Below are 72089 nucleotides of genomic sequence, written 5' to 3' on the forward strand. Positions count from 1 at the left end.
ACTTACTCCTACAAGGCATAAAACACACAATGAGTGCAAAACACTAGCGATTAAAGCTCAAACTCAATTAAAGTGCAGTAAATTGAAGTGTAATAAGCGACTAAAACGCGAGTTTATAGCCTACCATCAACACCCCACACTTAAACAATTGCTCTTCCTCAAGCAATCAAACCACACTTTATATAGACACGACCTTATTTAGCAACTCCCCTAACTCATTGAACCAAGAATATTTAAAATAGACTAAGCACAGTAGACATCCTAGCCTCAAGATTTGCCTCACAAGTACCATGCATTATTTATAACTCGATCACTTACTCTAACACAGAGGTCAACGATATTACCTTCCCTTCATGAATCAAGTGCCCTCACAACAATAGAGAGTAGTTCCATACACCATCAAATTTAACAATAATTAGGAACTCAATATAGAAAGAATTCACTCACTCTCAGAAATAACACTCATATGCCACAAAAGATAAACTATAGGCTTGCCCGTAGTGTACTACTCAACTAATCGAGCTCATTCAATCAAGGATCAACTAGGACTTTAATTGGTTGTAATGTAGGTTGTGGGACGGGTATGATATATTTAGATATAAGAGTGACTACACCTCCCTAAGCACTTTAATACGTACAATTTAACATTCAAAACCCCACACTTATGTCCAACCATACTCCACCTTAACATCATTATACATTAACTCCCACTTCTTAAGCATAATTATATCAAGAGTCACCACTTATCAATGAATATTTTTCATAATAATACAATTATTTTTTCTTTCTCTTTCAATTCAAGGGGCTCTTACTTTTTCAAAACAATGCACCTTTCTCCTTATTTCATTAGTTCCACTCAAAAGCCAAACCAATCACCCCATACTTCAACTTTTACAAAGTTCATAACAAATTTAAGTGCTCATGAGAGGTACAAGGTTCAAATATATGGTCAATTCAAACAAATAGGTAGGGCTTGCACTGTGGTTGCAAAAGAAACAGGATTACAGGCTCAACGGGGTTAACTAAGATACATCACAATTAGGTGGGTAAAAATATATAATTGGCTCAACAAAGAAATGCCTATATCACTTCCAAGACTGAACAAAACTACCATTTCACGTTGCAAACACACGTGGAAAGTTCTAGACAACGAATGCAATGCACAAAATACAACAAAACCTCACACACATATGGCACATAACTCACTCAAGATTGGACTATCAAGACACTCTAGTCCAAGCAGTTAAGCGAAGTTAAAGTTATACAATTTAAAGTACATATGCAAGAGTCAAAAACTGAGCCTAAGTGTCACAACTAAAGCACTCACTATTCGCAAGGCATAACCAAGTCAAGAGATATTACTTTCCATTCAAATCATAGCACGAATATTCCTACACCTAACAAAAATAAAAACTAACTACACCCGGTTCAAACAAAACCCTTGAAAAAGAACCGTGACTCAAAGAAAAATCAAGGGGAAATTATTACACTACCTAACAAAAGAAAATCTTTTTATCTTTTTCTTTCGACTTTAATCCCTCAAGAAACCCGTTGAATGATGTCCATCGTCGGAAAAAGTCAAAAATTTTAAATTGTTCTGGTTTTTTCTCATTTTTCTATCTCTAACTACTAAAACAACAAAACTAAATTACTAACACAGATACATAAACATACAATTTTCCCTACCCCACACTTTAAGTTGTGGCATGTCCCCATGACACACAATTAAAAAGCATAAAGTAAAGGAAACTTTCCTGAATTTTTAGTCGGGGTCTGAGTCGAAGTTGGGCTCCATTCTACGCACCCGAACCAATGCACACATCCATGCAGACAGCTTCTTCTCCGCCTTCTTAGGGTATAACCCACACTTATCTTTCTCAATCACTGGGAAATTCTCATTCGCGCTTTTTACTTGCCACTCAACACTTCCAGCTGGCTTCTCCTTTTTCACTCCAGTTTCGACATTCATCTCAAACGTCACCGTATCCTCACCCACTCTAAGCATGAGTTTTCTATCATGTATATCCAGTATAGCCCTACCCGTTGCTAAAAATGGTCTTCTTAGGATGAGGGGGACCTCCTTGTTCTCCTCCATATTTACCACTATGAAATCTACAGAAAATACAAACTTATCTACCTAAACTAAGACATCTTCTACTATCCCCTCGGGTATTATAGTTGTTTGGTCTGCCAGCTGCAAAGATATTGGTGTAGACCTTATCTCTCCAAGCTCATTCTTCAGTTTCTTGTAAATAGACAAAGGCATTAAATTTATTGAGGCACCAGAATCACACAAAGAATTATCAAAATTAAGAGTGCCTAACGAGCAAGGTATAATAAAACTCCCTGGATCTCCACACTTTTGTGAGAGTTTGTTTTGCAAGATCGCGCTGCAGTGCTCTGTGAGCTTGACTACTGAGGTCTCTTCTAGCTTTCTCTTCTTTGTCAGGATTTCCTTCAAGAACTTAGCATAAGATGGCATTTGGGAGAGAACTTCAGTAAATGAAAAATTTACATTACCTTGTTTCAACATATTCAGAAATCTCTCAAATTGTTTGTCCCGCTTATCTCTTTAAAGCTTTTGGGGAAAAGGTAAAGCAGGCATGTTCTTGCTTACATCATCAGATTCTTCCCTTCTTGAAGTTTCCTCCTTTTTCTTTTTCTCAACTCCCTTCTTGCCTTTCTTCTTCTCAGTCTTCTTATCATCTTCAATTTTTAGCTCCTTCCCACTTTCTTTTTCAGGCGTAGCTTCTTTGTGAATTTGAGTAGGATCTTTCAACACTTGTCCGCTTCTCAAGGTTACAACATTTACCATTTTTTTGGGATTCTTTTCAGTATCAGCTGGCTGAGTACCTAGGATTCTCTCAAATAATATAGTTGCAATTTGTCCCACTTGTCTCTCCAAGTTATGCAAACTTGTCCCAAGTTCTTTGATAACTGCACCATGAGCATCCAATCTCTCATCAGTCTTGACAATGAATGACTTCATTAGATCTTCTAACCCAGACTGAATTGGTTGTTGAGGCTAAAATGGGGCCGGGTTGTAAAACCCCCGAAATTTGCACAGCCGCGCCGCATGGAGCGCTGCGGGGTGCGGTAGTGAAAATGTGCCTAGAAACAAAATTTTGAAGTGTTTTGGAAATCCCCACAGGCGCGTCGCATAAGGCTTTAATTGGGACGATTTTCTGGTGAGTCTAGAGAGAGGTGAGAGCATTTTAGAGAGAGAAGGAGAAAACCTAACCTCCCAATCATCCAATATTGCACCAATCTTCAAGAATCAAGGAAGTCAATCACTAGATTATCCTTCGTCCGGGTAAGTCCTACTTCTAAGCTTTCATACAAGAGGTTATGAGTTCAAATATATTGTGGGGTTTGAAATAGGCCATGCATGTAACACAATGTTGTATTATGTGGGGTTAATGAACCATTTTGTGTAGTTTCTTGTTGAAATTGGTTGAGGGATGAAAGGATCTCCATTGTAGAGCCTTGTGGTCTATTTTGCATGTTAGGTATTTGAAAGAATTCCTAAGAGAGTTACATCATGGAAATCCTTCTAAATATTAAATGATTTTCACTATCTTCCTATAGATTGTTATTGCTAGAAGTGTTGGGGCGTTGTAGTAATTTAGGGAAAGCTCAGACAAGGTATGTTGGCTAAACTACTCTCTTAGAATTGAATTCAATGATGTTCTCATAAGTTTCAAGTATGGTTGTCTCAAGTTCCTTATTCTATGTTCAGAGTTGTTCCCAATAAATTCGATTGTCCCGAATAAGCAAAGAGTCGAGAATTAAGTATTCAAAACATGTTCCGAATGTTTCTAACACAATATGTTATCCTTTGGGAATGTGTTCAAGAATGATATGTATATTAAAATGCTATGTCTTTGAGTTACGTTTCAAATGAAGGTTATGATTCCAAATTGTGTGAGAAAACTCAATATGTTTAAGACTCTTAATTGCTCAAATGTGTACCTAAAGCCTTGATTGGAAATGTCTTACTGTTGATAACCTATAAAGATCTGAAAGAAGTATGAAATATGATGATTGATATAAGTGAAAGTTATACTTGTGGCCAATGGTGCCAATGGAATTAAAAAGTGTGAAAGACATATGAAATGCGATGATTGATATAAGTGAAAGTTATATTTGTGGACAATAGAGCCAATGAAATGAAATGATATGATAAAGGTTATGAAATGTTCCTTGATTCAACTATTCCGAATTGACTTCGAAAATAGAATTGCATAAAAGCCTATAAACTCAAGTCATGCTCATATGTGATTGTTTTAACAGACGTTATAATTTGTGAATATTTTTAATGTGTTTTGCGTTCTTACATATTCGTGAGTGGAAATTATTTATTTCCCTTGTGGGAAAAAATGTGTCAAGAATAAATGGAGTGTTATTTGCTGATGATTTTAACTTGCGCATCAATTGCCAATCATTTTACTCCATTTCTCGGAAAGAAATCTATGGTGCTTAAATTGTTCATTTCTAATAAACTTAAAGTTGTTATTTCCGGAATATTATATGTATATTTATATTTATGATGATGATACATGAGAGGAAAGAAATAAAAGTATGGAATAACAAATATGACCACCGTGCCTTGAATAAAGAATCTTGTGAATGGCCAAAGGAGCCAAGGAAATATTGTTGTTGTTATTGGTTGAAAATACTAGTGGAGATTTATACAATGTGGAAGATGATGAGGTAAATACATTTGTACCTATATTACTTTTGTGAATTATTCCCCTTATTTGGGATGAGATTGATGTGATAAAAATTATTCCTCTTAATTGGGATAAGATTGATTGATATAAAAGGGTTGATGTCTCGAATAAGACAGCCTAGCCGATCGGGTTGTGATCGGACGCCATGCCGTACACATGGTGGTAATTGTGTTGAAAAATGTAATTGAAATTGTGATTATGGTTTATATCTTTAAATAAGATGGCCTAGCCGATCGGATCGTGATCAGACTCCGTGCTAGATTCACGGTGGTACATTTGCATAGTGATTGTGATTATGGTTGATGTTTTCAAATAAGACCGACTAGCTGATCGGGCCGTGATTGGACTCCGTCCAAGATTAACGGTGGTATATTTGCATAGAGATTGTGATTATGGTTGATGTCTTCAAATAAAATAGCCTAGCCGATCGGGTCATGATCGGACTCCATTCTAGATTCACGGTGGTATATTTGCATAGAGATTGTGATTGTGGTTGATGTCTTTAAATAAGACGGCCTAGCCGATCGGGTTGTGATCGGACTCCGTGCTAAAATTACGGTGGTATCGTGAGGTTGGTTACAAGGTGTATATTGTGAACAATGGTATTTTGAATAGTGGTATTGTGAACTATGATGAACCGGTACTAAAGATCTTCAAACCAAAAATATATTATCTTTGTATTTTGAAAATTGTTATGTTTCAATTAGGCTTTTGGATATTATTGATTTTGACTTGCTGTTTCTATGGTTTCTTTTTCTTATATGGTCATTCTATTTTGAAAGAGGACTTTTAGCTTTACATACTAGTTCTATTCGACAGTACTAACATCCCATTTGCCGGGGGCGCTGCATCTTTAATGGATGCAGCTGGTTCCATAGCAGGCGGTATTGATCAGTGATAGTGGTACACTCTTTTCAGCTGACTTGGTGAGCCCCACTTCATTTCGGGGTCATGTATCTTTTGTTTCTCATGTACTGTATTTTGAGGTATAGCCGGGGCCTTGTTGCCGGTATTTCCATATTACTCTTCAATTGTACTTAGAGGCTCCGTAGACAGGTTGTGGGTGGTATTTGATGTTGGGAATTGAATTAAAAATGTTGGTATTTGGCAAACATGTTTTTCAATAAATCTATAAACTTGTACTCTTTTGGAAATTATGAATGAAGTTGCTAATTGAAATGGAAATTGGGGTTGTTAATGAAAATCCCTCGATGTTTAATTAATGGGATATATTTAATATTTATTCATCGATGAGTATGGATAGAAGGAAATCTAGCAGGCTTGCTCGGTCGGGTTCACTCGGTTGAGCGCTGGTCTCACTCCCCGTGTTTGGGACGTGACAAACTTGGTATTAGAGCCTAAGGTTTTAAAGTGTCTTAGGATGTCTCGGAGCCGTGTCTAGTAGAGACCTTCTTATCGGTGTGTTGTCGACCACGTCTATAATGAGCAGGCTACTCAGATATTTAGGAAATTTCACACTTCTTTGATATTCCATATCGTGCGATTGAGACCAAGATAAAGAGCTAATATCCTCGCCATGTCTCATTTTTCCGGATGAGTAACCTACGAGTTCGAGGCAGCGAGGAGGGAATGAAAGAACCAGTTGCTAGGGGAAGTGTTCTTATTCCTATTAATTTCACCATGCCACCCGATCATGTGGTGAGAGAACCTAAGAAACGAGAGAGGGTTGTTGGTACCGATAAGCCGGAATGTTTGATTTGTAAGAACCATAACTTGGGTTTATGTTGGGTCACTCTTGAAATATGTTATGGTTATGGAAAGAGGGGGCATAATAAGAACAAATGCTCTAGGTTGAGTACACCTATCCCGATCTGCCCGATATGCGGGAAGGCACACTTTGGCATCGTGTTGTGAATATGCTCAGTAGCGAGTTAGGAGTGGAAGGCTTGGGAAATCCCAAAGGCCTACATAGAAACCGAGTATAGAGATTGTTACTCCCGAGATGAAGGCTTGGAGAAAGAATAAGGTGAGTGTTTATGCTGTATGCAAAAAGGGTAAATGTCAGGGTAGTGGGGCTAGTCAGTATAACGGACCTCATCCCCATTGCGTGAAGTGTAGGAGATGTCATTTGGGGGTATTTCAATATGGTACCAATGTACGTTATGGACGTGGATTCGAGGGGCATCGATTAAGTTATTGCCCTGTCAACCTAAATTCACCAAGTCACTCCTTAGTACCTCATTACGAACACCGCATTATTTTTATTGTTGTATATGTACATCCATATTAAAGGATCCCACATAAATATGGTCTTAACCAAAATGTTGAATCACAAAATATTGCATGTACTTACTTTCTCAACGAGACGCATTTTTTGTGAAGCCACTCTATCACAAATTCGCTTATTTACAACCTCTTGTGGAATTGAGCTCTATAATTATGTCCTTGAATTAAGTTATAACTCTAGGATTAATACTTCCCACTTGCTTTCCTAAATTCTCAACAAGAGACTATACCTGATGAATTTTTTATAGAACCTTTTGAATCGAATGGATAACATCTGCTCACTTGAGCCTATGCACGCACCATCATAATATTTACCTATGTGGTATCAAATTTAAAGTAAAGAAGCCTTGTGTTGAGATCCTTCTTAAGCCACTCTTTCTCTCTCCGATGTATGTGACTCATATGGTTTGAACAATCATTCTACTCCTTTGTGAGTATTATCATGGAACCTTTCCATTTTCTAGCAACATGAGAGCATAGTCTCACAGTAAGTAGCTCACTTTGTTCCTAGTATTGTAAGTGCCCATAAAGTGGCATGGTATTGTAGCTTGAGAATTATTATGGCAGAAACATGTCTATCTCATAGAAAAGTGTTCATTTTCTCTAACCAATACATGATTTCATCCCAAATATTCAGATGTCCCAGCTATGTGGTTTCACTCGTGAAAGGTTGAAATTAGATGCTTCAAGATTTTGGCACATATCATGAGTATATTGATTTGAAAGACAAGTTTGCCGCATCTCTAGTTCTCTCATATAGGATCAACTAACGGAAAGGGGTTAAGCTATCAGAATGATAATAATCTCACAAGTGTTCAACTTTTTTTTCATCCTCGTAGGCTTGTGCCATAGATTCCTTGTGCTAGTTACTGTTAAGAGCATAATGCAACTTCATGTATTTTGAAACCCATATCATATTCAGGGTGCCAGAATATTCTCATTTCGAATTAAATAATTTTTCCCTACACTCAAGTAGGTAACTGGTGTCACGTACTTGAATATTCCTCCTTAAGGATTTCTATTGCCGATATACTAGTTAAATCTATGCCTCATTTGTTGAATCAATGATGTCATCACTATGATTAATCTTGTCAGCTTTATCAGTAGTAAGCTTCATGTCTTTTAGGATATATAACCTCATGAAATACTCTGCTCAACCCATTAATGGAGTCTTGAATAATTCTAGCCAAACCTCGAACCCCGTTGTTCCTCCTTGTATTAAATCTATGGGGGTTAAAGGTTCAAACATATCAAAGAAGAAGCATCATCCCGTGATCAAATATATGGGATAGGAAATTTTATCGTCATATTCATGCTATCACATCTTAGAGAAATTTTTGGAGGTCGCCAAAGGTTTACTTTGGGCGTTCGGCGTAGAGATTTAGAGTTGAAGAAAGTGAACGGGTTATTCTCAATAGTTTCTCCATGGGGATGTTATGTGAATTTTTAATAAAGGTAAAGTATGTACAGTCAATTAGGCCTTATGAAATCCTGAAGGAAATATGCCAAACTATGAATATGATGTTTCCCTATTATTTTCCTCCATGTACCTCGTGTTTCATGTGACTGTGTCTAAGAAGGTAGTTGGAATTCTTTGTCTATCGTTCCGGTGAAAGCTAGTGGAGGTAAAGTAAATGGATAATTGGCCTATGAGAGGTACTTAATTTTCATCCTTGTTAGATAAGTCTGGAAGTTGAGATTGCCTCCGTGAATGTGTTATGGAAAAGCCTGTGCGTCGAGGAGCCCACCTAAAAGGCCGAAATTGTTAAGGAAAGAAAATGTTCCCCCTTGGTTGTATAGTCAAATAATTGTGGGTAGAAAGGTATTTTCTATGTGTTATAATTTAAACAGGTGCAACTCATGTCCATGTATCAATTTTGATAATATAATGCTTGTAATGTTAAGATCAGTATTGTTGATATATATATTATAATGCTTTGTTGAGATAAGAGTATATTGTTAGGGTGGTTTTGGTAATTCTATGGCAGATGGATAGGCCTAATTACAAAGGAGACTCTGCCGAAATTTCTAAAAAAATTTGGGAGTTAGTAAAATTTGGGAGATTGAGGTATGCAAAAGAAGAGATAAGCTATGTTATGTGTTTGGGGGCGGACTCTACTTCTCATTCGAGGACAAATGATCCTAAGTAGGGGAGAATGTAGCACCTCAAAAAATTTCAAAGTTCTTAAGCGCTATTAAGGAAGTTGATGTGTACTAATTATATTATTTTGTGTGCAGACGAGGGCAATTAATATGATGGATATCAATTGAATATGATAATAAGTGTACAAGTCAATTGAATATGATAATAAGTGTACAACTATTCCGATTTGACTTCAAAAATAGAATTGCATAAAAGCCTATAAACTCAAGTCATGCTAATATGTGGTTATTTTAACAGACGTTATGATTTGTGAGTATTTTCAATGTATTTTGCGTTCTTACATATTCGTGAGTGGAAATTGTGTATTGCTCTTGTGGGAAAAAATGTGTCAAGAATAAATGGTGTGTTATTTGCTGATGATTTTAACTTGCGCATCAATTGCCAATCATTTTACTCCATTTCTCAGAAAGAAATCTATGGTGCTTAAATTGTTTATTTCTAATAAACTTAAAGTTGTGATTTCCGAAATATTATATGTATATTGATATTTATGATGATGATACATGAGAGGGAAGAAATAAAAGTGTGGAATAAAAAATATGGCCACCGTGTCTTGAATAAAGAATCTTGTGAATGGCCAAAGGAACCAAGGAAATATTATTATTGTTATTGGTAGAAAATACTAGTGGAGATTTATACAATGTGGAAGATGATGAGGTAAATACATTTGCACCTATGTTATTTTGTGAATTATTCCCCTTATTTGGGATGATATTGATGTGATAAAAATTATTCCTCTTAATTGGGATAAGATTGATTGATATAAAAGGGTTGATGCCTCGAATAAGACAGCCTAGCCGATTGGGTCGTGATCGGACGCCATGCCGCACATATGGTGGTGATTGTGTTGGAAAATGTAATTGAAATTGAGATTATGGTTGATGTCTTTAAATAAGATAGCCTAGCCGATCGGGTCGTGATCGGACTCGTGCTAGATTCACGGTGGTACATTTGCATAGAGATTGTGATTATGGTTGATGTTTTCAAATAAGACAACCTATCCGATCGGGTCATGATCGGACTCCGTGCTAGATTCACGGTGGTATATTTGCATAGTGATTGTGATTATGGTTGATGTCTTCAAATAAGACAGCCTAGCCAATCGGGTCATGATCGGACTCCGTGCTAGATTCACGGTGGTATATCTGCATAGAGATTGTGATTGTGGTTGATGTCTTTAAATAAGACGGCCTAGCCGATCGAGTCGGGATCGGACTCCGTGCTAAAATCACGTTGGTATCGTGAGGTTGGTTACGAGGTGTATATTGTGAATAATAGTATTGTGAACTGTGGTGAATCGGCACTAAATATCTTCAAACCAAAAATATATTATCTTTGTATTTTGAAAATTATTATGTTTCAATTGGGATTTTGGATATTATTGATTTTGACTTGCTGTTTCTATGGTTTCTTTTTCTTATATGGTCATTCTATTTTGAAAGAGGACTTTTAGCTTTACATACTAGTGCTATTCGATAGTACTAACGTCGCACTTGCCGGGGACACTGCATCTTTAATGGATGCAGGTGGTTCCATAGCAGGCGGTATTGATCAGTGATAGCGGTACACTCTTTCCAGCTGACTTGGTGAGCCCCACTTCATTTCGGGGTCATATATCTTTTGTTTCTCATGTACTGTATTTTGAGGTATAGCCGGGGCCTTGTTGCCAGTATTTCCATATTACTCTTGAGTTATACTTAGAGGCTCCGTAGACAGGTTGTGGGTGGTATTTGATGTTGGGAATTGAATTAGAAATGGTTGTATTGGCAAACATGTTTTTCAATAAATCTATAAACTCGTACTATTTTGGAAATTATGAATGAAACTGCTAATGGAAATGGAAATTGGGGTTGTTAATGAAAACCCCTCAATGTTTAATTAGTGAGATATATTTTCTATTTATTCATCGATGGGTTTGGGTAGAAGGAAATCTAGCAGGCTTGCTCGGCTGGGTTCACTCGGTTGAGCGCCGGTTGCGCTCCCCGTGTTTGGGGCGTGACATATTCCACACATATCACTTACTGCATGAGGCTCATTATGTATCGAAGCTAAGGTCGGATTCCTTATCTCCTTCACCATGGCATCAAGCTGTACCTGCACAGATGTGTTAGCATCAACCTGGTGAAGACCATTCGACATTCTTCTTTCAGCAATTTCAGAGGGCCACTGATTTGCATCTTCAGACAATTCATCAAGAATTATTACTATCTCCTCTGGTGTCTTCTTCATCAATGGACCTCCAGCTGCGTTGCTCAATGTTCTGCATGAAGCCGGTGTCAATCCATCCCAAAAATCCTAGAGTTGCTTCCAGAGTTCAATTTTGCTATGTTGACATTTTCGCACAATCTCCTTAAACCTCTCCCAAGCTTCAAACACAGTTTCAGTCTCATTCTAACAGAAGTTATGGATTTCTCTTCTAAACTTGCCCATTTTAGCTGAGGAGAAATATTTAGCAAGAATATTTGGATCATCTCCTCCCATGTTCTAATCGATCCATGGGGCAAGCTTTGAAGCTAGTGCTTTGCATCATCTTTAAGTGTGAAGGGGAATGCCTTTAGGTAAACTGCATCTTGTGACACACCATTGTATTGAAAAGTGTTCATTATCTCCTCGAAGTCCATCAGATGATTGTTTGGATCGTCGTTCATCTTTCCTCTGAAAACACAGCTATTTTGAAGCATTTGGAGCAACCATTGCTTCAATTCGAAATTGTTCGTTGCAACTGGAGGTGGTCTCACACTTGATAAGACTTGGTTGTAGACCGGTCTAGCATAATCACCAAGTGGTCTCCCTTGGCCGGGAGCTATGTTTCCGAACTGGTCTGCACCCACAGGCTGATTCTGAGCCATTCTTCGAGCCCTCTCCTCCTCATAAGCAATTTGTGCATCTCTAAGTGCTGCTTATTCAGCATCCCTTGCAACTTTCTCTCTGAGTTGTGCTGCCTCTCTCACAGCCAAATCAACATTATCATCATCTCCAGCCATGTCCTCCTTGGTTAAGGATTGCCCAACCTTATCTACTTTCTCGGCAAGATTTCTTTCCTTCAACAAATGTCGTAGTTGTTTCTCGATTTCTGGTTCGTATGGCTGCAATTCCTTACCAGAAGATCGAGTCATGCACCAATCTAACCTGTAGCCTGCGCACAGTCAAAGAACACCAAAGATAAAAAGGGGAAAACAAAATAACATAAAAAAGAAAAATTCGTGAATTAGCACTACAAACTGTATCAAACACTATTGATTGCCAATTCCCCGGCGACGACGCCAAAATTTGATGAGCTTAAAACACACACTAAAATATTCTCGCTAGTCGAATATGGTAAATTAAAATATCGTATCCATAGGGATTGAAGTTAAACAGTATTATCTTAGTTTGTAGCTGGATTGCTATCCGAGATGATCAACAATTTAGGTTTATGTGATTTAAAACTAAAATTTACTAAGAATCTATACTATTGGCTAATGACAATCAACGCAAGTATTAAGCAAAGGAAGTTATCAATTGGGAGAAAATAGGGTTGATAGGATAGGTGCAAGATAAATGTTTGGGATTTAACTCTAGATAATTCACTTTTAGTGTTCAAGTGAGTCTCTCGAATTCACTTGATTATTAGTTCAATTGATTAGTAGAAACTCCTCTCTCGATTAAGTTTCAACCTCACAAGATGAACCAATTTTAAGCACGTGAAGATATGCAAGAATTCGTAGTGGATTGGTCTTTAGGAGAACCTCTCTCGATTATCCTCCTAACTAAGTTTAATCAATAATTCAACTAGCCTCTTCCGATTACTAAGAAGAATTAATGACTTCAACTAACAAAATATAATGCAACAATATCATAAGTTATGCCTCTCTCGTAACAAGTGAATATATATTCAACAGTTAAAATATCCAAAACGATTCAATACATAAAACTAGAGTTAGTTATCCACAAACAAGTATCAATACACCAAATCCATCAAACTCTAAAGAGAACTACTCCATGGATATGGAGTAATTCATCATAAAAATGTTTAAGTTAAAGGAAAACATAAAACAATCCAAACCCTTGTCTTGAGTGAGGATTGAATGATGAAATCCTTGATATTTTGCTTCTCCACCTCCTCCTTGGTTTACTTAGGTCTAAGATGTCTCAAAAGTCCATAAAATAACGTTTTTACATGTATTTATACTAAGTAGGGTCGGGCCCAAACGAAAATAACTTTTCCTGCGCGAAATAGGAAAATACTCTGTAAAAGTTGCACAGGCGCGCCGCATGGGACGACGCGCCATGCGGGGCATTAGTGGAAAAATCCAGAGAGTTGATAACTGACAGAAGGCATGAATTTGTACAGGCATGGTGCGCCTCGTGCCGCGGTTGTACATTTTTCTCAGAGTCCATCTTTTTGCTTCGATTTTGACATCCAGACGTGGTGTTCGACCCCCGAACGCGATCTCGGCTTAATCCCTTAGGTTTTTACTCAGATTTCAAAGCTCCAAATCACTCGAATTATCTCCATAACATCTACATCACTCGAAGTCACTCCTACAAGGCATAAAACACACAATGAGTGCAAAATACTAGCGATTAAAGCTCAAACTCAATTAAAGTGCAGTAAATTAAAGTGTAATAAGCGACTAAAATATGAGATTATAGCCTACCATCAAAGCGCATAAAGCTGAAAATTATGCGACTAAGATAAAAGTCGGACAATGTAAAGCAAAAGAGAAGCAATCTTATTTAAGATTAAATATATATCCACTAGGTCAATCTAACATAAAGGTAAAAGGAGAGATAATGCTGATAGCCTAATCTAAACATAACTTGTAGTTGATCAATTCTTGATAGCTAGTCTCCAGGTTCTTCTTCTTCTCCTCCAGATTGGCCGAATCATCAACAGTCAGCAAATTTACATTGTCATATGAAGAGATCTCAGTCTCGGCAACTGAAACTATTTCTTGAATATCCTCAACCTCCTTTTGAGTCGCTTTTATAACACCTTCAAGATTCTCTCTCTCTTGTTGTAATGTGTGCAACTTCGTCACAACTCTCTTCAGTTTCTTTTCACTAGAGGAAACTTTCTTGACCTTCTCACTTGCTTCAAGTTTGAACGATTCAAGACACTCCTTAGCTTTGGAAATCTACTCTTGATTCTCATCTTATCAGCCAAATTGGATCACTCTAGGTCATATGAAGTGGCAAGATCGAAAAGAGAATCCAGTAAACACTCTAATGGAGAAAGATCCAAAATATTCGCCTTTTTCATATCCTCGAAAATCTCAGTGATCTGCTCCCTATAAGATGAGAGCAATTCTACACGAGTTTTGGAGAGTCTATTATCCTCCCAAAGTCCCAAGATGAATTCCTTTTTGCGATTAAAGACAATGCTATTTCCTTCAAAAATAGATACTATTGCATTTGTCATTGGTGGAATGCGAGTTATCCCATTTTGAGTTTGTCTTTTTAGAGCTTTGTCATGAGGAAGAGATGATGCCTTTGAAGACGACTTCACCTTAGACGTAGGCCCTCTAAGAGATTCATCACTCACTTGCAGCTTGTCATGTGGGGAGACCATTAGATGCCCAATGGCATTTAACTGCATAAGGAAAAGGCAAAGAAAGTAAGTAATTTTTAGTGAAGCTACTCGTTCAAAAAAAGGGAAAAGGGTGAGGTGATTGTATTTTACCTCTTTGTTACAAGCTGTATACGTTATTGAGGGACTATCAACACTTGGAACCTCTACCTTCTCTACTGGGTTAGGCCGTTTCCTTTTCCAATTTTGATCTTCATTGGTACTCTGGCTTGTATCTTGAGGAACTCGCGTGCTAAATGGAAGAACTGGAGGGTGTTTCTCTATATCTGTTGAAGTGCACACCACCTCTTTCAAACCTGCCTTTGAGGATTTAAGCTTCCTTTTCTAATGTTGGGTAACTACTTTTGGGATTGGAGTAGGTGGCTCTTTGACTTTTGAGAGCGTCTTTCCAACACCTTGATCTTCATCTCCTAAAGGAATAGTAAATTTTAGCCCAACATTGTCTACCAGAGCTTGAAAATTTTTCTGCAGAAACTTCCCATGCGCCTTCTCCCATCAAGACATATAATTGGTGGAGAAAAGCTTCTCCACAAGATCTCCCGTTAGGGGAAAAGCCGCACGTGACAAAGACTGATACAGTGTGCAAATCCTCCAAAATCTGAGTCCTTCACTAGAGAGGCGCTACTGATATCATTCTCTAAAAAACCGGGGACAATCTGGTAAAACCCAAATTGACGACCAAATCGATGCAGGCTATATGGCTCGATGATGAATGAGTTATCATACCTCAAAGGGAGGTAGTTAAAATGTAAGCTCATGAAGTAATTTGACTCCAACTCTTGAGGGGCCTCGTTATCCACATAATAATAAGGATGAGAATTAGTTAATATTGTTGGTGTCCAAACTATATCCTATCCATTGTGGATGTGCTTTCTTGCATCCTTCTTGTCAAAGTACCTCACGGCTCCCTCTCCTGAGTATGCCACCATCAAAGGGACAGACGGGCCCTTAACAAGTGGATAATGGGTTTTGAGGTAATGTGCAAGCCAACCGTAAACATAATGGATGGAAAAACAAAATTTGACCTGATCAAGTTGGAAAGAACACGAAATCTTAACCATGATAAATACTCGCCAAAACTAGGACAGCAAGGCTAGTCTTTCGCCTTCTTGCCATCATGCTTGCCATCTTAAAAGTCTCGGGACAGATGAAGTTTTTTTCCTTATAGGGAAACACAAAAGCACATATCCAGCATGATAAGAAGGCTGCTATATATGTTTCATCTTTCTTGTCAGACCTCACCCTAAGCTTGGAGAATATAGCTTCTTGATCACTCGACCGCCTAGTTGTCTCGGAAATAACTCTGTTAGGATTATGTGTCGACTTTAGGTGCGCGGATTTCTTTTCCTTTCGCAGTGGAGCATATTTATATATTAAAGCTTTCTTATACCAAATACTTTTCCACTTGCTCAAGGAGACCTTTTGGTTAACACACGTACCTTCTTTAAGGTGATAGAAGGCAGTAAATAAATACTCGCAAGATCGGGGAATAAATCTCATCTATTTTTTATCCAAACTGATGAGTTCTCTTGTCTCAGGTACCACTTCTTCATACGGAAAACCCGCAATGGGCAGACCTCCAAGGATATGTAAGTCCCAAAGAGAGATAGATAGTTCCCCAGCTGATGTAAGAAGCGTGTTCGTCTTGGGGCACCAAGCCTCACACAATGCTTGCAAAATGTTCGAGTTTTGATCATTAGTGAAAAGTAAGGCATAGACAGCATCATAAATCTTTGTTGTACTCAGGGTTTTATTGGCTTCCACCAAGTATATCTTCAGCCCATTCCCAATATTCTGGAATATGACGATACTCGCTCTCGATTGTTGTTGTGTTTCCCCCAACGTACTTCTCCTTGAATTATATGACGCCCGTTTGAAAGGGTTCTAGCAATGTTTATGTAGCGATGGATTGGCGCTTGGAGAGATCACATCTTGGAAAATGGATTAGAAGTAGACTTGTGCTCCAAGGTTCAGTTTTCTACATGAAGCGAGTTCCTCAAAGAAGGCCATGAGGCTGCATACCGGCCAACTTGTGGGGTGTGAACCAAATGCTTGGTTTGTTATATGCCATCTTCAATATCGATTACGAGATATCTAAGTTTGGAGTAAGGTGAGTTATAGTCTCTAAAATTTTCCATCTCTTCGGGTTGCAAAGGACAAAAAACAAGTCATCAAAGTCCCAATCAAGAATATTAGAATGGGCACAAAGGTCTAAATGGATGAAATGGTCTCTGGTTTTCGGGCGGGGATGAATATCCATCCCTTCACACCCTGAGAGTAATCTCTCTGATAGTTGGGCCACCTTTAGATTAATCTCTATGATAGTCGAGCCACCTTGAGAGTAATCTCTCTGATAGTCGGGTCATCTTGAGAGTAATCTCTCCGATAGTCGGGCCACCTTAAGAGTAATCTCTCCGATAATTGGGCCACCTTGAGAGTAATATCTATGATAGTCGGGTCATCATGAGAGTAATCTCTCCGATAGTCAGGCCACATTAAGAGTAATCTCTCTAATAGTCGGGCCACCTTGAGAGTAATCTCTCCTATAGTCGGGTCATATTGAGCGTAATCTCTCCGATAGTCAGGCCATATTGAGAGTAATCTCTCCGATAGTCGGGTCATCTTGAGAGTAATCTCTCCAAAGTCGGGCCACATTGAGAGTAATCTCTCTGATATTCAGCCGGGTATTGTCGCGCCCCATTTTCTCGCAAAAGTGGGTTTCGACGTATGACAACTCTTTTAAAGAAAGGTAATTACAAGAGAAGAGTTGCCACCTAACGATATTTATGGTGCGTTAGGGCACCTATTTTAGAATAACTCTGTTTTAACTAGTCCGCGTCACCAAAGATAGGGTAAGGGCTCAAATTACCTTAAATAGGAGGTGTTAGGCACTCCTCAAGGTCCACAGCTATGGGTCCCGGTCGAACTTTAAACTATGTGGATTATGTAATTAGACTAGGTGATCAAATAAATAAAGGGAAATTTAGAAGTCGATGAGTCTTATTAGGGCACGTGAGAATCATCACAAATCTTTATGACTACAGAGAGACAACTACATTGATCTATGTTAAATGACTAAGTGTAAATAAAAAATACATAAATAAAGGGGGGGAGTCCTATATTTTTTAGCCTAAAGGATCACCCCGTGCAATATAAATAATACTTCGCAACTTCTTGGAGGTAGGGGTTGCTCATATTATTCAGCGAGTACAAACTATCATCTCCTGCTACCTGATTATTATGTTAATGTTGTTTACCTAAAGGTGCTTTAATTCAATTCTAGGTCGTACCCTATGCATGCACTACCCGTCCCATACCTATGGTCCAAGAGGCTTTGGACCTCTATTCGGGTGGTTTTAGACTTCACTTAGGATGCTCAAAATGATAAAACTAGCGCACATTCAAAAACATGTAGGACTACACATAAGTACAATTAAAGGCTCAAGTTAACCTCCCCACATAAACAACAAACGCACGCGGGCAGTTAGGCAGTAGACAATTTCAGATGCATTAGAGTCATTAAGTCCTATAGGCATAGTTTCTATTAGATTCTGATTTACAGTGTTGCACAGGGATCGTTGCAGCTTTAAACTAACAAATTTGTAGATTAAAGGTATTACAAACCTATAGGCATGGCATCTACATTGTTCGTGTGATGAGGCAGTAAGGCTGTTCGAAAACTCAGGGTTTATGACAATGATTTTATAAACTTGTTTCTTAGGTAGGTGGTAGTATCCTATAGGCAGGATTTCTAACGATTGACAATCGAAATTAATTTTATAATGCTTTATCCCTAGAGGCATGTCATCTAAGGCAGGGCAGTGTGGTGAGAGTAACAGAAGTAGTTGGTTGATTGATTAAGGTCCTATAGTCATGATATCTAGACGAGAAGTATACTAAAAGCAATAGACATGAATGATTGATTGATTAGTTGGATTCTTACAAACATGGTATATAGACTAGCCAAGCACATTCTATTGCATCCTATAGGCATGCTGTCTAAACGTGCACAATGAGAAACAAGTACATTAAATGCTTAACTAACATGCTTTGAATGGTATACAAGTATTAGACAAGTTAAGTGAAGTGTGTGATTTTATATAGGCATGCTTTCTATTAGTGTACAACACACTAAACTAAATAACATATAAGGCATGCTGAATGAAATAGAAAATAGAACACATAGACCCTATACGCATGTTTTCTACCCTTTTATGCAAGAATTAGAATACCTCAGCCCCTTTCATTAACTTCCCCACCATTCCTTATCACAAGTAATTATAGCCTGAATAAAATACTACAAATTAACCCAGTGCTTTTCCTAGGCCTTCGACAGCTCCAGTAGACTCAAAACCCAGCTCATAAGGCCAGCAGTAAGTCTGAATCCAACAGCCAAGCCCAACATCACATAGAATAGACACCAAGCCCAAACGAAGGATTCGCACATGATTACAAGCAACATACTATATGTTGAACTAACTAAACAAGGAAGGAAGTCCACACATCTATTTCTTAGGACTGTAAAGCTAATTATCACCAAGACGTATAGTCAAATTCATATGACATGTTGGTAGGACACACACAAGACGAGTTTATGCTTGCATTTTCAAAGTTTATGGGACATGATTGATTATCACAGGATAACAGACTACTTCTGAAGAAATTTCAAACATTAATATGGTCAAAAAGAGCTCAAGGCAATTTCAAGCAATAGATCTAATTATGAAAGCTGAAGGATTAACAGAGAACAGCCTTAATAGAGTCATTTTAGTATAAAGACTGACAATATAGGTTCATACCAAGCGAAAATATAGGTTCATACCAGGCGAAAGGGTATAGCGTGTGCAACATTAGCGGATTTGAGGAGGCATATTACTTAGGTCAACATAGTAAGCATACATGCTTAGTTTTCAGAACAACAAGATTATAGTAAAGCATGAATTAGCCTAAATGAGACTCAAAACTAGGAATTTAAGGCATGAAGGTCTAACACAATCATAGTCAAAGAATGGCAAGTAAACAAGCAAGTAGGCATGGTCTATAGCAACTAATAAGAATTTTAATTGTGCTGAGTGTAATATAGAGGTTCCTAAGTTCAAAAATATCATGGTAGAAGGTATTGCCAACTTAAGTTCAAGCAGAGGAGACAGATTTCAGAACTTAAACCAGTCAACCAGGCGCAATACAGAAAAACAAGTGTACTAGGATTCAACTGGGAACCTAGACAATACTAAAGAGCACAGAGTTTGCTAAACACCACATTACAATTCTTAAAGCCACATGTTTGGTTAAATATTGCGACAACAATTATGGTTCATATAAGCAGATATAAAAACAAAGTTCCCATAAAGGAGTTATCAATAGAAATTGATTAAGGCAAATTTTGGGTAAGAGAAGATCCCCTAGGAATCTCAATGCGAGAATCCAAAACAAGGCATGAGAAACACTCATAATAAACAGCAAAGCAACAAACAAACTTAAAGGGATGCTTGGTTTGGGTTGTGGGAGTATTGGGCTAGCTTTGGTTTGAAAATTGGCCTAGTTTTGGGCCAAATTTTAAATAAAAGAAATTACCTAATTTCTTTTTAATAAAATAACTAAATAAATATAAAAAAGTACTATTGTGAGACTTAATCTTTTAAAATAATAGTTAAAGATTACAAAAATATAAAAATTATTTTTTGACCCTGAACAAAATGATAAATGCAATTAATTGTAAAGTCTAGGCTATTATTGCAAAATTATATAAAATAGCTTTAAAATACAACTATAATTATATAAAAACAAAGTAAAATATTATGAGACATATTTGTGGATGCAAATGAAAGCTTTGGATGATTAAGTCATCACAAAATAATTTAAGGGGTAATTAATGCATATTCAAGTAATTTAAATGTAAGATAATCAATTTTAAAGCCTAAAGGAATTATAAAAATACCTGTGTAACTCTTGTAGATTAAGTAATGATGCAAATATCATATTTTGAAAGTATATATACTATTTAAAAAATATGAGGGCAAAATTGGGTATCAACAGCTGCCCCTCTTTACCCGAAAATGATGAAAGAGTTGTCGGATAAAGAAAATAATGACTAATTTTGCCCGGATTGAGTGAGGAATGATTTTTTTTTTTAAAAATATCGAGGTCGAACCTTGGTTCTTGAGTTGCCTACATATCCCTGGTGTTACAATAATCAGGCCGTATGTAGTTCTGGATCTAACGGCGAACGAAACTGATAGAGTTGTTATAAGAATGGTCATATGCTCCGAAAAGGATCTTTTGGGTAGGATAGTGTCGTAAGTAACGGATGCGAATTTGAATGTTACGGATGTATCAGGAAAATATTTGAACGGTTATAGAACAAAGGGTAATCAATTGTTGATCATCAGTTACATTTGAGGTGATCGAAGGATGTGGACGTTGTGAACGAAAATCGGAGCGAGAATTGCTCCTATTGTAGAACGGTTACTTCTCGAGTTACCTGTAAAATTTAAAACACGGTGCAGGAAAATATATATGGGTTATTGCAACAATTTAAACATGATGCAAATTCCCTTTGGACCATAAAGGTCTCCTTCGAACGATGAGGATGATGTCCTTAGACCATGACGTCCTGGGCCATGAAGTGTATGATAAGGGATTCGCCGGCCATGGAATGGTGTCCTCGGGCCATGAATATGGTGCCTCTGGACTATGATGCCTTTGAATAATGATATGCAATTTCGAGAGTTCCTCTGTCCATGGTATGATGTCTTCGGGCTATGAGGATGATGCCCTCAGACTATGACACCTTCGGAAAATATGGCGATGTTTCAGCCCATGAGATGCAAAGATGTGACGATATCGATCGTTTGAGAGAGGAAACAGATAATGTTTAGTCATATGCTAGAACGAGACGAGACAGGGTTTAGTCTTGTGTGAAATGAGGGCAGTGCTTAGTCCGATGCGAAGAGCGGAGACAATGTTTAGTCTCATACAAGGAAAGGCAATTCCTAGCCTTATGCAATAATAGAGGCAATGCTTAGCCTCATACAAGGAATAGAGACAATGTTTAGTCTCATGCAAAGAAATGTAGTGCTTAGCCTTATGCAATAGTGGAGACAGTGCTTAAAGAATGGAGATATCGCTTAGTCTCATGCAAGGAAAGGCAGTGCTTAGCCTTATGCAATAATGGAAGTAATGCTTAGCCTCATACAAGGAATGGAGACAGTGTTTAGTCTTTGGCAAGGAAAGACAATGCTTAGCCTTTTGCGCTGTTTGTCGATGTGAAGATAGTGATCATGTTGTGTGTATGTATTTGCGAACGTTCCTGTTATGTTCATTGTGCCTGCATTCAAAGAAAAGTTGTGAGTTTTGCGGGAAAAAGGTTGGTTCGTGCTCTCGATTCCTTGCTTCGCCTTTGCTTTTATCTGGAGGCCCTTCTTGAGTTACCCTGGGTAACGTCTGGCTGCTATAGAAACAATATTTTCGAAAAATATGCATTTGATAAATTGTTTATAAAAATGTAGTTGTTTGAAATATGTGATAATACACGAGAGCAAATAATTTTGTTGAATTGATGATTGTGACATGCTTTTTAGACTTCGCAACCTCCTTAACTCGGAATTTTAAGGATCCTCCTCAAAATTCTGCCCAAGTTTAAATGCGTACTTCTGGCGATACCTTCCTTGGAGGTTCCAAACATGATGAGATCGGGAAAACTCGAGTTCTTGCCCCTGTTTCTAGCCATAGGGGAAATGAAGATTTTATTATGATGTTACTGAACCCATAGGGCTGCCTACGTATCCCCTCTTAAACGGGAATCAGGTCAAGCGTAGTTTAGTTTTCCTTTGCTTGTATAACCTTAGTATTGATCAGCATCTGAATCTTATCTTTCAACGTGCGACACTCCTCAATGGTATGACCTTTCACACCTGAATGATAAGCACATGTTTTGTTGGGGTTGATCCATTGGGATAGATTTTTCACAACAACAACAGGAATGGGGGTGACATAGCCGGTGACCTTCAGTCTCTCATACATTTGAGCTATGGGTTCAGAAATTGGGGTGTACTGTCTAGGTGGTCTGCGGTCGAAATTTGGACGTGGCTTTGGGTAGTTTTGGCGGGCGGGTGGAGGTAAATAGTAATAAGCAGGTTGAGTGTTGTAGGTATGGTAGGTGGTGGCAGGGTATTGGTATTTTGATGGCAAGGGTTGATATGTGGGTGGAGGTATTTGGTATGTGAGGGGAGACTTAGGGTCCTGGGCTACCATCACGGCACCCACTTCTTTATTCTTTGATATACCTCCGGATTGCAAGGCTTTATTCATGGCTTGCAACACCTAAAAATTTGTTACTATCCCGCTCTTGATTCCTTCTTCTATTATTTCCCCTAATTTGATGATGTCAGAGAACTTGTGATTTTCGATGACCATCAACCTTTTGTAATACTGCGGATCTTGAGACCTAACAAAGAACTTGTTCATTTGTTCTTCTTCAAGTGCTGGCCTTACCTTTGCAGCCTCTGATCTCCAACGAGTAGCATACTCGCGGAAGGTTTCTGTCGGCTTTTTCTTGAGGTTCTGAATGTAGAAAACATCCGGTGCATTTTCTATGTTGAACCTGAATCTATCCATGAAATCTTATGCCATATTCACCCAATTAACCCACTTCTTTGGGGTTTGACTGATATACCAAGATAAAGCGTCTCATGTAAGGCTTCGCATGAATAGTTCATGCGGATTTGTTCATTCTTATCCACTCTTACAAGCTTGTTGCATTATGTTCTCATATGAACCTTTGGATCACCAGTACCATCGAACATTTAGAACTTGGGAGGTTTGTAACCCTCCGACAGTGCCATATCCATATGAATACACAAGTCCTCAAAGTTTAGACCTTCAATGCCTTTCCCACCTTCAACACTCTGGACACTCCCTGCGAGTTTCTTGAGTTCCTCTGCCATGTTTCTAATAAGTAGGTCCTTCTCTGTTGGTTCGGGTATGTATAGGATTTGTTGCGGGGTATGGGGGTAAGGTTTCCACATATATCGGATTACTTTGATGAGCTCCTGGAACTTGGGTATACAGGTGGTTGTTGGTCGAGTTTTGGGGATTGAGAGTAGGTTGTGGTGCATTTTGGGGAGTGTGATAAGTGGTGATTTGTGGGTATTGAGTTGGATGGTGGTGGTGGTGTTGGGAGGTTGGCACTGGTGGCGGGTTAAGGTTCCGGGGAGGGGAGGGATTATGATACTGGTGTTGTGCGGGAGGGTTCGGAACTATGGGTGGTGGATTCTGACTTTGTGTGTTTTGTGGTGGTGTTTGGTTTTGGGTAGTCGGGTTTTATTGGTTGATGTCGGGAACATTGAGGGTAAGGGAGAGGTTTGCCAGATTTCGAACCTGCTAAAGCTCGCCCTATAGTTCCAAGATTTTCTAATCCAAACGTAAGACCAACTCATTCCGCCCCGGAATACTTCTGCCATCTGAAGTTTCAACGTTTCCCGCCACAACAACATTGTCTTTCCTGAAACCGCTTAGATCATCCATTTTCCCTTTGCCCTTGCTTTTACTTTTTGGGTCGCTAGGTGGAGGAGGAGGTGGAGGACCTCTGGATCTGGTGTGGTATGCTGGTGATGCCAGTATACACTAACCAACCTTTGGGAATGGGAGTAATCAAAAAGAAAGAAAAACCAAGTCAGTAAGGTAAAATAAAAGAGTGTTCGCAATATTTAAACATGTTTCACAAAGTCATGCAATAATTAGTGTCCTAATTTGGGGACCTCATTGTGCCTGAGATAGGCCTAAGCAACGCATAGACTTGGAAAAAATTGGTGCCAACATTTGCTTCATTTCATTAATGCGAAAATGAGCCAAAACAAACTTTTACTAAATAGATAATAATATAATAAAGTTACTAATGGCATTTAGCCTTATTACATCGAAATCTAATCTAAGCTAGAAAGCAGTAAAGACCATCATCTCCTAATCTACTAGGTCCCTGAAGGACCTATTCCATGCTTGGCTCTTTTGACCCTATCGATCAGATTTCCCAGATCGCGCATGTCCAACAGTAAGTAAGCTTTTTCCATATTTCCTCCTTCATCGTCGTCCATGCCTTGACAATCCGAGAGTCTCTTTCTCATCTTCCCTTCTAGCTCCATCAGTCCTTGTTCCAGGTATTCCAATCTTTCTGTTGACTTAGTGGCAATCTCCTTCCATTCCCTTATTGGTTCCATGTTTACTTGGTGTTGCTCCAGATGTTTAGCTTCGAACTCGAACATCCTTTTGCGTAGCCTCTTGTACTTAACATGTGTCTCAGCCACTTCATCTATGATCCTACCCTTCAGATTGACTCCTGGCTTGATGCCCCCTGCTACATCGTCTTCTAGCCATGACAGATAGTAATACATATGACCATCGTGATACTTGTTTGGCTCAATAATTTCCCCTTCTACAATGATCTTTTGGTTCCACATGTGTTGCGCTTTGAACTTGAACGGAATGGCATCTCCCTTGAAATCTGCCTTGTACTGGACCATATTGGAAACCTGAGGTATGACTTGTTTTCTAACAGCTTGTCTTATTACCCTTATTGGAGCGTAAGGGTAGATACCTCGCAGCCCGATCAGCACCAAGTGAGTAGTCCCCTTCAATCTGATGATTAACTCACTACTAGAAAACTATTCAAACATCCAAAGTACCTGCTCGTCTGTCAGATTGCTGAAGAAACGCACCCAACTTACAGTATTTCCAGGCTTTGCAAACTTGTTTGGAATAAACGTCATTTTATTTGGGTGATGGTTGGCTATGTAGTCATTCAATGGCCTTCGCAGAAGCTCTTGACGATACCCTCCTCTCTGAAAGTGTTCCAGCAGCCAGACTTTTAGCAATAGATTATAACCCTCAAAGTGTTTGAATCCCTGCTTGCACCGATCTAGAGTGCGGTACATCACAGCTAAGATCATAGGGATGATAGTGTAAGTTTGTCCCTCGATGCCATCCATTAAGGTCCTGGCAACCATGACTAAGCGAGTATGAATCCTTCCTCCTTTTATTGGAAATATCAACAACCCCAAAAAGAAGACAATGAACACATAAACCCGGCGGTGCACCCATACTAAGGAAGTAATGGCTAGTTCATCATGGTGAAGACGATATGACTTGCTATGCCCATAACGCTCGTAGAAAAATTCAAAAGGGATGTATGGTTTCTTTAGACAGAGCAATTTGTCATTCTTCTTAAAACCCAACATTTTTAGAAAACCGCGGGGAGTACGATTCTCTGGTACCAGTAATCCCAGACTATCCCATGGCAACTTGGTGAAACCTCATATTTCTTCTAGTAGAGGAGTAATTTCTATATTGCCAAATCGAAAAACAGCTCTTTTCTTGTCCCAGAACATGGTGGCAGCCTCGATCAGCTCCATATTTGGTTGAATGTTCAACAAAGAGAGCAGGTCACCAAGTACTCTCCTCACATGATTCTTTTCACAAGGCGCAAGGTCTTTCCACCAATCAAGTAGCAAATGCGGGATATTCTAGACCATACCGAACCTGGGAATTTCGTGCTTCATTTTCTGCAAACAAACAAAGGTTAGCCATTTATCCCTCCAGATTTGACTACTTACGCAATAATGATCAACACATTGGTACATTTTCTCCAAGTAATGCACATAATATGATAGTGTCCACTGGGATTGTGGAAATCCCGTCGGACTTTGGACAAGGCTCATCTTAGCGGGTTGTTACGTTAACAACACTTCAACTCGTACTAGGTTTAGTGTGATGCATGTATATTTCAAATTAGAGTAGGGTTTCTAGAAAGGTCTAGACTGGTACTCCCAAGTAGACAACTTGAGAGGGAAAGGCACGGGACCGTCGACTGCATCGCTGATCCACTAGTCTACCGCAAATAAGCCTTTCAGATTTAAGAAGGGTGATTACAGGAAAGCGCAGACACTCATCAAGCACCGCTATGTTGATAATTGGCACGAGTGGAGTATGATGCAGAGCATGCTTTATGCAAAAATAATAACACATTGCCAAGTATTTGCATGATAAAAGTACGTAAAAGCAGTAAATAGTAAAAGTGAACATGAGGAGAAAAGAAAAGAAATACAAAAGAGAGAAGTCAGTTTAGCTCATGAAAAAATATGCGATAACATAATAAAGCAGGTGGGGAAATAGGGATGGGAGAGTCATAATATAGCAGTCTTAGACAAGATGAAGGAGATGGAGAGAGATCATATATGTCATAGCAAATAAAGGAGAATAAGGGAAGGGATGTGCATATAATAGAGTTTTAAAATAAATAAAGGTGAATAGGGAAAGTGATGTGCATGTAATAGCAGTTTAAGACAAAGAAAGTAATCCACATAAGTCGAGTTCATTATGGTAAGAGCCTAAGTAATCCCCAGAAGAGTCGTCATGCTGCCACGCCCCGTTTTCTCACGAAAGCGGGTTTCGACGTGTGATAACTCTTTTAAAGGAAGGTAATTAAAAGAGAAGAGTCGCCACCTAACGATTTTTAAGGTACGTTAGGGAACCTCTTTGCGAATAACTCTATTTTAACTAGTCCGTGTCACCAAAGATCGGGTATGGGCTCTAATTATCTCAAAGAGAAGGTGTTAGGCACTCCTTGAGGTCCACAACTGTGGGTCCCGGCCGAACTTTAAACTATGTGGATTATGTAATTAGACTATGTGATCAAATAAATAAAGGGAAATTTAGAAGTCGAAGAGTCTTATTAGGGCATATGAGAATCGGCACAAATCTTAATGACTACATAGATACAACTATATTGATCTATATTAAATGACTAAGTGTAAATAATAAATACATAAAGAAAGGGGGGTCCTAAGTTTTTTAGCCTAATGGATCACCCCGTGCAACATAAATAATACTTCATAACTCCTTTGAGGTAGGGGTTGCTCAAATTATTCAGCGGACACAGAATATCATCTCCTGCTACCCGATTACTATGTTAAAGTTGTTTACCTAAAGGTGCTCTAATTCAATTCTAGGTCATACCCTATGTGTGCACTCCCCGTCCCATATTTATTGTCTAGGAGGCTTTGGACCTCTGTTCGAGTAGTTCTAGACTTCACTTAGGATGCTCAAAATGATAAAACTAACGCACATTCAAAAACATGTAGGACTACACATAAGTACAATTAAAGGCTCAAGTTAACCTCCCCACATAAACAACAAATGCATGCGGGTAGTTAGGTAGTAGACAATTTGAGAAGCATTAGAGTCATTAAGTCCTATAGGCATAGTTTCTATGAGATTCTGATTTTCAGCATTGCACAGGTAGTGTTGTAGCTTTAAACTAACGAATTTGCAGATTAAAGGTATTACAAATCTATAGGCATGAGATCTACATTGTTCGTGCGATGAGGCAGTAAGGCTGTTCGAAAACTCAGGGTTTTACGACATTGATTTGATAAACATGTTTCTTAGGTAGATGACAGTATCCTATAGGCAGGATTTCTAACGATTGACAATTGAAATTGATTTTATAATGCTTTATCCCTAGAGGCATGTCATCTAAGGCGGGGCAGTTTGGTGAGAGTAACAGAAGTAGTTGATTGATTGATTAAGGTGCTAGAGTCATGATATCTAGTCGAGCAGTATACTAAAAGCAATAGAGGTGACTGATTGATTGATTAGTTGGATCCTTACAAACATGGTATATAGAATAGCCAAGTACATTCTATTGCATCCTATAGGCATGCTGTCTAAACGTGTACAATAAGAAACAAGTACAACAAATGCTTAAACTAACATGCTTTGAATGGTGTACAAGTATTAGACAAGTTAAGTGAAGTGTGTGATTTCCTATAGGCATGCTTTCTATTAGAGTACAACATACTAAACTAAATAACATATAAGGCTTACTGAACGAAATAGCAAATAGAATACATAGATCGTATAGGCATGTTTTCTACCCTTTTATGCAAGCATTAGAATATCTCGGCCCCTTTCATTAACTTCCCCATCATTCATTATCACAAGTTATTACAGTCCCAATGAAATAATACAAATTAAATATGAATAGTTGCAGAAGAAGACAACTATAGGCCCAATGATAGGCCTAGTACAGATAACCCAGTGCTTTTCCTAGGCCTTCGACTGCTCCAGTAGACTCAAAACCCATCTCATAAGGCTAGCAGTAAGTCTGAATCCAACAGCCAAGCCCAACATCACATAGAACGGACACCAAGCCCAAACAAAGTATTCACACATGATTACAAGCAACAGACTATATGTTGAACTAACTAAACAAGGAAGGAAGTCCGCACACCTATTTCTTAGGACTGTAAAGCTAATTATCACCAAGACGTATAGACAAATTCATGTGACATGTTGGCAGGACACACACAAGACGAGTTCATGCTTGCATTTTCCAAGTTTAGGGGACATGATTGATTATCACAGTATAACAGACTACTTCTAAAGAAGTTTCAAACATTAATATGGTCAAAAATAGCTCAAGGCAATTTCAAGCAGTAGATCTAATTATGAAAGTAAAGGATCAACAGAGAACAACCTTAATAGAGTCGTTTTAGCTTAAAGATTGACAATATAGGTTCATAATAGGCGAAAGGGTAGAGCATGTGCAACATTAGAAGAGTTTAGGAGGTATATTACTTAGGTCAACATATTAAGCATACATGCTTAGTTTTCATAACAACAAGAATATAGTAAACCATGAATTAGCCTAAAAGAGACTCAAAACTAGAAATTTAAGGCATGAAGGTCTAACACAATCATAGTCAAAGAATGGCAAGTAAACAAGCAAGTAGACATGGTCTATAGCAACTAATAAGAATTTAAATTGTGCTGAGTGTAACAAAGAGGTTCCCAAGTTCAAAAATATCATGGTAGAAGGTATTGCCAACTTAAGGTCAAGCAGAGGAGACAGATTTCAGAACTTAAACCAGTCAACCAGGCACAATACAGAAAACAAGTGTATTAGGATTCAACTGGGAACCTAGACAATACCAAAGAGCACAGAGTTTGCTAAACACCACATTACAATTCTTAAAGCCATATGTTTGGTTAAACATTGCGACAACAATTATGGTTCATGTAAGCAGATATAAAAATAAAGTTCACATAAATGAGTTATCAATAGAAGTTCATTAAGGCAAATTATGGGTAAGAGACGATTCCCTAGGAATCTCAATGCGAGAATCCAAAACAAGGAGTGAGAAAAACTCATAATAAACAGCAGAACAACAAAAAAACTTAAAGATACAAAGTCATTCAAGCTGAACATATATGAGTTTAAAGAATTAGGCAGGTTGTGACTCTAGGAGATTCAGAACTGTAGAATAGCTATAATGCAGGTAAAACTGCCAATGATTACAACACAATATTGGAGTCATATTGGTTTGAACAACATGGATATGCGAAGCACTAGAAACAAGCAAAAGAGGATAGAATTGCAAAAGTCAAGACACTCACCAGTTTGCATATTCAACAAACAAATAGAAGAGAAGGCTAAGTGTCAGAAACAGCTCGAATATCACTAGCAAAGAGAACATCCAGAAGACCCAAATCCAAGTGCGTCAGAGTTCACAGGAGCCTCAAATGAGCTCCGAGCAGTGCTCGCACTAGGGAGGTCACTAGAGAGGGTATCGACGGCCTTGGCTTTCAGCCGGTCAAGAGTAGTAAATTTAGAATAGTATCGAGTGAGTAAGAGTATGAGAGAACAACAGTGATTCCAAAGTCCGTCAAAGGGGATTAGGGGAGGGATTTATATAGTAGTAAAATTGAACGAACAAATAAGGAAACACGGTCGATCAAACATAATAAAGGAAATAATAGCATGCAGAATCGATTTAGAATCGGATTAAGAAAAAAATTAGGTAAACCCTTGTTCAAGATGGAGAACTAAATAGGTAAAAAAAACTCACTGAATTAGACCCATATAACCTGGTGGTGAATGTATCAAGTCGAGAACATGGAGATAATGCAGAATCAGAGTCGAATGAACATTTGTTGATGAACTTCCATAAATAAATCAGTACCAAACACATTGTAATATTTAAGAGATGGTAAGAATCTCCGTGTATGCAAGAAAGGAAAGGAAAGGAAACATGGAAGATTTCCATGTGATATCGGATTGGGGCTGTGATTTGAGTGAGGCAGCTAGGGTCTGTGAAGTAAGGGGAGGGTTTGAGAGAGTATAGAGGCGGCTGCTGAGGGGAAAATGGGATTAGGGCTTGAGTGAGGGCATATAAGGAAAGGGGTTGGTTTATTATGGGTCGTTGATCATTTGCGATCAACGGCCATGATCAAAGGGGAAGGGGTCTGACCGGGTTGTCTTAAAGGGACGCTTGGTTTGGGTTGTGGGAGTATTGATCTAGCTTTTGGTTCGAAAATTAGTCTAGTTTTGAGCCATATTTTAAATAAAAGAAATTAGGGAAAAATAATTTAATAAAATAACTAAATAAATATAAAAAGTACTATTTATGAGATATATTTTAAAATAATAGTTGAAAATTACAAAAAATATAAAAATTATTTTTTGACCATGAACAAAATGATAAATGCAAGTAATTGTAAAGTCTAGGTTATTATTGAAAAATTGTATAAAATAGCTTTAAAATACAACTATAATTATATAAAAATAAAGTAAAATATTATGAGACATATTTGTGGATGCAAATGAAAGCTTTGGATGATTAAGTCATCACAAAACAATTTTAGGGGTAATTAATGCATATTCAAGTAATTTAAATGTAAGAGAATTAATTATAAAGCCTAAAACAATTATAAAAATACTTGTATAACTTTTGTAGAGTAAGTAATGATGCAAAAATGATATATATATATATATATATATATATATATATATATATATATATATATATATATATATATATATATATATATATATTTAAAAAATATGAGGGCAAAATTGGGTATCAACATGTATGAGTATCCATCCCTTCACACCCTATGATTGTCTTCTTCATACATGGATCATCTTGTTAAACAAGAACACATCCTTCTCGTTTGACCTACAAAAAAATACAAAAAAAATAAGAAGAAATTACCTTCGAGTCAATGCCTCCAAGTCGTCAGAAGTACACTCAAAGCAATTTGCAAACGCTAAAATTGGCACTGAAATTGGTACTATTGAAATGAAGGGTGTATGGTATTTATAGATATCAGAAGGCATCAGTAAAGAATTCATCATCGATGTGGGATCATGTGTATAAGCGGCAAATATTCCTTCCCTATATCTAAGGCTGGCAAGTGGGCCGGTCCCAGGACTAAACGAGCCAAGTGAGCCGGTCCAAATGGTCCCGGACCCGGGCCGGTCCCAAATTAAACGGGTCAAACGGTCCCGGGTCAAATAATCTTTTTATAGGGACTGGTCCGGGACCGGGATCGGGACTGTTTGGTCCCGCGCTAAACGGTCCTGGCCCGCGGGCTAAATGGGCTTAGTGGGCCCAATAATTTTTTTTATATAAATTAAATAGAAATTAGAGATAAAAAGATGTTAAAAACAATATCTAAGGCAATGTCTTGTAAATTTTATTATAGAATTGTGACCTAAATATTTTAATTCAAATTTAAAGTCTAAAGACAAAAATATTGTAAAGAGATATTCAAATCAATGCCTTGTAATTTTATTATAGCAGTAAAGAAACATGGCAATATCTTTCTTAGTCTTCATCCTTCTATGGAATGAGCACAACAATGTACTAATACCACCATTGAGAAGAAAAAAAAACTAATCAAGATGTGCCAAAATACAAGTTACATAATACATACTAATTTTTGTTCATGCAAGTTACATGGTATCTCTTACAAATTTCATAAATCCATCAAGGTCCGGAGAAACTTCATAAAAGCTACTTTTTTAAGCCAATCCAAACGGGCTCTTATAGTTGAAAATAGGAAAAAGGTATAATTATAAAACGTTTGGGTTAAAACAAAGTTGGGAGGGTTAAATGGCTATTTTATAAATAGCCAACGGCTATTTTTGACAGCACAACGGCTTTTTTTTAAAAGTTGATCATTGGGACCGTTTGGCCCGCGACGGGACCGGCCTTGGCGGGCCCAAAGCATAGGATCGGCCCACGAGACCGGCTCAGGCCTACTAAAATCGGTCCTAACGGTCCTGGCCCATTGACCCGCGATCCCGAGCCGATCCTGGTCCTGGACCAGCCCACTTGCCAGCCTTACCTATATCTACAGGGAATGGCACTAGCAATCCAATTTGAAGTCAAATATACTTCCCGAAGCATTTCAATTTGAAATAATGTCCCGAATGTATCCGATTTGGGAGTCTAAGGATTTGCGTAAAAAGGGGGAAAATATTCCCTATTAAAGAACGTGATTGGGAAAAATAAGTGGAGAAAGTAATATGATTAGTGATTGTCCATGTCATGACAAATATGACAATTTAAAAATCCAAAAGTAGTAACATTTGTCTCACGTGAGACACATGCACCGAAAATCATGGTTTGAATAAGATTAAATGAACTAAAATATGGATTTGATTTTTAATTAAATATATTTTGATCCAAATAAATATTATGGGCTAATATAATTAAATTAATAATAAAAGTCCAATATATATGAATTATAATAAATAAGTCTTAATCAATTAGGCTAAAGTGATGAGCCCACTTCAATTTGATTGGTCAGAAAGAGTTTATTCTTATCATAACTCTTTCCTTCCACAACTATAAATAGGGGTCTTCATAACTCAGAAAAGACACCAGAAGTTATAACAAGAAGCAAGAAAGAGCTCGTGGATTAATCGCTGCAAATTCCTCCACAACAGAGTTGATGGTTTTCGTAAGTTATAAAAAAAAAACCTCAGTACAACCTGAATGAACTCGGAGCAGTTTAAGACTAAGAGCATTTAGAAAAGACGGAATGTTGCCCTGGTAGTAGAATAATGGTGTAATTGTGATAAATGATAAGTGGATGACATTTAGGCCTTCGATTAAGTAATGATTTAGAGAAAAAAGGATTACATGAATTGCACAGGATTAGAATGCCCCCATAAGATGAACCATGTTGGGATGCTATAAAATACGGTTAATGAAGAATTGTATCGTCCCTAGGTGGATTAGGCAAATAACTTTAGATGTTCCCCGATGAGACGTGAGCCCTAACGACAATGTATTACGTAAAAGGTATCAAGTTATCAGTGGTAGGTTGTAGATCAACATTAAGGTGAATCAACAATAGGCGGATAAAAGTTCCAAAGTATGAGATGAGATTAGGCTGTCATTCTTAAGATGAACAGTAATGAGGAAGAACTAAAGGACTTAGATTTATACATATAGGATAAGCAGCGAGAGAGTAACCTGGAGTTGGACAGCAAACCTCGGTAATAATAAACTGAAATAAGTATTATAGTATAGTATAACCTACCTAGATATAGTAAATTCTTAAGGTTAGATAACCGAGGCTATGAAACAAGATATAGCAATAGTCGTAAGTTCGACAAAGTACCAAGTGAAGGACTTCAGTACACCTATAGATGCCTAAAGGGACAGCTTGTCATAGTTCTGTATATGTTCACAAAGTGAGGCTTAGAGATTAGATAATAGCTGGAGGAAAAAGGAGAGAAGAGTCGCATAGACGCACATACAGGGATAGAGTCATACAGGCTGCACGACAGAGGTAGAAATAGTAACGAGATTGGAAGAATTCCGACCACAAGTCGTGGTGCGAGAAAGAGGCCTAAATGGGGGAATGCTCTGGGCTTTGGATTTATTGATAGAATAGTTGCCTAGATGTCAAGGACAGTACAAAAATTATTCGTAAGAGCTATAGGTTATGAGACTGATAAGTGCATCAGTCAACATTCGAGAACGAATGTTCCAAAGGAGGGAATGATGTTACACCCCATATTTTCGTACGTGAGAGTACGTCGTAAGTCAATTGGTGTAAGATCTGAAATAAGATCATCTTTGAAAGTAAATAAAGTAATTTAATCATGTTAACTTAGAGGTTACAAATATTTAAGATCATGGACTGCAAGTACCAAGAGGTTTGGAAGGTTTAGAAGCTAAACCAATTGAATAAAATAAGTTTCGTTGAAAGTCGACAAGTTGGGAATATTATAACATGTAATTATGGGGTGAGACTAGGGTGCTCAAAATGATAAGGCAGTTATGTTATGAGTTATTTTTGTCTTATTATAGTCATGTATTATATTTTGAAGTCAAGCGAGTTGTGGAACAAAAGTTGGCAAAGATCATCACAAGTTACATTCATAAATATGCTGAACATTAGGTCAAATATAGCTGAGCATTTCTCCCAATGTACTTGGAATTACGAGATGATCCATATGTCAAATTTACGATCTACGAGTCTAGTTTCTAACGCATTAAACCTTTCTTCAATACGATATCGGAGTAGATAGATATGTGCCGTTTTACGAGACTGCGCAGACTGCACACGTGACAAGTAGGTGTGTCACTGAAGCTTTTTGAGTAATACATTTCATGTATTATATGGGGTCTTTTTGGGACATATTATATATCAAATTTAGGGTCTTATAATGTAGTTTCTAATTCTCAAAATCGTTTGTTCATATGACATACGGATAAAAAGATATAAGCGTCGGAAGAAGGGCCAATGCTAGGGTGCCAAGCTAGCACCTCTTTGACTTTTCAAAAGCTAATATATATAGGGTTTTAAATCGTCTTTCTCTTCATTTTTCATAGAACACGATGAGAGAATCCCCAAAAACTTACCCTTAAGCTCTCTACAAGGGTTCCAAAGAATATTAACATCCCGGGTACGAAATCAAGAAGCGATAACATTAGAACGATCCCTACGACGTAAGTATCGCTATATCGCGTCTTTTTCTTTTTGTAGCTTGAGTTTTGGAAGGTGCTTCATATATAAGAAAATGCCTACTTTATGTATTTAAGCTTTTAAATATCAAGGAATATTGATAAATTTGTTTCCTAATAGTTAGAACTCACGGTCGCTCGTCGTTACAATTTCAGGCAAATTAATAACTTGTTGATTAGGTGTGTTATGATATGCTTTGGTTTTTGTTGTATTAAAGGTCCCGAATTATAGTTAGGTTATTTTTGAGTTGCTAGTTGTATTGTGTTATTGTCTTTCCTATAGTAGGCTTGAGGGAGCAGTAAAATCATGGGAAATGCTGTCCGTTTTATTTTAGAATCGAGTTATCGTTTGAGATACGTGATATACTAGCGCCATCTAACTTGTACATGTATCTCTTTGTTATAGGGTTGGCACTCTAGTTGTCGTAAGCTTGTTGTTGAGTTGCATTTATGACTTGAGGTATTTTAAGGATAAATTTTTCCTTCATATTGGCATGATCTTGTAATTACTTGTGTTTGATAACGAGATATATAGAGAAGTTTGTATTCCTGAATTTAATCAGATTATCCTAGTCTCAGAAGTTACTGTATTCTTCCTTATTGGGACTTTATATTCAGTTAAGTATTGTTTTTTTCTAGTCAAGAGAGCAGATGGTCTATATATATAGAGATATAGTATTACAGTACTTTCACCACCATCGAGCTATAATCAATGAGCAGGCCCCTACTGGGCAACCTCTGATCAGATGGTAAGTTATATACCGAGCCTACTGTGGCCGAGCGCCTATGAGCGATCCCAGAATGGCCAAGATACAGAGCCTAGTATGGCCGAGCGCCTATGAGCGAGCCTACTACGGCAGTGCAGTTACATATACCGAGCCTTATAGGGCCGGACAACTATTTTACATACTATATGGAGAGAGTTGAGTCAGTATCAGCAGGTAAGCATATCTTCATATTATTTTTGACTCCTAGTTACATTCAATTATTATGTTATCAGTTTAGTTTTAGCTTTCAGTTATTTTGTTGCCTTATATACTCAGTATATTATTTCGTACTGACGTCCCTTTTTTGGGGACGCTGCATTTCATGCGTGTAGGTTCAGATAGACAGACGGGTAGACATCCTCAGTAGGTATTTCCAGAGTTCAGCCTGATCGGTAAGCTCCATGTCCTTCAGAGTTATCGGGTATAGGTTTTTGTGTACATCTTCGGTATGTATGTATATATGTTATGGGTAGGTCGGGGCCCTGTTCCGATCACAATACATCCATTAGTAGAGGCTTGTAGACATATCCTATCAGTTAGTGTAGTATGTTGGGCTTGTAGGCCTAGTATGTATATTTTGGTGGTTTGTCAGTTGTAGTAGTTATGATGGCCTTGTCGGCCCAACTTTATATTGATGTTTAGTCAGCGCTAGTTTCCATTCAGTTTTATATTTTGCTTCGCAAATTAGCTTGCAATGTGGCCCCATGGCCAAATTATGACATTATATGTTCAGAGTCCCTTAGTCGCAATTTGGTACGCTAGATTAGGTGAGGCACCAGGTGCCGGTCTCGTCCCTAGGTTCTAGGCGTGACATATAAATAGGGGTATGCATAACTCAGAAAAGATACTAGAAGTTATAACAAGAAGCAAGAAAGAGTTCGTGGATCAATCGCTGCAAATTCCTCCACGAGCTTCAAACTTCAAGCAATCAAGTTCAAGTTCAAGAAATCAAGTTCAAGCTCAAGAACGAAGAACAAATCAAGTTCAAGCTCAAGTTCAAGAACAAAGAACAAATCAAGGTTCAAGGAGTACGAGTTCAAATAAAAATTCGTGCTAGTTGAATTCAAGATCATCATTCGTGACAATAAATATAGATTCAAGATCAAGCTCAAAGGCCCTTGAATTTACATTGAAAAAGTAGAATCATAGGATTCATAGAAATTATACACTCATATTATTTGAAATCAAATACTACGATTGTTGTAATATCTTCCGATCTTGATTTTATTTTTTCGACGTAATTTATTGTCTACAGATAGATATAGATATAGATATAGATATAGATATAGGTAGATAGATATAAATACATTAATACACAAAAACTGTAAATGTTTCGGCTATTATTTTGGGGGACGACAACATTGTGTAGATTTACCCCCAATAAATAGTCTATATTGTCTATTATTTGTATATTTTTTAGCTGGTATACATAGATTTATACATTAATCTTAGGCAAAACATATCGACATCCCCTTAAAGTTATCCACACTTTTTACTTAGATACTTCATCTTGAGTTCGTTCCATTTGAACACTACAATCACAGCTCAATTGTGTCATTTAGACACAAAATTCGTAAGCAACCAAAACAAAAGGTGCGTGAAATTCACACGCAAGACTAACGAATAAGACGAGGACATGTAGACTAAAATTAAACAAATTTTTAAAAAATTGAAAAAATATTAAGTGGGCGTTTGGACATAAGAGTTGTAAAATTTCAGAAAAAAATAAAAAAATATTTAAATAAAAATTATATTTGAAAATTAGAGTTGTGTTTGGATATGAATACAATTAGGAGCTATTTTTGAATTTTTGTGAGTGATTTAAAGTGAAAATTTTGAAAATCTACTTTTTGGAGTTTTTTTAATTTCGAAAAATTCTGAAATTCAACTTCAAGTGAAATTTAAAATTTTCATAGATAAATAATGATTCCGGAAAAAAGTAAAAAATTTCTTATGGCCAACCAGACCCTAGATATAAAAACGAGAACCCTACCTTACCCGTTGTCATCTTCCCTAATGACCCATCCTTGCCGGCAAAATTAATTTCCGGCCATGTCTTTTCCAACTGTCTTCTTCTTAGAAATTTGATATGGTTTTTCTTCTTTTTCTTCACATTGGAGGTTTAGTCGAAATTTGTTTGAAAGTTCCAAATCTGGTTTCTTCTTTTTTAGATTCACGAAATTTCGTCCGAAAAAATGAAGCTTTGCCGAAATTTTTGGGATGTAAATCTGACTTTTATCATATTTAAGTCAAAAAGTTTAATTTCGTTACTGTTGAGAAAAAAACGAACCTTTGCCGGGAAAAATAAAGTTTCGCCGGCAAGGTTACAGTTCAGTTTGTTTTTTTCTGGGAATGTTAACTGTTCATATTTTTCTTCTTAATGTTAAATATTGTTGCTTTTGAAAGATCCAAATATTGTTCAAGAGGAAATGGAGGTAACAAGGTTTTTCTCTCTTTTTCATATTAATTACTTTTGGACAAACTAACAAGATTTTTATTATTTTTGGGTTGAGGAGATAGCAATGGGTGCAACTGCTGTGGTATTTTTTTGCTTCTTTGCACGAGTTGTTATTTGGGGTTGCTCATTTTTGGACTTAAAAGGGCTGCTAGACGTGACTGTTTTCGGTGTTAGAGTGAAACTTGGTAAAGCTCACATGGTGAAAGACTAATGGAGAAGATAAGCTAGTTGCGCTGCTGCTTTCTTTTTCTGCTTTGCTCATATTCTTAGCTCTACTCTATCTAAATGTGAGGAGGAAAAATAGAGGTGTGTGAAGAAAAGATGGTTAGGTGAAAGAAAAAAAGTTACTTTGATTTTTATTTTTATTATTGACACTTATTCTTTGGGACCCACAACAATACCATTATACATGCATGTCACGCTCTCTAAAGAAGTGGGCGACACGTATAATGCCACGTCACCAAATTGGTTGGGATGTTCAAATGGAACGAACTTAATATGGATTGTTTAAGTGAAAAGTGTGGATAATTTTAAGGGGTTGTTGATGTATTTTGCCTTAATTATATGAATTATACATATATTATATATACACAAACTATTTTTGGTGAGCGTTTGGACATACAAACTGTAAAACTCAGGAAAAAAGTTTTAAAAAAATTCATGTGACAATGGTATTTGAAAGTTAGAGTTGTGTTTGGATTGAATAAATTTTGGGTTGTTTTTGAAATTTTGTGAGTGATTTGAAATGAAAATTTGAAAAACAGCCTTTTGAAGTTTTTCAAATTTCGAAATTCAACTTCAAGTGAAAATTGAAAATTTCATAACCAAACACTGATTTCGAAAATAAGTGAATTGTTTTTGAAAAAAGGTAAACAATTTTGTATGGCCAAACGGCCCCTTGGTTAAAGCGATTAGATGAAGGACTATTTGGAGTCCGGAACCAAAATATGATCTTTTTTTGACTCAAACGACCGAAATATGTGGAAAACAAACTTAGTGACCAAAATACATATAGGCGCTATACCTTAATGTCTGTTTTGATCGTTAAGGTATAGCGCCTTTTAAAAGGGCGCTATATGTATAAAGCCTTTTATACATATTGCGCAGGAAAAGCAGATAAATAGAATTTAATGTACCAAAAGTAGAGCAGACTGCTAGGTGGTGCAATGGTTAAAGGCTTGAAAATAAGTTTGTTTTGTCCTTGAGATCCAAGTTTCGATACCCTCTTGCAACATTATTTTGTTTTCCTATTTCTTTTTTATTTTTCATTTCTTTTCTTTATTTGGTTTAAGTATTTAGATATAAATACTTTAATATTTATAATTACTTTTCAATATAATTAAAATAATTTAATATTTATTAAAAAAATATAATTTTTGAATTCATTTAAAGTAAAAAAAAAAAAAGAAGAAGAGAAGCCTTTTATTATTTCGTTAAAAAGTCTACCGACATTTTTAATAGTTTATTTTATGAAAATTTAGTATAGAAAAATTAATTAAATGGTTTTTCTTAAATTAAATGGTTATATTTAATTTAATTTAGGATAATTCTTATTAGAAAATATTTAATCTATGAGCAACCATTTAATTAGTTTTCCTAATAAGAATATAAGAATTGTATTCCATTACTTAGCTAATAATAATCCCAATGGATTATAAGAACAAGCATATTCTTATTTAAATTATTTAAATGGATAATACAATTACAATAGCCAAGGAATAAAAGGAGAAATAAAAAATATATTTCAAGAAAAATATAAAATATATAATTAAAATTTTGATTAACAACTAAAATTTTAATAACTAAATTTAAAAAGAAAGATATCAAAAAATAAAAAAATTCAAGCAATAGATTAAATTATATTCAAAAAATAATTTTATTTTACGTATAATACAAAATAACAACTATTAAAAATGTCGGTAGATTTTTTAACGAAATAATAAAAGGCTTCTCTTTTTCTTTTTTTACTTTAAATGAATTCAAAAATCATAATTTTTTAATAAATATTAAATTATTTTAATTACATTGAAAAATAATTATAAATATTAAAGTATTTATATCTAAATACTTAAACCAAATAATGAAAAGAAATGAAAAATCAAAAAGAAATAGGAAAACAAAACAATGTTGCTAGAGGAAATCGAACCTTGGATCTCAAGTAGAAAATCAACAAATTATCTAGCATTTAACCATTGCACCACCCAGCACTCTAATCTTCATTTAGCACATTAAATTCTATTTATTCGCTTTCCCTGGGCCATGTGTATAAAAGGCTTTATACATATAGCGCCCTTCTTAACATTTAAAACGGACGTTAAGGTATAGCGCCCTTTAAAAGAACGCTATATGTATTTTGGTAATTAAGTTATTTTTCACGCATTTCGGTCGTTTGAGTAAAAAAAGACCACATTTTGGGCCGGACTCGACTATTTGGGTTATATTGAGTGTTATATTGTTGATAACGTACAACGTCCAGCCCAGGAAATACATGGGCCAGTCCGAAAGGCACTGTCACAAACTGACAAAAGCATAGTTCAGGATCTCAGAAAGACGTTACACAAAAGAACAAATCCTCTTTTTCTGAGTTTGAAATCCACCATTTTCAATTGATAAAAAAACCAACCATTTTCGCAGTACACAAAACCTCAATCTTATGCCCTAGCTACTGTTTCTCCAACTAAGTTAACACTGATCTAAAAATTCCCAATTAGACAGACCATTACTGTCATCACAAAATCAAAAAATGGAGAAAGATTCCAAAAGAGACAAGAAGAAAAAGCAGAAGAAATGGAGTTGTGAAAAGAGAAGCCCTTTGCAAGATCTCAATGTTATTCCAAAATGTAAAAGCAAGAGTAGTTCAACTTCCTCTTCCATGTCCATCTCTTCAAATTCCTTTTCTTCCTCATCATCTTCTTCTTCTTACACAACTCCTCTCCATAAAAAGCCCAAAATTTCTTCAGGAACTTCAAATCCAGTGCCTAAATCTTCACGTTTGAGATCTAAATCCACCAATGAGAATGATTTACCAAGACCCTTTTCACAAAACCCCAAAAAGATCCCACCTTTCCTATCTGGGAAAAAACCCACCTCCCAAAAATTAAATCTTTATTCTCAGTCTGTGAAGAAATCAGCATTTGAGGTTAAAGGGAAGAGTTTGAAGCAAAAGGAGGGAGGAAATGGTTCAGGTGAGCATATTCAGCTTTTGGATTTAGATAGTAATTTAACTACTTATGAAAATTGTACTCCTCTTGGTAAATTAGCAAATCATACTAATATAGGAGAGAACTCAAATACAACTAGCAGTAATACTACGAAAACACCTCCAATTGAGGCCTCAGTGTCTCCTGAGATACAATGTGGGATATCAAATGTGTTGGTTTCAGCTGCAACACCTTGTTATGCTGCTGGCCATGTTCTCTCTGGTGTCACTGATAAAAGAAAGTGTAAGCCTAGAGGTATTCTTACTATAGGAACTTTAGTTGACTGCAAAAAAGCCGGTGGCTCAAAGGATAGTAAGTGTAGTAGGGATTCTTTGATTCCTTTGCCTGCTGAGGCTTCTATGCATTGGCTTTTGTCTCCACACCGCGAGAATTGTGAGGGCGATTCTGAAAGCGAATTTAGAATGTTGACGGGATCTGCCACGTCTCAAATGCCGCATTCAACTTCAACATGTTCTGGGAGTTCTTTTGGTCTACTACATCGCAGAGGGAAGTACAGTGATAGTGTGAATCAGGATATGGCACGAAGTGGTGGAAAAGCTCGGATTATTTTGCTCTCTCCTAGAAGTCCTGAACTTAAAGATTTGTCATATGACAAGCAGGAGAGGAATTTGTTTCCCCAGGCTATATCTTGTTGTAATGATGTAAAAGTCCCGGATGAGTGGAAATGTTCATGCAGTCTTGTTAGAGAGAATTCTCCTTGCTCTACGGCTTCTTTAAGCAGTGGGAATGTTATTCAAACCCCCAAATCAGAATCGAGCTCAGGCAAGAGTGGTGGCTTCTCATGGTTACGTTCAGGTGATCGTGGAAAGAACTTTAGGTCTGAACTTGATTCAGTGGCAGAATGTCTTCAGAAAACAAGCTTATCACCTAGGACTCAGACAACATCATCTTGGGATCAGCCTAATCTGCATTTTAAGTTTACCAGTACCTCCTGGGTTTCTGATTCTACGTTAGATAATGTATCACAATCTCAAATGAGGATATCATGGAGGGATGGAGTAGTGAGTCATATTTTTGAGATGGATGATTTAGATTGCTGCAGATGCTTATCAGATGATGAGAACGGGGGTTATTGTCATGCTAATGCAAAAACAAATCTTGTTGAAGAAAATGATCTTTTACCAGAGAGTGGTTTACAGTCTCCTGAATTTCTAGAGCACAAACACGAGCATTGTCGGAATGGAAAGTCAAAGGCTCCTCCCCCAGAAGCTAATTTGTGTGCCGAGTCCATATGGACTGAAGGTGGTGAATTAGTTTCTTCTGCAGATTCTGACTGGACCCTTAGTTATAAAAACCAGTTGTATCAAGTTTGATTCTTCATCTTCATTTATTTGCATCTATTCTTTGGAACCCCAAAATGTTGTTTTACTATGTTGGAATTCAGTTTGTTGTGGCACTAATTACTCCAATTACTACTCATTTTCTGAAATTTTTGGAAAGTTCATTGTCCCTCAGAGCTGGTTTGGGTGCTAAATTTGTTTTTGGTTCTATCGTTCCTTCACATTGTCTAAGTGCAAACTCATTGGGTGCTCTAAGGAAGCATATCTGTGAGGCCAGGCAAGTCATGACAAAGTTACAGTTCTTTTGTCGTGTATTTAGAACTTCTGATGAGCATTGGCATGTCTTGTAGGTAAAACCATTAGTGCATAATTGCAAGATGATACATATTTGCAGGGAATGTTGTGTTGAACTGATCAGGCCATACAGGTCAAGGCACACTAACTACAGGAAAGCATTGGGCCGGTGTGTCAAGATGTTATGCTTTCAAATAGAATATGAAATTTGATACCAGGGTATATTATGTCTAATCTGCTACTATTAAACATACAAGCTTCATTTCTGTATAGTACCATCGAATTATTACGTATAGGAACACCGATAAGCTGGTAAAAGATATCATTTTCAAGTGTCACAAGATGCTTGTCTTTTGGGTGCAATTTTGACGGTAAAATGGCATCATCTAGTGGAACTTGAAATGAATTGCATGTAAAGAAGGTTCACTGGGTGATAGCATAATTAAACTCTTGGAGCAATTGGTATGTTTATGGAACTGGTAGCTGGATTGTTTTGGAAAAGCTGGTTATACTATAGTAGAATAAAATTTGCGACATGAATACCTTTTAAGAGCATGCATACTGATGGAACACTAAAGAATACTAGTACTAAATAGTTGATCTTATAATACTTTCTTAGTTACCACTCTAAGGGGCAGTGGTATCTGGCCACTGAGCTTTACTTGGAGTGCCATATTAAAGCCTGTGGATTTATGCTGCTCTGTGACTTCGTGTGGTGAAATGAAATGTTGCAGCCCTCTTTGTCGCTGCACAAGGTAGTTCATACTGAGCTTGGTTTATATGCTAATTGTCACCATCGAAAGTTGAAAGGGTCAAGCCCTGTGAATGAGAACCATTCAGCAGGGAATACTTTACTCCCTTAATGGACTTACTAGGCACGAATCCGGATTAGTGAGCTTCAGAAATCTGAGGGTTAGAAGAAAAAAAAGTTGAAAGGGTGGACGGGACATTTCAATCCCATGTAAAGGGCAAAGAAAGCAAGAGACACCTTTTGTTTCCAGACCAATAGAAATGATCACCTACAAGTTAAGGCAGATGAGTTCTACGTGTAAGCTTATAAGCTGCTATTACTTGCAAGTTTTGATTTCTTGAATATGCTTTTTATTCCTTTAAAGCCAAGGAAAATTGCAGTTTTAACTTGAATGATGAAAAGGCAAGTGAGTTGCTGAAATGGCTCTTTAATCTCCACTCTCACTAGTTCTGAAAAACATGTTGTGCTCAATGATCCAAATAATGACTTATTAAAGCTGTGATTTCACCTTAACTTCTTATTATGACATTTTCCCAAGGAATCTTATTATGAATATAAGATTTCATATTTGATTCTTTATTATTATTATTATTATTATCTGCAAGGAAAATAAATGACTATCAGAATGAAAAGCAAGTATCTGCATTGTTTATAATTAGATCTTGACGTGCCAACTAACTTCTCCATGTTTTGGTACAAAATATTGTACAGTTTCCTATTAGGTGTATGTTTTTCATGAAATTTGCTCTTAAGTATTTGCTGTTTGCTCTTAAGTTGGTTAGTTGACTTATTCTTTTTACCACTCGCTTTATCCCAAAATATCAAGTTGTAGATTATATTAATTTATACACACGCGCATGTGTGTTCTATTATTTAGGAAATGACACTTTAATCTTATGGTCATTGCTAAATTTGGATTTTAGTTTGTAATACCTAAATAAACACATTTAGCTCATTAAAGTTTGCTTAGCCTAGATGACTCATTTATTACATCTCTTTGAATCATGTGACTAACATGTACTAGGCCAAGCGAGGCTGTTTTTGTAACTTCTACTACATATGTTGAGGAAAAAACTCACCAATAATAAGTTGTACCTGTTATGGAATAATATGAAATAAATTAAAACAAGAGTAATTTAGAGAGATAACACTAGATCTTTTTTTGATGATTTTCTACAAATGAGTAGAGAAGACTCCTATTTATAAGAAAGTTGTTTGGTGACCAAGTAACAAATCTCGGTGACCAAGTAACAAATCTTAGTGGCCAAGTAACTAGACTAGTTTATGTCTAACTAACTTGTTCCCAAGTAATTTCATAATACATGGACATTCACTCTTAATATTATTTATAACACTCCCCCTTGAATGTCCATCAGTAGATAATGTGACTATACTAGGAAAAACTCAGTGGGAAAAAATTCTAGTGAAGGAAAAATAGTACACATGTTTAATAATACGTCTTTTCGTTGCTTCGTTATAAACCTTGCAAGGAAAACCCAGTGGGATAAAATCTTGTAAGGAAAAAAGAGTACAACACATATTAACTCCCCGTGATGAGAGCATTAATTCATATCTTTGAGTCTTCGCATCCCAATCTTGTACACTAGTTTCTTGAAGGTTGACGTTGGTAGAGATTTGGTGAACAAATCAGCCATATTATCACTTGAAAGAATCTGTTGCACATTGATAATACCATTCTTTTGAAGATCATGTGTAAAAAATAACTTTGGTGAAATGTGTTTTGTCCTATCTCTTTTTATGAATCCTTCCTTCAATTGGGCTATGCATGCTGCATTGTCTTTATACAAAATTGTGGGTATTTTGTCACACTTTAAACCATATTTTTCTCGAATAAGATGTATTATAGACCTCAACCATACACATTCTCGACTTGTTTCATGAATAGTAATTATCTCAGTATGATTAGATGAAGTAGCCATGATTGATTGCTTAGTCGATCGCCAAGATATGACAGTGCCTCCACATCTAAACACATAGCCTGTTTGAGATCGAGCCTTATGTGGGTTAGATAAATATCCAGGATCGGATAACCAACAAGATCGGGACTGCAATCATTGCCATAAAATAAACCCATATCGGTAGTCCCTTTTAGATACTGCAATATGTGTTTGATTTTATTCCAATGTCTCATTGTAAGAGCAAACCTATATCTTGCTAAGACATTAACGGAAAAAGTTATGTCAGGCCTTGTAGTATTAGCAAGATACATTAGTACACCAATTGCACTAAGATATGGTACTTCAGGACCAAGAAGCTCTTCATTCTACTATTAGGGTTATATCTTATATGAAGGCTCGGCGTATGATCGAGAAGGGATTTCTAGCATATTTGGCCTATATTCGTGATCCTAGTGCGAAGGTTCCTTCTATGGATTCAGTACCAATTGTGTGTGAGTTTCCAGAGGTGTTTCTTACTGATTTCTCGAGGATGTCACCCGAAGGAGATATTGACTTCTGCATTGATCTGGTTCCGGGCACTGAGCCCATTCTTACCATACCGTACCATATGACCCCAGTTGAGTTAAAGGAATTGAAGGAGCAGTTGCAGTATTTTCTTGATTAATGATTCATTAGACCTAATGTCTCGCCTTAGGGTGCACCGATGTTGTTTGTGAAGAAGAAGGATGGAACAATGAGGATGTGTATTCATCTATCGGTAGTTGAATAAGGTCACTATCAACAAGTATTCGTTACCGAGGATTGATGACTTATTTGATCAACTTCAGGGTGCCAAAGTATTTTTGAAGATTGATTTGAGATCTGGCTACCATCAGTTGAAGATTAGGGCATCGGATGTCCCTAAGATAGCTTTTCGAACTCGGTATGGTCACTGTGAGTTCTTAGTGATGTCATTTGGTTTGACTAATGCCCCAGCAACATTTATGGATTTGATGAACCGGATGTTCAAGCCCTATTTGGATTCTTTTATGATCGTCTTCATTGGTGATATTTTGGTTTACTCCCGCAGTCGAGATGAGCATGGGAAGCATCTTCGGATCATACTTCAGACTTTAAGGGATAGTTAGTTATATGCCAAGTTTTCAAAGTGTGAGTTCTGGTTAGACTGGTTGCCTTTTTGGGCTATGTTGTATCTTCCGAGGGCATTAAAGTGGATCCTAAAAAGATTGAGGTAGTTCAGAACTGGCCTAGACCTACTTCAGCTACAGAGATTCGGAGCTTCCTGGGCTTAGCGGGTTATTATCGCCAGTTTGTGGAGAAATTTTCATCAATCTCAGCCACATTGACCAAGTTGACCTAGAAGGGTACTCTTTTCAGGTGGTCTGATGAATGTGAGTTGAGCTTTCAGAAGTTCAAGACTGCATTGACTACAACCCAGTATTGGTATTGCCTACAGGTTCAGGATCTTACACCATGTATTGTGATGCATCGCGTATTGGGCTTGGCGCGGTATTGATGAAAGATAGTATAGTGATTGCCTATGCGTCTCGACAGTTTAAGGTTCATGAGAAGAATTATCATGTTCATGATCTAAAGCCGGCAGCTATTTTTCACGCACTAAAGATTTGGAGGCACTATCTATGCGACGTATATTGTGAGGTCTATACTGACCATCAGAGTCTCCAGCACCTATTCAAGCAGAAAGACCTTAGTTTGTGGCAGGGGAGATGGTTAGAGTTGTTGAAATACTATGATATCAGCATACTATATCATCTGGGGAAGGCCAATATAGTGGCCGATGCATTGAATAGGAAAGCAGAGAGCATGGGCAGTTTGGCATATTTACTTGTAGCTGAGAGGCCAGTAGCAATGGATGTTTAGGATTTAGCCAACCGGTTTGTGAGAGTGGATGTTTCGGAGCCCAGTCAGGTTCTTTCTTGTGTTATGACACCGTCTTTGTTGTTGGAGCGTATCAATGCTCGCTAGTTTGATGATCCTCACTTGTCGGTGTTGTAGGATACAGTGCAGCGGGGTGGTGCCAAGGAGGTTGTGTTTGGAGATGATGGTGTTATGCGGCTTCAAGGCCAAATTTGTGTTCCAAATGTCGAGGAGGTTGCCTACAGACTTGCATTGCCTCATAGCATATCATGAGTACATTCGGTATTCCATGTTTCCATGCTTCGGAAGTGCCATGAGGACAAATCGCATGTTTTCAAAAGTTTTGGTCTAAGAGTTTTCCTTCAGTGAAAGTGTAATGGAGAGGTCAACCGATCGAGGCAACTTCGTGGGAGTCCGAGTCTAATAGGCGGAGTAGATATCCACACCTTTTCACCAGTCCAGATACTTTTCTATGTCCGTTCGAGGACGAACGTTTCTTTTAGAGGTGGAGAATGTGACGATCCGATAGGTCGTTTTGAGTACTAGACCTTATTTTTGTGTTTCGAGACCTTTATTAGCTTCATACCATATTTCTTGATTTTCGTATTCAGTCTGTGTTTTTTTCGAAAAGTTTTTACGTAAAAATTTGAAGAAAATGTGAATTTTTGGCTTTAAAAATAACTTGAGTTGACTACGATCAACATTTTAGGTAAACGACACCGGATCGATGTTTTGACTATTCCGGTAGGTCTGTATTATGATTTTGGACTTGGCCGTATGCCCGAAATTTAATTCGGAGGTCCTTCGGTTGATTTGACTTATTTTATCGAAAGTTAGCAATTTGAATGTTTGGAAATTTCCTAGGGTTGACCATAGGTTGACTTTATGGTATTTGGATTTTGGTTTTGGGACTTAGAATAGGTCCTTTTTTCTATTTAAAACGTATCTGGAAAATTTGATACAATTCGGAGCTGGTTTGATAGGATTCGGACGCTTGGTTGATTCTAGAGGTTCTTAAGTTTTATTTTGAATTTCATGCGTTTTGATGTCTGATTCGTGGTTCTAGATAATATTTTGGTATTTTGACCGCACGAGCAAGTTTTTATGATGTTATTGCACTTGTGTGCATGTTTGGTTTGGATCCCGAGGGGTTCGGGTGTATTTAGGACAGGCTTTGGACCATTAATGAACTGTGCAACTACTAGTTTTCTGCTGCTGGTGTTCAGTGCTTCGTGATCCCGAAGATTCTCTCATGATCGCGAAAGTTTGGGGCTAGGGCTGGTTGTTCTTCGCGAACGCAAGGACCAGATCGCGAACGCAAAGCGAAGGGGGGCTTAGCCTTCGTGAACGTGACAGTCGTCTCGCGAACGCGATGCATTGGAGTGACCTGGGGGAGGTAGTTGTGGTCTTCATCGTGAACGTGGAACTAGGGACGCAAACGCGAAGGCAAGTTGGGGAATAAGCCTTTGCGAACGCGATGCAGACCTCGCAAACGCGAAGGCCAATTGGCCAAGTGCATCGCGAACGGTTCAGGTGCTTCACGAATGCGAAGAACACTTGACGCCCAGATATTTAAAGTGCTGAAAGTCGGGATTTGACCATTTTCCACTAGTTTTGAAAGCTAGAGCTCGGTCTAGAGGCGATTTTGAAGAGATTTTTCATCCCTACTTCATTGGTTAGTGAATTTTAACTTGTTTTGTTATATTTTTGTAACCACTCATTGATTTTAACCTTTAATCTATGAATTTCATTGTAGAAATTAGGGATTTTACAAAATTGAGATTTAGACCTCAAATTGAGGTCAGATTTTGAAACAAATGACATAACTGGGCTCGGGAGTGAATGTATAATCGGGTTTTGGTCCGAATCTCAAATTTTGACCAAGCAGGCTCGGGGTTAACTTTTGTTGACTTTTTCCAATTTCATCAAAGATTGAATCTTTTTACTCGTGGGTAGTTTCTAAAATTTATTTTGAATTAGTTATTGTCACGACCCAAAATCCATTAAAGGTCGTGATGGCGCCGGACACCGCTGTCAGATAAGCCAACAATAAATACTCAATTTGTTTCTCGTTTTTAATATTTTGAAATCACATTTTTTTCCTTCAATTAAATAATAAGAGATGGAATTTACAAGATAAATAATAATGTTTTCAACAAATTTCAATACGGGACAACCCACAATCACCCCAAAATTCGGTGTCACAAGTGCATGAGCATCAACTAGGAAGTAAAATAAAATATAACATCTGTCCGGAATACAAATTTGGATAGGAGAAATATAAATACTTTGAAGGAGACTCTGCTGGCTGCGGATCATAGTAGAGAGTGCAAGCTCACCTAAGTCCCCGCAATAACCGCGCCTCTGCGCCCACAAGGCCTCTAGACATATATATACCTGCACAAAAAAAGTGCAGCAAGTGTAGTATGAATACATAAATCAACGCGTACCCAGTAAGTATCCCGCCTAACCTCGAAGAAGTAGTGACGAGGGGTCGACTCGAACACTTACTATGGGCTATAATTAATATACCAATGATATAATTAAGCATGGATCACGTAGAACGACTATAAGCCCAATATCATGAAATAAGCAAACAATTCTTTTGTTGATAAAAAATTTCTCCAAATTCGTTTTTCATCATTTAACAATTTATATATCAGGCCAATGAAGCAGTATCAATTATTATAATTTCCAAAGTAATTAATACAATCATATGCAAGTCATGCCGAGGTCGTACGACCCGATTCAACATATAAATATAAGCTGTGCACTGCCGAGGGTCGAACGGTACGAACCATAGATGCAACTATTACCCCGCTCGCGGATCATACATGCGACGCGGTCAAATATAAATTTATCAATAAATCATAACCCTTTCTTAATTTCTTTCAAAATAAAGACAATTCGACTAGAAGCTTTTACCCCGCTCGCGGATCATACATGCGACGCGGTCAAATATAAATTTCTTAAGTTATTATAATATTCCTCAATTTCTTTTCGAAAATACGAAGTACAAATGAAAACTTTTTAAAAATTTAATTTCCTCAATTTCAATTATTCTCAAGACAATTAATACGCAAACCTCGATCTTGCTTCTTCTCAAGGCAATCAATAACCATAAATCAAATAACAATATCAACAAGGCATGATGTAAACCTAAAACTACCCGATTATAGGCATAGCTAGTAGCTACGTACAGACTCTCGTCACCTTGTGCGTACGTAGTCCCCGCAAGTAGAAGCACATATTTAATGAATTTTACCTATGGGGTTAATTTCCTCTTACAAGGTTAGAAAGGAGACTTACCTCGCTCCGCAATTCCATAACCGGCTCCAAAGCCGCTCCAACAACTCAAACCGATGCCCGTCGCTCCAAAACTAGTCAAATAAGACCCAATCAAAATATGCTCTAATACTCATAATTAATCAATTTACAACAATTTTCAACTCCGCTCGAAAAGTCGATAAAAGCACCCTTGGGCCCAGGTGCCCGGATTACGAAAATTTTCGAAGATAACCATTACTCATAGACTCACGAACTCAAATATATAATTCGTTTCTAATTCCATACCCAAATTCGTGGTCAAAATCCAAAAATACCAAATTCTATGTTTTTGTCACGACCCCAAATTTCCCTCCGTAGGGTGTCGTGATGGCACCTAGTCTCCAAGACTAGGTAAGCCTATCAATGCGGAATAATCATAAATATCTGAAAATAAATAATCTACAATTCAAATGATTACAACTCCCAAAATCCGGTAGAAATAAGTCACAAGCTTCTAAGAATTTATTTTCAATGTCTCTATAAGTCAAGGTCTAAATAAAATATAAGGAAGTAACATAAAATGATAGAAGGGGACTCCGGAGTCTGCGGACGCTGGCATATATACCTCGAAGTCTCGGTGCACAGGTAACTCACTGACGTCTAGGCTGGTAAAATATACCTGGATCTGCACAAAAAGATGTGCAGAAGCATAGTATGAGTGCACCATAACGGTACCTAGTAAGTGCCAAGCCTAACCTCGGTAGAGTAGTGACGAGGTCAGGTCAGGCCCTACTGGAGAATAAATAATGGCATGATAAAATGTTTAAACAATATTATAAGATAAAATAACAATGGAAATAAATCAAGTAGTATGTCACATTTAATTACATCAAATAATGGCAAATAAATACCTCATGGAAACAAAACAGAATTCTTTTCAACTTGAAGAAAATCACAACAATAATCAAAGGCAACTGCAGCCATAAATCAATATCAACAAGGGCACTCCCAAGGTACCGCCTCGTAGTCCTAAATCATAAACAAATTCACAATATCTCATTTTCTTATATCACCGCGGGAGCCTTCACAATTTATTTAAAGAAAATATTTTTTTTCCGAAATAGCATCCAGCGTTTTAGCTACCCTTATCACACCGCATGACTTCTAGTAGTCACCCCTACTAGCCACGCGTATCAAGCCACCCTTATCTCACCGCATGCGTTTCAACACCCAGACCTTATACCACAGCATGCGTATCAATATCACAATTTATCACAATTTGCACCTCAAGTGCCCAATATTTTAATTTTTCCACAAAAGAATCAACAACAATATTTTTCAATAATAAAGAGCTCACGACTCATGCCAGAATAATCCAAAAAAAATCTTACGAAAATATTCAAGAATAAATAATTCAGAAAAATAATATTTCAAATTTTTAATACGTTGCTTTAATATCAAATTTAAAAATGTCAAATACTTCATATTAATAATATTTAATTTAAAGAAAATCAACCTTCAAATAATGTACAGTATAAAAGAAACCAAGTTTCAATTAAACAGGTAAAATAATTAGCAGAAAAAGGCAAATAAATTTAAAATATATATATCACAGATCAATGATGAAGAATATAACAAGATAAAATAATTTAATAAATGCACAACAATGATCTACACAATTTAAAAATATAATCTTTCACATTTAGCCCGTGTACACACTCGTCACCACGTGTATACGACTTTTAACACATTTTAATAATCACATTAATATCAATTCTAGGGGAAAGTTCCCCCACACAAGGTTAGACAAGTCACTTACCTCGACTTGCTCCAATTTAACCAAATATTATGCTTTTTCCTCGATTTTTGACTCCGGTCGACTCGTATCTAGTCATAATTAATTCAATACAGTCAACAAAATTTATATTAATCAATTTCATAAGAAAATATTACATTTTCATTAAAATCCGAAATTGGCTCAAAATTTGTCCGTGGGGCCCACATATCGGAATCTGGCGAAACTTACAAAATCTGACAACCCATTCAATTACGAGTCCATCCATACCAATTTTACCAAAATCCGATAACAACTTGACCTCCAAATCTTAAATTTTCGTTTTTGGAAGATTTTACAAAAATCTTGATTTTTCTTCCATAAATTCACGGATTCATGATGTAAATGAGCATGGAATCATGAAATATAATCAATATAGGATAAGGAACACTTACCCCAATATTTTTCCGTAAAAATCGCCCAAAAGTCGCCCAAGAACCGTGCTCCAAAAATCCAAAACGAAATGAATGAAACGACCATTTTTGGTCCTTAAATTTCTGCAAATTTCTGGCGAAATTTCTGCAAATTTCCAGTAACCTTCTTTGTCCGAAATCCATTCCGTTTAACTTCTGAATTCCACCCGAGATCTTCGGGACCTTAACCAATTATTCCAACATATCCCAAAATACAATACGAACTTAGTCGAGGCTTCAAACCACATCAAACAACATCAAAACGACTAATCGCACCTCAAATCAAAATCTATGAACTTTGAACTTTCAATTTCTACAAACAACACCGGAACCTATCAAATCCAGTCCAATTGACCTCAAATTTTGCACGCACGTCATAAATGACATAACAGAGCTATGAAAATTTTCAGAATCGGATTTTGACCCCGATATATAAAAGTCAACCCCTCGGTCAAACTTTCCAAAAATTCAACTTTCGGCATTTCAAGCCTAATTCCACTACGGACTTCCAAATAAAATTTCAATTATGCTCCTAAGTCCAAAATCACTATACGGAGCTGATGGAATCATCAAAATTCTATTCCGGGGTCATTTGCACATAATTCGACATCCGGTCACTATTTGAACTTAAACTTTAAATTTTTCATCAAAATTCCATATCTCGGGCTAGGGACCTCGGAATTTGATTCCGGGCATACGCCCAAGTCCCAATTCACGATACGGACCTACCAGAACTGTCAACACACTGATCCGAGTCCGTTTGCTCAAAATGTTGACCAAAGTCAACTCAGTTGTGTTTTAAACATCTAATTCACATTTTAATCCATTTTTCACCTGAAAACTTTCCGGAAAATTTTTACGGACTACACACGCAAGTCGAGTAATGGTAAATAGTGCTTATATCACATAATTAATCATTAAGTTTAAAGATGACATTTTGGGTCATCACATTCTCCACCTCTAAAACAAACGTTCGTCCTCGAACGGAGTTAGAAAAAGTACCTGAGCTGGTAAATAAGTGTGGATAACAGCTGCGTAAATCATGCTCGACCTCCCAAGTCGCCTCTTCGACCAGATGACCCCTCCACTGAACCTTTACGTAAGCAATGTTCTTTGACCTCAGCTTTCGAACCTGTCTATCTAAAATAGTCACTGGTTCCTCAACATAAGATAGACCCTTGTCCAACTGAACCGAACTGAAGTCTAACACATGAGACGGATCGACGTGATATTTTCGAAGCATAGAAACATGGAATATCGGATGAACCACAGAAAGACTAGGTGGTAGTGCAAGTCTGTAAGCCACCTCTCCAACTCTCTCAAGAATCTCAAAAGGCCCAATATACCTAGGGCTCAACTTGCCCTTCTTCCCGAACCTCATCACACCCTTCATAGGCGAAACCCGGAGCAATACCCGCTCACCAACCATGAATGCAACATCACGAACCTTCCGATCCGCATAACTCTTATGTCTAGATTGGGCTGTACGAAGTCAATCCTGAATCAACTTAACCTTTTCCAGGGAATCCTGAACCAAGTCTGTACCCAAAAGTCTAGCCTCGCCTGGTTCGAACCAACCCACTGGAGACCGGTACTGCCTACCATATAAGGCCTCATACGGAGCCATCTGAATGCTTGATTGGTAACTGTTGTTGTAAGCAAACTCCGCAAGTGGTAAGAACTGATCCCAAGCACCCCCAAAATCTATCACACACGCACGAAGCATATCCTCCAGTATCTGAATAGTGCCTTCTAACTGCCCGTCCGTCTGAGGGTGAAATGTTGTACTCAACTCCACAAAAGTACCCAACTCTCGATGTACAACCCTCCAAAGCAGTGAGGTAAATTGTGTACCCCGATCAGAGATGATAGATACCGGTACACCATGAAGTCTGACAATCTCACGAATATATACCGGAACCAGCTGCTCTGAAGAGTAAGTAGTAATCACATGAACGAAATGAGCTAACTTGGTCAATCTATCCACAATCACCCAAACTGCATCGAACTTCCTCCGAGTCCGTGGGAGCACAACAATGAAATCCATAGTGATCCGCTCCCATTTCCATTCTGGAATTGCCAACTTCTGAAGCAATCCACCCGGTCGTTGATGCTCATATTTCACCTGTTGACAATTTAGGCACCGAGCTACATATTCCACTATGTCTTTCTTCATCCGCCTCCACCAATAGTGTTGTCTCAAGTCTTGATATATCTTTGCAGCACCCGGATGAATAGAGTACCATGAACTGTGAGCCTTCTGGAAAATCAAGTCGCGCAAACCATCTACATTTGGCACACATAGCCTGCCCTGCATCCGTAATAGTGACTTCCTTGGCATCGCCGTGCTGAACTGTGTCCTTAAGGACAAGCAAATGGGGGTCATCATACTGACGTTCCCTGATACGGTCATTAAGAGAAGACTGAGAAACCACGCAAGCTAAAACTCGACTCGGCTCAGAAAGATCCAATCTAACAAACTGGTTGGCCAAGGCCTGAACATCCAAGGCCAAAGGCCTCTCTACTACTGGTAAATATGCTAAGCTGCCCAAACTCTCCGCCTTATGACTCAAGGCATCGACCACCACATTGGCCTTCCCAGGATGATAGAGAATGGTGATATCATAATCCTTACGCAACTCCAAACATCTCAGCTGCCGCAAATTAAGATCCTTCTGTTTAAACAGATATTGTAGACTTCGGTGATCGGTGTAGATCTCGTAATGGACACCGTACAAATAATGCCGCCAAATATTTAAGGCATGAACAATAGCTGCTAACTCAAGGTTCTGTACAAGATAATTCTTCTCATGCACCTTTAATTATCTGGACGCGTAGGCAATCACTCTACCGTCTTGCATCAACACTGCGCCGAGGTCAATACGCGACGCATCACAATACACAATATAAGACCCTGAACCTGTAGGTAATACCAACATTTGGGCTGTAGTCAAAGCTGTCTTGAGCTTTTGGAAGCTCTCCTCACATTCCTCAGCCCATATGAACGGAGCATCCTTGTGGGTCAATCTGGTCTTAATAGTTGTTCATAATCAATTACAAAATCGTCAATTAACTTCATGTTAACAAGAATATCGTTTTAAACCTTCACAATACTGATAACGAGATACAAGGCATGAAGACCTCATAATTATTTACCCGAATTAACGAGTCACAATTAACGCCACCTAGGCGGGCACCTACCACGTAGGTTAAAAATTAATAATTACAACACGAAATTGGCAAGTATGCACAGAGAATTTCATATAGAATTTTCAAATAAGCCTAACAGGCATGACTCCCTATTAGTATTATAATACAAATTTAATTTCACAAGGGAGAACTTAAACACAAAAATTTTCCTCACAAGGATCTCGTCCTTATATAACTTCCACCGCAGCTCGTTACCCGATTTAAACATATCAATTTATATAAAAATGTGAGGATCTCTTCCTCAGTTCTGAATCACAAGTACTATGCACATCGTGCCAATTGAAAATTTTCATTTTCTCCCTTTAAATAATTTCGGTTACACCAAATCACAACACATAATGAACCTCACACCGGTAGGGCATATAATTCACAATTTGCAATTAATTATTTGGAATTTACATCAAAATTTACCGAACTGAGTAACAGAAAGCCACATTTAGCCTTGCAGCTCTTATTAGTGACCAACACAAAATGATAGGCGTAGTTATCTCCATAAAATCTCCCAACAGGGGTAAACACATAAGTAGATTATAGAATTATGAAACTCACTCATAAGTGGAGCACAATAGGAGGACTCGTCTCGATACTCAGAACCGAATCAAGTTAAGGAAATTATTCCTTTATATTATATCAAGGTCGTACCTGTAACGACGCCAAATGATTTAGCGACCTCCGCCATACCATAAAACAAATATAACAATGGTTGGGTCTCCACCTCTAGGATGCTTTCTACCCGTCTGCCCTCTACCCCTAACTGGTCGTGTGGGTGGTGTAGTAATTGCAATGGGGCACGTAGCCTGAGTGCTTTGATGAAATAAGTCTCTCCCAAGTTTGGGACAATTTTCTCATGATGTGCCTAGTATCACCGTATTCATAACAACCCTTTTACGGGTTAGGATGCTCATATTGAGTCTGTGCCAGATAACTGGAATAACCATTGTAGGAACTCATGTCGGTAGTGCATTAAAAGAACTTACTGGAGCACCCCGAGTAATCCGATGTGCGGACTGAGCTGGCCGACTGCCCGAGCCCCCTCCATAATGATTTATACTTGTAGAGTAGAATCCACTGAATCCCTCAGAACCTCGAGACATCTTGGTCTCCTTAGTTTCCTTTTTCCTCACCCCGAACACATTCTAATATCTTGGTAATTTGTATAACTAGCAGAAATGAAGTATCAGCTTGTAGCTCCCGAGTCGTACAAAATTTTACGATCATAATTGAGTCCTTTAATGAGTCTGTGGACTCGCCCTCTGGTTGTAGGAAGCAAAGTAGGAGTATGACGGGCTAACTTATTGAACTAGATGGAATATTCTGACACCGTCAATAGTGACCCGACGCAACTGTTCAAACCCTATGAGCCACGCATTATGGAGAGTCCGGGAAACAAACTCTTTCAAAGGCGTTTCTGAGAACTGAGCCAAGTGGGCGGTGTTGCATTGGCTGGTCTTCCCTCTTCATAGGCTTGCCACGAACACTAGTGGAGAATTATCTCTCCCAAGGCAAATTTCTTCTTTTGTTATGCTGACTCAACACTGTTGAGCTGATCAATTTCTTAACATACTCTTCGATTCTTCCTTGGGGTAACCCTTACCCCTATTTATACACAACGATCACAAAAGTAGAGCTCCATACAGACAAATCTTATCACGAACCACATAGTCTAGACTCTCGTCAACAAGTGTACTTCCTCCGAAGCACCCCAAAATCCACAACAGTGACGTCCACGCTAAGTAGACCTTCTACAAATTTAGAGTTGTTTCTATAACTCCTTTGGTATTGAAGTATAGGATTATTAAGGAGTCGGACATACCGCAAGTCCCAACCTTATCCTCTACAAAATCTCAGGTCTTAAACATGTGTAAATTTTAGGGAACCTTTCACTACCACATATATACATTTTAGGCCAAAACTGATATAACACATGACCTCGCAATCCATCCATTGGTAGTGGACTCCCCCACTCGGCGCGAAGTCATAGGTCACAACGTCCGATGATCCACAGTAATAAACTTTACAGCTTGTATAAATCAACCAGTCGCCAACGTCTGTTGTACCCCCGCATGATTCACTAGGTGATCTCTCAATACGCCCGCATCTTCTGTCGGAACCACGCGTTGAGGCAATGTTGGAGCATCTCTGGCTCCCTCATAGTCCATCTACGACATCACAAACCGTCGACGCACAACTGATACTGGCAATCTTTCCAAAGTACATCAGCTAAAATTTCCACTGACCGAGCCCGTAGTGTACCTCATGACCAATTAAGCCTTTCTTAAACTCTCGTAATACTGCCATGACAGAGGAGATGTGTAGAACTCATAGCCACCTACCGAATTACAATTTATGGAATCTCTCCTCCCGACAAGAACCATTACCTCATTCTGGACTGAATAACAATATTTACTCTTTAGTATGCTTCATATAAATTTGATCGCACTGATCCCAGGTCCAATAATCACGTCTCACCCCATTACAAGCTGCTCAGGCAATAAGCCACCTCAGACACTACAAAAGCCTCATATGATGCAACAATTTGCTAACAAGCTACGGACTCGAATGAGATACATAAGGAAACAAACTCTGGAAAGAACTACTTAACCACGTAACTAATTTAAACAACCAAAAGGGTGTTATGAACCTTCCTCAGAAAATGAGAAGCAAAACACACGATAATAGATATGGGAAACTATTCTCAATAACATACTATTGCGGCGTGCAACCCGATCCAACCATGATACCCGTGGCGGCATGCCACCCGATCCAGACAACATATCCGTGGCGGCGTGCCACCCGATCCAACCATATACCCGTGACGGCGTGCCACCCGATCCAAACAACATAATAATCTAAAGAAAACACACATCGATCCGTAATTCTTATACTCACGAAATGCCCGAATATCAACCATAGCACGCCAAGTGCATAATACAAATCCCGGGGAGATGGGTAGCGTCATATTCTATAAAACTCAAGCACAACTAAGGTGCGATATATGATATGCATCTCGAGATCCATCCTGCTCACATAATACCACAAACTATACGGGATCTCAATACGAGTGTGAATAATCAAACCACCTCACAACCCACCTGGTATAATATAGATTACACGGAATAATTGACGACAGAAATAACGTCCAAGGCCCAAAGACCCTTCTGAAAACAACGCTATGCTGAGATGAGCACATCTGGCCTAATATAAAGCCCACATTCACATTTAGATCCATCCACGGACCTCAAACCGATTCTGATCATACCATGCTTTGCTAAATAGCCTCTCAAGGATCCACAATGACCTATTCACGACACATAAGAATAGTTGTCAAATCCGGATAAAACTTCCACAGTCCACAATCAAATGAACCGAGCGCCCTTCAGGCATAAATTTTCACATTAGCGATAGTACCACAATCTTCATACTTGGTTTTAAATCTTTAATCAACCAGGTGACTACATGTCACACTTATACCATCTTCCCGTGGGACGCACTCCCACGACCTTCCGTACCAGGTAACAAATCTGCACCTCCATACTGCCGGCCACTCTAATGCTATAAAGCAAATCAAGAATCCGCAACTCGGTACACAGAGACTCTTACACAGGACACCGATCTCAGGTGACGCTAAAAAAAATAATGCCATCTTACTCTAAACATCTGAATTCTTCCCTGCTCATCCGAGCCCTTGACATTCTTGTTGACCTCAACTGCAACCTTGATCCTCAGCCTCCAATTTCCCATGCCGCTCACTGCACCTAACATGCCAATACGTGAGAATACCAGAACTTCATAATAACCCCTGATCCACTAATAGAATAAACACTTCATCATATAGAAACCTTCTGTCATGCCCCGAACCTGGGGGGGAGGGGGTGAGACCGGCACCCGGTGCCTTACCTATCCTTGCGTACCAACTTGCGACTAAGGGACTCTGAACATATAATGTCATACTTTGGCCATAGGCCATATTGCAAGACAATTGAATGCTGAATAACATCAATATAAAGCTGGGCCGACAAGGCCGTCATAACTACTATGGCTAACAAACCAACAAAATATACATAAAAGGCCTACAAGCCCAACATACTGCACTAACTGACAGGATATGTCTACAAGCCTCTACTGATGGATATACTGTGATCGGAACAGGGCCCCGACCTACTCATAACATATATACATATATACATAAGATGTACATAAATAAGATGTACATAAAGCTCTAGACTCGGTAACTCCGAAGGGCATGGAGCTTACCGATCAAGCTGAACTCGGGCAACACCTAATGAGGAGGTCTACCCATCTGTCTATTTGAACCTGCACGCATGAAATGCAGCGCCCCAAGAAAAGAGACGTCAATACAAAATAATATACCAAGTATGTAAGGCAATATACGGAAAGCTGAAACTGAACTTATAATATAATAGCTGAAGGTAACTGGGAGTCAAAGATAATATGAAGATATGCTTACCTGCTGATACTCACTCAACTCTCTCAATATATTAAGTAAAATAGCTGTCCGACTTTATAAGGTTCGGTATATGTATATATCTGCTCTGCCGTAGTAGGCTCGCTCATAGGCACTCGGCCATACTAGGCTCTGTATCTCGGCCAACTGGGCTCGCTCATAGGTGCTCGACCATAGTAGGATCGGTATATAACTTACCATCTGATCAGAGGTTGCCCAATAGGGGCCTACCCATCGATTATAGTTCGATGGTAATGAATATACTATAATACTACATATATAGGCTCTCTGCTCTCTTGACTAGAACAAGACAATGCGCAATTGAATATGAAGTCCCGATAAGGAGAATATTATAACTTACGAGACTAGAAAAATATACATAAATTTCGGAATATGAATTTCTCTTTATGTCTCGTTATCAAACGCATGTAATTATGTGATCATGCCAAAATGAAGGAAGGGCTTAGCCTTAACATACCCGGAGTAGGGAAAAATCCGTACGATATTCTTGAGAAAGGTTGCACCGTACTCCCTTAGAATCGTAAAATCTCACGTTGCTTAAGATGATAAGAAATCTCGTTGAATTGCCATGAAATCATGTTGAATTTGTTGAAGATGCTAAAGTTCCCATGTTACCAGGATAGAGAAATCTTATAAGTGAGTTGAATTTTGAATATTAACGTTACTGTTGAATGACTTCTTAAGTTTAAAGAAGTCTTATGATGTGGGCCCCACTTTAGGAATGATTTGGCCACCAAATTCCTTAATGTGACACCTATTTTAAATGACTAAAGAGTCATTGCTTGGGTTGCCACGTTAGGCACCTCAAGCTTATCCAAAATTATTTTTTAATTAATCACTAATCTCTTGATTAACTTAATAATCTCCCACTAACCAATAATTAACCAATTACCCCACATAATTAAGAATTATCTCAACTTACTTATAATACCACTGACTTTTAACATACTTTATACACCTTACTATCATGGTCATGTGGTACCTTGTATGACACTAGTTCATAAATACTGGGTATTATAGCTTGGACCGTATTTTAACCCCAAATTGCCAAACTTCGACAGAACTCATTTTCTTCGATTCGCTTAGCCTCTCACCTTCACGAATTTACTTATCATTTGTTTTGAAATAGCATAAATGCTTATAACCTCAAAATAATCCCATTCCCGAGCGTGCGTCGATCAACTTACGACGAAACTTCAACATTCGAAAATGTAGGATATAACATCTCATTTCCGAGCATATATCCATTTACTTATGGCATACTTTTATGTACGAAAATGTGGGGTGTAACATCATTCCTCCCTTTGGAACATTCGTCCTCGAATGTTGACTGGTGCACTTATCACTGTCATAACCTATGTCTTCCGAATACTTTAGTACTTTTCTTGCCTTCTGGGCAACTGTTCTGTGAATAAATCCAAATTCCAGGGCATTCCCCCCTTTAGGCCTCTTTCTCATACCATGGTCTATGGTCAGAATACTTCCAATCTCGTAACTCTTGCTACCTTCTGCCCTGCAGTCTGTATGACTCTGACCTTGTAAGTGCGCCTATGCGACTCCTCTCTCCTTTTTCCCTCCAGCTTTTAGCAAATATCTAGGCCTCAATTTGTAAATATATACAGAGCTTGACAAGATGTCCCTCTGGGCATCTATAGGTATACTTGAAGTTCGTTGCTCGGTACTTTGTTGAACTTACGAATATTGCTATATCTTATTTCATAGACCCGGTTATCCATTTGTATGACTTTACTGCATCTAGGTAGGTCATACTATACCATAACTCTTACTTCGATTTATCGTTACTGAGGTCTGCTACCGAACTTCAGGTTACTTTCGTTGCTTATCCCATATGTATAAATCTAAGTCCTTTAATGCTTCCTCATTAATGTTCATCTTAAGAATGACGGCCTAATCTCATCTCATACTTTGTGAATTTTGTCCATCCATTGTTAATTCACCTCAATATTGATCTACAATATACCACTGATAACTTGAAACTTCTTACGTAATACCTTGCCATAGTATCCCAATATGATTTATCTTACGAGGGTATTTTAATCCTGTACAATTCATCAAGACGTCACTCAATCGAAGGCCCAAATGTCATCCTTTATCTATCACAATTACTCCCTTATTCTATTACCAGGGCAGCATTCCATCTCTTTTAAATTCTACTAGTCTTAGACTCCCTTGAGTATATTCAGGCTATACTGAGCTTTCTATAATTCTTGTTCTCATGGGCTTAATCCCGATGACTTATCCCTTCTCGTCACCTTCTCACTTGCCGTTTCTTATCTTTACTCATGTCTTCCTAAAACCTTGTCGCTTTACCATACTTTAGCTTGCGACCTACATATATCTGTTTATATTACTCGCAACCTTCCTTCGACTTGCTTGCACCATAGACCACTCGATATTTAGAAACCATAGGTTGGAAGATATGCCACTGACGATGCCGTTATCATTCCTGGATACTGAATCCCAGCGCTTCTAGCCTTCTATATGAAGTATGGATTATTCACAATCTTCTTCACCTGAGTACCTCGTACATTGTTCACCTTTACCTCTTCTATCTCTTTTATGACCTCCCTTCCTCATAGGTATATTTCACATTTACAACTTGAAGTTCTATATTAACACTTGCACCTCTGGTGCATACACAATCAAGTGAGAGCTTCATACTGACTTTTTATAAGGCTGGTACTCTTCTAACTGGATTTATCGTAGAGTCGTTATAGAATATAGCTGTTGTACTACCTCTCTTGTACCTCTGAAATTAAGAGTGATTTTGCAATATTCTCAATCACAATTTCTTCAGACTCCTGATTTACTTGGTTGATGTAACTCTTTAGTTTCTTCTTCCTTCTGATCAGCCTTCATGCAGACTTAAGCTATCTTCCGATCTGCGGCTCCTAGTATTAGTTATTACTTTAGCCTTTCATGGGCGCTATGGAATATCCATGATACAATCTTCTAGCAATTCAATCCTTTATCTATGCCCTGGGCTCAATTCTTTCTTTTAACTTATACCGGAGTCTTCTACGGCTATATGATTGTCAACTTATATGCTGCATGGATAACACTCCGATATCTTAAGTGCGTTCGTAACTAGCTATAGATCACTAATCGAATAATTCATTTTGTTCCATCTCAGCTTTCTTCAAACGTAAGCAATTACTTTTCCAGATCTTTTTGCCCCATTTTTGCATGCATATTTAGCTTATCTTAGTTCCCATGCATGCCAAAATTTTTGTGCAACTCATATGGTCTCGAATATTACTTTTGGTTTTACTCCCCGTTCATTAGCCATGGTAGGTGCCACTTTCTTTTGGAGTGCGTACGATTTTGTAGTGAGACTGTTTTTACATGACAATTCCTTCTTCAAGTTACTATGCTTAGGTTGAAGCCTTCTTCATTATTTCCTCAGCCAATCTTTCATTATAGTACCTAGGGAGGACCCTCTGACTCTTGCAAGGCCGCGAGCTTATTACATTGTGTCATGACCCAAAACCTATCCCGCTGTGATGGCACCTATCTCAATACTAGGCAAGCCGACAATCTCAATAAACCACATATCTTTTAAATACAAAAACATAATGATTAATTTCAGCAGAAGGAAATCTCACAAGTACAAATATAAATACTCCCAAAACCTAGTGTCACTGAGTACATGAGTATCTAATATGAATACAAGTCTAGAAAATATGGTCTATAATAGTCTGAGACCTAATACAGTAAACAAAGAGATAGAGAAGGAGAGACAAGGTCTGCGGAACACGGCAGCTACCTCAAAATCTCCTGAAAATCAACTGCGCGAAAGAATCAACACCCGATATGTCCGGGAACACCTGGATCTGCACACGAAGTGTAAGGTGTAGTATGAGTACAACCAACACAGCAAGTAACAATAATAAATAAGGAACTGAAGATAGAAACGAGCTACACAGTTATGGTTCATTTCCAGTAATTTCAGCAAAGAATAGACATGCTATCAAATTTGGTAGTTTAATGTCAAATCAATTTCTATACAGTTCCTATTCATGTAATCCGTAGATAAAAATCTTTCAGAGATTTCACAGCAATGACACATAGCAACTAAGTGCGACAATAAATGGAAATCAAGTACAACCTCTGAGGACAACAATACCTCACTAGGCTCCCAGCCCTAATCACTCACTCTCAATGGGTACCCGCGCTCACTGAGGGTGTACAGACTCCAGAGGGGCTCCTACAACCCAAGCGCTACAATCTGCATGGACAACTCACGTGCTGCATGGACAACTCACGTGCCATAATATAACTATCTGGATCCGCACGACCAACTCACGTGCTGCACGGCCAACTTACGTGCTATAGTATAATATAAGGATCCGCACAGCCAACTCACGTGCTGCACGGCCAACTCACATGCTATAGTATAATATAAGAATCTGCACGGCCAACTCACGTGATGCATAGAAAACTCACTTGCTATAGTATCAATATCTCACAATTAGGCCCTCGGTCTCACTTAGTGATAAATCTCTCCAGTCTCTCGGGCTCTTAATATACATGAAATCGGCCAAACAACAATGATATGATGTATCAATAATAACAACAGAGACTGAGATAAAATGTGCAAATAAAAGCTGAGGATGAGTACATATAGCATATAGCAGGTAATTCAACAAGTACGCGACCTCTGTGGGTCCCAACAGTACTATCACATAGCCTAAGAATGATTTCTAACATGATTTACAGTCAAATTTTTATCAACACATAGAGAGCATATAGCTAACAACAAATTATTCGACTTTACAGTTTCCTAGGACGGACCAAGTCACAATCCCCTTGGTGCACGCCCACACGCCCGTCACCTAGCATGTGCGTCACCTCCAAAATAATCACATGATATCAAAATTCGGGGTTTAATACCCTCAGGACCAGATTTAAAACTATTACTTACCTCAGAGCGTGAAATTCTTTACTTTGCTATGCCTTTGCCTCACAAATCGGCCTCCGAATGCCTCGAATCTAGTCACAAATAATTTGTTTCAGTCAATAAAATTTATTGGAATTAATTTCATAAGAAAATGCTAATTTCCATAAAATTCGAATTTTAGCTCAAAAATCGCTCGTGGGGCCCACGTCTCGGAACTCGACAAAAGTTATAAAATCTGAAAGTCCATTCAACCACGAGTCTACCTATACCAATTATACCAAATTCTGACCTCAACTCGACCCTCAAATCTACAAAACTTATTTCCAAATTTCTAAGTTCCAATCTCTGATTTATACCTCAAAATCATGTAATCTAGTCGGATTATTCGATGATAATTCAATATTATGGAGTAGAAATGATCACAAGGGACTTACCTCAAGTTTTCCTTGAAAATATATCACAAATCGCCTCTCCTCAAGATCCAATTTGTCAAAAATGGTGAATGGGACGAAGTCCCTGTTTTTATAATTCTACCTCGATTTTAGCCTTCGATCGAGGTCCTCGATCCTAGGCCTCGATCCTGGCCCTCGATCCTGGGCCTCGATCGTGGCTTCGACCGTGGCCCTCGACCCTAGGCTCGATCATGGCTTTGATCATGGCCCTCGTCCCTGGGCTTGATTCTGGCAGGTTTTGGGCTCGATTCTGAGAGATTTCTGGGCTCGAATCTGGCAGAAGAAATTTCCAACAGAAGGAAATTGCAGTAGCTGTTGTAGTTCAATTTTTTAATCCGTTAATCATCCAAAACTCACCCGAGGCCCTCGAGACCTCAACCAAATATACCAACAAGTCCTAAAATATCATACGAACTTAGTCGAATCCTCAAATCACCTCAAACAACGCTAAAACCATGAATTACGCCCCATTTCAAGCCTATTGAACTTTGAAATTTCTAATTTCTACAAATAACGCCGAAACCTATCAAATCACGCCCGATTGACCTCAAATTTTGCACACAATTCATAAATGACATAACATACCTATTAATATTTTCAGAATCGGATTTCGACCCCGATATCAAAAAGTCAACCCCTTGGTCAAACTTCTCAAAAATTTAACTTTCGGCATTTCAAGTCTAATCCCTCTATGAACCTCCAAATAATTCTTCCGGACACGCTCCTAAGTCCAAAATCACCATACAGAGCTATTGAAATTATCAGAATTCGAATCCAAGGTCGTTTACACATAGGTCCATATTCGGTCCACTTTTCTAACTTAATTTTTCAATTATGAGACTAAGTGTCTCATTTCACTCCGAATTCCTTCTGGACCCGAACCAACTAACCCGGTAAGTCTTAAAATGACTGTGAAGCATAAATTAAGCAGTAAATGGGGGAACAAGGCTGTAATACTCAAAACGACTAGTCGGGTCGTTACATTCTCCCCCACTTAAACATACGTTCGTCCTCGAACGTGCCAAGAGTTATTCTTAACCTTCAAATCTCTATTCCACCTTACTACGCACATACCCGGGGGTGATCTCACGTCCCCTATTCTATATAGTCCTGACCATACAACATAACTGAAAATTATTAATTTAACCTTAGCCCAAAAACCATGGAGCCAAATTTCTAACATCCAGAATTATTTTCAAGACCCGAACCTCACATCTACTCACTGTATAAGCCTGAACAAGTTGTATCCAGCCATAACCATAATCCTCTCTTAAGCCGACTTTCAATATTATCCTCCCGAATATACCATAATCAAGCCTGATAGTACCCATTCTAGGTCCAATGACCTTATATTATTAAACACAACTATCCCATAGGCACGCCACATCAATATAACTCAAGCCACAACTGCGCAATCTGTGTACCCAAATATGGGAGATGTCTCAAGGAAGAGAACTGCATTTCAAGTTCAACAAGCACCACCACAACTGCAATGTTACAACCAACTCCTCAAATTTTGTGAAGAGGATAACCGTAGGTACATGTGCACAATTGTAGAGGAAGGAAATTAATAGATTAGATAAATTATTATAGAAATAGAATTCCCACACACGACACGGACAACTCACGTGCCAATAATATGAATTGCCCGGCATGGTCACAGGCCTCCAGTCCCAGCATATCATACAGGAGCAATTAAACAAGTACACTTATATATGATAATGAAATAAGATTCCCATGCTCCTGGATTGGTAGAAATAATACGCCATAGTGTAAGCACGTGCAAAGTCTGCTATCACACTTCAAATCAGATTTTTTTATCCCGTTTATTTAGGGAATCATCTTCTTTGTAACCTCAAGTATAGCCCAGATAGTTCTCAACAAAGGTACGAATACACGAAACGTTATAACTTTACGCTTAACAGTCAACTCTAGGCATATAATAGCCTCAGCATTCTTCCGAGTATGAATACTTGCTCTATTGACCGCACATTGGCTCAAACCTCACATATATGCGCACTCATAGCGCATAGCTATCACAAATAATTAACGCAACTAGTGTCTCTACTGAGTTTTAAATAAAATAGTCACCTTAAATAGGGTTGCAACCCCGAAACAATATACTTCTGAGAACTCCCAGTCTCCAAATTCATCGAACACATGAATCACCGTAACTGATCCCAACTCCAGCACTAAAATGACTAACACATCTTCCATTCACGATAATCCCATGAGGAATACTTTCATAATTCTTCTGTGCCACATAACAATAATTTGAATATCAGCTGTCTATCAACCAGGTGAGTACTGCAATACTGATGAACATCCATAAGTCAAAACACAACGCGCCTTCTGAAATGCGCACTCTTATCAGGAATTACCGAGTAGTTATAACATTCATCGAAATATTTCAAACTGACCATGTTGTCCGACATTCGTTACCTTCTCTTCAAGACTGAACTGTTACCTTGTACATGCAAATCCTAATCCTGCACAACACACCACATCTATTATGCCATCATGCGACAAGCACAAGAATCCCATTATCAACTCTAAGTCACCAGCAAATTACATACCTGGTTAATTAGAAACCTTCATCGTGCTTCCTTCCAAGAGGAAATTATAATACACAACACGTTTTCCACACCAGTAGAAAATATCCGGTTCAAACCATGGTAGAAACCATCAAGAACACTTTGAAATCCATCTTCACATAACCAAGCTATTAGAACTAAATTTCTCTAACTTGACCAAACCACGTAGGTCACCAAACCCAAGAATATTACCACCAAAACATCTGTAGAGTCTCACCACATCATAATTACCCCTATAAATACCACAACCGAAACACCCACTCTGAAAATACCTTATGCGAATTTAAAAATTGTTCCTTTTTCCTTTCTTATACTGAAATATAGAATCCATAGTCAAACAGAATTACCACACGTCCCGATACCATCCAATGTAAGTAACCGATTCTAGTGATATACAAAATCGAAAAAATTTCAATTTCCACATATACATTTTGAATCCATTAGAACCCTCTCGATAGTCATCCATTCTGCTCAAATCTAATTTACTCCGCCCCAAACGGGCCGAAATATATGTGCTCCTTTAACAAAGTCAACACTCAAATAAGTAACCCTGCCTTAACACGACCAATCAGATTCATACTTCGTATGCACTACATCCTTCAAAATAATAACTTAATCATTCCAAACTTTTCATATTCCTATAAAGTGCCTTATAACCCATATTCAGGAATTTCCTTACTCGGGGTCATCCTCGATCTCCCTCTCTGCGAGTCATAACTGATCTACAAGTATGCCTCCGACCAAAACAAAAATTTAACACATAACCATGAAATCAAATTGTCAATAGCAGGCTCCCCCATTTAGCCTTAAGCTGCAATTATATAAAATTAGAACCCGCAAGGATTTCTCCTTCTCAATTACCAAGATCTCGCACCGTTAACCCGCCAAACTTCTCAAAGTCTTTTGTTAACCTTTTCATGAACATTCTGAATCACCAGCTACCATTACACACTAGACCTCTTACTAGGTAGCAAGTAATATTCCTCGTAAAAGTTTCATCAACATCACGCCACCGCTAACCACTCACAGGAGATAACCCACCTGTGGAATTTCTTACCGTCATCTTCCAACGATGCTGCACTGGGTGCAACAACTACGTAATCAACAAATTCTCCTAAGCTAATGCTCACCCACCATTTGTATAAGTCAGCACTTTCCCTTTTGACATCAACTGAAAGTTCAATAATACCTTCCGAACTCAAGTCATATTGCGCCTGAAACGATAATTAGATCTTCACATCCCTTTTTATTTCAAACAAAATCCTTTCTGCCATATTCAATCTTTCTTCGTATAGTAACCCTCACTCCAAATAAAGTCCGTAAACCAAATCACATTCTATCACGATTCCAAATCATTCTACACTTTCTCAAGGCACGCAACTACCCTACCACATAATTCATATGCTAATCTGCCACTCTTACTTCGGTTAAACCATCTCCTTTAAACAACGTCTCAACCTCTACTTCTCCTACTTGACCTGTTAGTACTTCAACCACTGTGAAACACTTCCAGTCATGTATTCCCTCACACTTTGCTGCCCAACTGTTGCATCAAATCAAAATGCATCTCTATCGCACCTGAACCAATAAATTGTTACCGACTCTAAGCCTCTACGAAGATAATCTTTATCGAGCCATCAATATTAGAAATACCCATTCGATTCTGAACCTCTGCACACAGCTATCTCTGGCAACCGCCCCTCCTGCATCATTTCATAACACCCTACCTCGAAGGCAAAATCCAGGAAGACCGTAACACCGGAGGACCATAATGCGTTCAAAAAAGGATGGCGATACAGCATCACAATGAAAATTCGACCATGCTCGCAAATACCAAGTCTTATAACTTTAACAACCAACTTGGACATCTATAGTCCGACTGCCTTTCCTCCGCTTGAATTAATTGCTGAACCCCTTAATCATGTACTGATAAATCCTCTCTTCGAGCCATTCACCGCCTCAACACATAACGAGTACCTTACCATTACACCAATATTGTACGATAACAATGCATAGCCATCGTAACAACCCGTGCACAGTCTCGAAATCATATACTGAGCTGGAATAAAAGAAGATTCAAATCACAAAGCCATTCTACCGCTCATCGAGCTACAAATTCCACTCGTAGGGATATTATCTGACATATGAGTCCAAATGTACAGGTTTCAACTGAAGCTACCGAGCCTAAGCTGTGGTCTAAACCTGGGCTCAAGTCTTCCAGACTGGCCCATCACCAAAACATAGAATATACATCTCAAACATCATTCGTAGAATCACAACCTGGCGATGCACAACTGATACAGAGCGCTCATGTGCGCATATGAAATGCGTGAAAGGAATTCAAAGAGTTATGTTTCTAGCTGAATCGATTCCGCACGATAGAATACAAGAAGGGAAATTTTCCTAAGTATTCTGCAGCCTCTCGAAGATAAGTACAGACGTCTCCGTACCGATCCGCAAGACTCTAATAAACCTGCGCATGACTCGTGAGACCTACGTAACCTAGGCTCTAATACCAACTTATCACGACCAAAAACCTAGCCCGTCGTGATGGCGCCTATCTCAGTACTAGGCAAGCCGACAATCTAAGTAAACCACATATCTTTTAAATACGAAAACATAATGATTAATTTCAGCGGAAGAAAATCTCACAAGTACAAATATAAATACTCCCAAAACCCGGTGTCACTAAGTACATGAGCATCTAATATGAATAAAAGTATGAAAAATATGGTCTATAATAGTCTGAGACCAAATACAGTAAACAAGGAGATAGAGAAGGAGAGACAAGGTCTGCGAAACACGA

General features: G+C 38.1%; 1 protein-coding gene and 1 non-coding gene across 2 annotated transcripts; both read left to right on the top strand.

Annotated features, from left to right (window-relative positions):
- Positions 1 to 11461: 11461 nt before the first annotated feature.
- On the top strand, positions 11462 to 11568 carry LOC117277609 (small nucleolar RNA R71). Its single transcript, XR_004507919.1, has one exon. It is a non-coding gene; the product is annotated as a small nucleolar RNA R71 (small nucleolar RNA).
- A 29765-nt stretch (positions 11569 to 41333) lies between these two features.
- Positions 41334 to 43438, top strand: LOC104099734 (probable GPI-anchored adhesin-like protein PGA55). Its single transcript, XM_009606822.4, has one exon. The coding sequence runs from the start codon at positions 41507 to 41509 to the stop codon at positions 43295 to 43297; it is 1791 nt and encodes a 596-aa protein (XP_009605117.1). The 5' UTR covers positions 41334 to 41506; the 3' UTR covers positions 43298 to 43438.
- The last annotated feature ends 28651 nt before the right edge of the window (positions 43439 to 72089 follow it).

The sequence above is a fragment of the Nicotiana tomentosiformis genome, chromosome 6 (assembly GCF_000390325.3).
Source record: "Nicotiana tomentosiformis chromosome 6, ASM39032v3, whole genome shotgun sequence".
Lineage (NCBI taxonomy): Eukaryota > Viridiplantae > Streptophyta > Magnoliopsida > Solanales > Solanaceae > Nicotiana > Nicotiana tomentosiformis.

Excerpts from the sequence above, each read along its gene's own strand:
- LOC104099734 (XM_009606822.4), top strand. The coding sequence starts at position 41,507 with ATGGAGAAAGATTCCAAAAGAGACAAGAAGAAAAAGCAGAAGAAATGG.